The sequence below is a fragment of the Alosa sapidissima genome, chromosome 2 (genome assembly GCF_018492685.1).
Source record: "Alosa sapidissima isolate fAloSap1 chromosome 2, fAloSap1.pri, whole genome shotgun sequence".
NCBI lineage: Eukaryota > Metazoa > Chordata > Actinopteri > Clupeiformes > Clupeidae > Alosa > Alosa sapidissima.
This window is the reverse complement of record NC_055958.1, coordinates 35924354-35982264: the sequence shown is the minus strand read 5'-3', so window position 1 is coordinate 35982264 and position 57911 is coordinate 35924354. Positions and strand designations below refer to the sequence as shown.

General features: G+C 40.7%; 1 protein-coding gene and 1 long non-coding RNA gene across 7 annotated transcripts; one reads left to right on the top strand and one right to left on the bottom strand.

The window, feature by feature from the left end:
* Nucleotides 1-12451: 12451 nt before the first annotated feature.
* Nucleotides 12452-37604, top strand: LOC121693264. 6 transcript variants are annotated; one of them, XR_006025446.1, is made up of 5 exons: nt 31313-32252; nt 32370-32452; nt 34864-35172; nt 35262-35355; nt 37441-37604. XR_006025446.1 is itself a non-coding variant. In XM_042072592.1 (5 exons), exons 1-5 carry the CDS (start codon nt 32168-32170, stop codon nt 37559-37561), a joined length of 687 nt encoding a protein of 228 aa, XP_041928526.1. In that variant the 5' UTR covers nt 31313-32167; the 3' UTR covers nt 37562-37604. The 6 variants fall into 6 exon arrangements, 1 of the variants encoding a protein (XP_041928526.1); XM_042072592.1 differs by having other exon boundaries at nt 32375-32452; XR_006025445.1 differs by lacking the exons at nt 31313-32252; nt 32370-32452; nt 34864-35172; nt 35262-35355 and adding exons at nt 12452-12666; nt 13009-13096; nt 13191-13295.
* Nucleotides 33761-49220, bottom strand: LOC121693406. The gene is made up of 4 exons (XR_006025493.1): nt 49063-49220; nt 48198-48202; nt 36008-36011; nt 33761-33780 (listed from the first exon to the last, which is right to left on the bottom strand). It is a non-coding gene; the product is annotated as an uncharacterized LOC121693406 (long non-coding RNA).
* Nucleotides 49221-57911: the final 8691 nt, after the last annotated feature.

The window sequence follows — 57911 nt, the reverse complement described above, 5'->3', positions numbered from 1 at the left end:
ACACACACATCTACACACACATGCACACACACATCTACACACACATCTACACACACATGCACACACACACATCTACACACACATCTACACACACATGCGCACACACATCTACACACACATCTACACACACATCTACACACACATCTACACACACATGCGCACACACACATCTACACACACATGCACACACACATCTACACACACATGCACACACACATCTACACACACATCTACACACACATGCACACACACATCTACACACACATGCACACACACATCTACACACACATGCGCACACACATCTACACACACATGCGCACACACATCTACACACACATGCGCACACACATCTACACACCCATGCACACACACATCTACACACACATCTACACACACATGCACACACACATCTACACACACATGCACACACACATCTACACACACATCTACACACACATGCACACACACATCTACACACACATGCACACACACATCTACACACACATGCACACACACATCTACACACACATGCGCACACACATCTACACACACATGCGCACACACATCTACACACACATGCACACACACATCTACACGCACATCTACACACACATCTACACACACACATCTACACACACATCTACACACACATGCACACACACATCTACACACACATGCGCACACACACACATACTGTACACACACATGCGCACACACACATCTACACACACATGCACACACACATCTACACACACATGCGCACACACACACATACTGTACACACACATGCGCACACACACATCTACACACACATGCACACACACATATACACACACATGCGCACACACACATCTACACACACATGCACACACACATCTACACACACATCTACACACACACACACATACTGTACACACACATCTACACACACATCTACACACACACATCTACACACACATCTACACACACATGCACACACACATCTACACACACATGCACACACACATCTACACACACATGCGCACACACACATCTACACACACATGCACACACACATCTACACACACATCTACACACACACACACATACTGTACACACACATCTACACACACATACTGTACACACACATCTACACACACATGCGCACGCACACACACATATGCACACACACATCTACACACACATGCGCACACACATCTACACACACATGCGCACACACACATCTACACACACATGCGCACGCACACACACATACTGTACACACACATCTACACACACATGCGCACACACACATCTACACACACATGCACACACACATCTACACACACATGCGCACACACACATCTACACACACATGCGCACACACACATCTACACACACATGCGCACACACATCTACACACACATGCGCACGCACACACATCTACACACACATTTGCACACACACATCTACACACACATATGCACACACACATCTACACACACATATGCACACACACATCTACACACACATGCGCACGCACACATCTACACACACATGCGCACGCACACACACATACTGTACACACACATACGCACACACACACACATACTGTACACACACATATGCACGCACACACACATACTGTACACACACATGCGCACGCACACACACATACTGTACACACACATGCGCACGCACACACACATACTGTACACACACAAACACCGATTGTACATCTATGGGATTACTAAGTAGGCCTACTACTACTACTGCTGCTACTACTACTACTGCTACTACTACTACTACTACTACTACTAATACAGTACAAGGACAGTAGTAGTGGTAGTAGTAGTTGATTTATGTTGATTTATGAGTTGGGTTATGTTTTGTGATAGTTGTTATCAGTAGCAAAGTGTGAATAGCTCTCCACGGCTTCACTGAATGTACAAAATGTTTCCTCTCTGTGTTTCACTGGAACTTTAGGTATGAGGTAGAGAAGGAGGGAGGGGCTGCTGGTGGCTTTGCTCTGCTCTTGTGGTTCAGTGACACAGATACGGTGCTGATTTTCATAAGTAGAAATAAATAGGCCCCTATATGCCTTATCAAGCCAGTGGGTTATAGCGAAGTAAATTTACTTTTTGTCTAGATATTTTGCTCTAATCTATGTGAATTACAAAGGTAAAATGCATTACTCCTGATACTTAACGGTACAATTTGCTTGATACATGCTGATATGCAATCACAATCGCAGAGCAAAGGTGTCCAAACCATGTCTTATGCTGCTGTGGTGTAAAAGTAAGTCTGTGTGTGAGGTTTCTGTTATACTGTACTAACACTTTCTCACTCTCAGGCTCCATCTAATCTGACTACAGTACTTTATTCAACTGCTTGATGGGTTATCAACTCTCATTGGTATCTTTGGGCTACCAGTAGTTAGAGTTCACATCGACCTATAAGTTCTTTGGGGCCAAGCCAAAGCCCCCTTTTTCCATGTTACCTCAGTCCATTTTAATCAAGCTCAGCCCTAGATAAGTTGGTGGTATTTCCTGTATCATGTCTCAATACAATTTTGGCTATTACAATTGTGGCTGCAGTTTTTGAATTGAGAATCACGATTTCACGATTTCCCCACACGATTTATGAAGATTTCTCTGGATTCTCAGAATGTTTTAATAATATTATGTCCTGTAGATGATGAACTTCTCAAATTCCATGTTAAGAAGCATTAAAACATTGTTTCATCATGTGTGCACACAGGTTTACACAGAGTGATGAATATCCCTACATCTTTACTTCTTAGAGACCCTGCCTCTCTGGGATGCTCTTTTTCATACCCAATCGTATTGCCAAAACCCTAGTTTTTTTTTTAAACATGTCTGCACTTTTTGCAAACTAAATATGAGTTTAAGAGATTTGCAGATTATTACATTCTGTTTTTCTTCACATTTTACATAATGTCACAACTTTTTCTGTTTTGCGGTTGTACAATAAATGTGGACATACTGTACATGCATCTCTATCTCTCTCTCTCTGTGTGTGTGTGTCTCTCTCTGTCTCTCTCTGTATCTATCTGTGAGTTGCTACAGTACATTGCTGTAGAGTGTTTACTGTAAGATCTGTGAGTTGCTACAGTACATTGCTGTAGAGTGTTTACTGTAAGATCTGTGAGTTGCTACAGTACATTGCTGTAGAGTGTTTACTGTAAGATCTGTGAGTTGCTACAGTACATTGCTGTAGAGTGTTTACTGTAAGATCTGTGAGTTGCTACAGTACATTGCTGTAGAGTGTTTACTGTAAGATCTGTGGAAGTGCAGGTCTCTGGATCTAAAATGCACACTTCTCCCGAGAGATCTCCTACAGATAAAAGCTACTACCTACTACAAGAGAACAAGAATTACTCTGCTAGTCCAGTCACACTACTGATAGTAAATATGTAGAGGAACCGATGAGGGAATACACTGTAAGAACACATGTAAGACAGCTAAGATAAGCTATATAACCAGAGCAACACAAACACGAAACCTGACCACTTGTGAATGTTCCTCCTTGGTCTCTTCCTCAAAGGATGTGAGAGCTACTACTGCTACTACTGCTACTACTACTACTACTACTACTATAGCTACTACTACTACTGCTACTACTACTACTGCTACTACTACTACTACTAATACAGTACAAGTACAGTAGTAGTGGTAGTAGTAGTTGATTTATGTTGATTTATGAGTTGGGTTATGTTTTGTGATAGTTGTTATCAGTGGCAGAGTGTGAATAGCTCTCCACGGCTTCACTGAATGCACAAAATGTTTCCTCTCTGTGTTTCACTGGAACTTTAGGTATGAGGTAGAGAAGGAGGGAGGGGCTGCTGGTGGCTTTGCTCTGCTCTTGTGGTTCAGTGACACAGATACGGTGCTGATTTTCACAAGTAGAAATAAAAAGGCCCCTATATGCCTTATCAAGCCAGTGGGTTATAGCGAAGTAAATTGACTTTTTGTTTAGATATTTTACTCTAATCTATGTGAATTACAAAGGTAAAACGCATTACTCCTGATACTTAACGGTACAATTTGCTTGATACATGCTGATATGCAATCACAATCGCAGAGCAAAGGTGTCCAAACCATGTCTTATGCTGCTGTGGTGTAAAAGTAAGTCTGTGTGTGAGGTTTCTGTTATACTGTACTAACACTTTCTCACTCTCAGGCTCCATCTAATCTGACTACAGTACTTTATTCAACTGCTTGATGGGTTATCAACTCTCATTGGTATCTCTGGGCTACCAGTAGTTAGAGTTCACATCGACCTATAAGTTCTTTGGGGCCAAGCCAAAGCCCCCTTTTTCCATGTTACCTCAGTCCATTTTAATCAAGCTCAGCCCTAGATAAGTTGGTGGTATTTCCTGTATCATGTCTCAATACAATTTTGGCTATTACAATTGTGGCTGCAGTTTTTGAATTGAGAATCACGATTTCACGATTTCCCCACACGATTTATCAAGATTTCTCTGGATTCTCAGAATGTTTTAATAATATTATGTCCTGTAGATGATGAACTTCTCAAATTCCATGTTAAGAAGCATTAAAATGACATTGTTTCATCATGTGTGCACACAGGTTTACACAGAGTGATGAATATCCCTACATCTTTACTTCTTAGAGACCCTGCCTCTCTGGGATGCTCTTTTTCATACCCAATCGTATTGCCAAAACCCTAGTTTTTTTTTAAACATGTCTGCACTTTTTGCAAACTAAATATGAGTTTAAGAGATTTGCAGATTATTACATTCTGTTTTTCTTCACATTTTACATAATGTCACAACTTTTTCTGCTTTGCGGTTGTACAATAAATGTGGACATACTGTACATGCATCTCAATCTCTCTCTCTCTGTGTGTGTGTCTGACAACCTGACAATATAAGAACCATGATAGTGGGATAATCTATGGCTGAGCAATTTACAAAAATGTATGTAGGCCTACTGACAAATAGTTTACATTAGAATACATTATAATTTCGCCCCAATGAGGCTATGTAGAAATGTGTTGCAATTTTAAAACCGGATTACTCAGGAACCACTTATTGCACAGAGGCATGCTTTATATCCTCGTATTCGGTACGGTTTGCTGTTTATTGTGATATTGGGTTTGCCACGTGTTGTGTGAGTAATGGGTGTGCACTGTGTGCAAAATGCAAATATGATTAGCCTAAATTGCACGTCGGTTCAATGTTAATTTTCTCGCGAACCATATAAAACATATGTATAGGTTTAGTTTAGTTGAACCTCATCTGTCAGGTATTTGACCTACCAGGTTGACACTTCAGCGTGAAAAATACTCAATAACACTGAAAGCATACCTGAAGCCGGGGAAATGCTGGGGAATGAATGCGACTGGGACGGCTTCTGAAGTAGCATCGCAAATGAGAGAAAATTTAGAAAATTCCACAGACGGGGTGCTCTTGAACCCTCTCACCGTCTCTGAAAGCATAACCGTGGCTCAACAGGTAGATCTATAGATAGGCTAAACTCATTTTTCAGGCATCTGACCGACCGGGTTGACACTTCAGCGTGAGAAATCGGGGGTGTGGCGTGTGAGTGTGTGAAACTAATCAAATGCGTGTGTCTCACGGCCAATGCGTGAGAGTTGGCACCTATGCAATCCGTAACCGCAACAATAATAAAATTATAGTATGTGCCTTACATGACAACTACCCTTCTTACAGCACTTGTACATAGGCCAATTAATACCTGTAGGCACAGAGAAATGCTTTGATCCGGGTGATATTACTGTTACTGTGGGAGAGAGACAACCTATGTAACATCAGATCCCATCTTCATGGTTATCCATTTTGCTATTAATTGCATACAGTCTATGTATGAACTTATCTATGTGTGTAGCTGATTTTCAACCATTCAGGCTTATGTCCTCCAACAAGATACACAATGGAATTGTCAGCTGGACTTTTATACTGGGTTAGAACTAGTAGTTTCACATCCACGGTTTCTTTTTAAAAAAAACTCCACCACTGGCCTACTGGTCAGGACTTGAAACCGAAGGGTTGCTGGTTCGATCTCCAACCAATAGGTAAAATGCTGACCTGATCACGATGTTGTGGCACCATTCTTCATGGTAGCAAATGGCAACATCATCAGCTAACCAGTTCACAATGTTGTGGCTACATCACTCACAATACTACATGGCAACGTCATCGGCTGACGTCGCAGGGACGGTTCCCATGACACCAAATGGTAACGTCATCAGCTGACCAGTTCACAACGTTGGGTCAACATCACTCACAGTGGCAACGTCATCGGCTGATGTCGTGGTGACGTTTCCCACGGCATCAAATGGCAACGTCATCAGCAGACCCGTTTACAACGTTGTGGCAACATCACTCCAAATACTACATGGCAACGTAATCGGCTGACATCGCCGGTACATTTCCCACAGCACCAAATGGCAACGTCATTGGCTGACCTAATCACGATGTTGTGGCAACATCACTCCAAATACTACATGGCAACATCATCGGCTGACGTCGTCGGTACATTTCCCACAGCACCAAATGGCAACGTCATTGGCTGACCTAATCACGATGTTGTGGCAACATCACTCCTAATACTACATGGCAACATCATCGGCTGACGTTGCGGGGACATTTCCCACGGAACCAAATGGCAACGTCATCAGCTGACCCGATTACAACGTTGTGGCAACATCACTCCAAATACTACTGTACATGTAATTTCCCCTAATCTCGTATTTGTTGCCTTCATGATTTCCTTTTATACGTTTCTTATATTTAAAAGAAAATATCAATCATCATCAACAATGACAAGCCAGCTGGAACCTGCCACTCGTTTTCTCTCCGTATTTGTTGCCTTCATGATTTCCTTTTATACGTTTCTTATATTTAAAAGAAAATATCAATCATCATCAACAATGACAAGCCAGCTGGAACCTGCCACTCGTTTTCTCTCCCTCTCGTGCGTGCTTAGATGGGGTTCTCAATTAAATGGAGTAGGCTAGCATAAGTTCAAGTTGGATCTTAATGGAGAGGACTCGAAAAGTATCATCTTCAAGTATGTAACTTGAAGTATGTAACTTGTAGTGCATCATGTAACATGCTGTTGGTGCATTTTGACATTGTAAACGTTCTCTAACAAGAGTGCAAATCAGTTTGCAGTAAAGCTACTAGTTATTAGCTAAATGTTGGTCGTTTCTCTGTCTCTTGGTGCCCTACACACAGTGCGTAACGCATGTGGGGGTAGCAGCAAGCACTGAACTGTGCTCTGGACTGGCCGCTTGTCTCCGCTATTTTTTTATTTTTTTTAAGTCGCGGAGGGAAAGCATCTCTGGGGTGACTGGTCCACGATCAGGAAATTTAGTTTTTGACTCGAGACATGTCAAGTCGTCACAAGTCAAAGAGGCAAAGTCCGAGTCAAGTCTCGAGTGAATAGTATTCAAGTCCAAGTCGAGTCGCAAGTCATGCCGAATTTTATCAAGTCAAGTCTGAAGTCATTAAAATCATGACTCGAGTCTGACTCGAGTCCAAGTCATGTGACTCGAGTCCACATGTCTGCTTGTTTACATGGAAAGCAAAACAAGCTACCATCACTAGGCACGTGTAGGAATAACAGGCCAACTAGGTAGAGGGGAAGTGATTGGCAACTAATCACCAGACACTGATGAATTAGGTAATTGATAGATTAGTAAATTGGCATGTCTATTTATACATCAGGGCCTTTACGTGCGGACTGTTTGCTTCCGGTAGTAAGGAGCAGAGAATCAGAACGCTGGTGCTGCAGTGAAGTGTCGGGTCCTAGGTTTGCGAGGCGACATTATAAATCAAGAGGTAACGTAAGACGTAATGTCTCACTGATCTCTCATATTGGGCCGCATCGCTTCTAAAAGGGGCTGGCTGCATGTACAAGTTACTTACGTGCAAATAAATCTCCCACAGCCTGAACCGAGTCAGCATTCCGTCTGGGAACGAGGTGTAGGTGGCGATCACGGCGGGGACATTTGAGGTGGATTGTGGACACTGATACAGACCCCTGGGTTGCAGCTCCAGCGTGTAGCCACTGTTTTTCTCCATTTGAATTCATGAGGGATTCTTGTATACTGTTTAGCGACGGTGCGTGTGTGCGTATTTATATGGGATTGTGAGGGGGGATGTGGGTAATTTATTGGGCAAATTGCAATTGGTCAGTTACCAGCTATTGACTGGGGTTTCTTTGTGTTGGCATATAACATTCCATGCTCTATTCATATCATCGCTAGTTTCCTATTTAGGCTATATCTATTTATACCAACTTTTCTCCAGGTTCGTGGTTGGAGTAGGTCAGATAGGCTACTGGTATTCTGTTGCTGATAGGCTTTAGTAACTTGGTCCATTGTTGATTTGCAGTGTAAATTGCCTCTGGTGTGATATTGGTGTGGTTTAACCTATTTGATTAATTATTTTTATTTCTTTAATTTCTTTCTGGTTTGGTTTGATTTGATACCGGTGTGCTGTGCATGACCAATGTTATTTCACCTGTTAGTATTGATTACTATTTGGCCTGTATTCCTCTCCTCCCATTCGCTGTGGAGTGTGGGCGGTATTTAGGATTGCCTTTGCCTGTTTTGTCTGACAATTGCCCATTCGCTACCACACGCCTGTATGGGCGCAAATTATGTTTTAAGCTTTTTGTCTAAGAATATAATAAATGAAATTTTGTATTATCACCTGTGCCTCCTGATACCCTGATACCCTTGAACATTAGCCTACAGCTGGGGGGCTGAGTGGGTAGCTCCAGGGGTTCCTCTCTAGATATAGGGGGGTGGCGTAGTCACTCTCATAGTCAGTAAGGCCACACTATGGAGACTGACGGCCGGTGGGTCGTTAAGCCTACTTATTTGGATGTGCCGTGGCCTAACCCACGTAAAAACCTAGTGAAACAACATTTTCAACAATATAGCCTAAACATGATATAAATAGGAAAGCTTATCGTTCTAGCTATAAACATGGCAGAATCATACACAGGGCATGATATTTCAAAAACCGCTTCATACATGATGATGGCAATGAGTTGTTATCAGACATGCACGAAGACGTATAGCCCTGCAACAATCTATCTAAAACTAGATGTACCGCAGAGTGGTACAAAATATGACCGCCGCCCAGTCCAGCACATTTTTTCCACAAAAATAAATCACCCTGAAAGGCCTATATGATTCTAACTGTCTCGAATTGCATTATGTACACGCAATTCTCACTGGTATCTGCTAGACAACAAGTACCAAAACATGATTAGTTCATAGATTTCACATGTAAAATTCATTTTACACAAGCCCAACCCCATCTTGCCTGTTCATAATTCTGAGAAATTCTTGAAATGTGTGCATGTACATGTTTATGTTATGTGTGTGTGTGTGTGTGTGTGCGTGCTTGTGTCTGTGCCTGGGTATGTGCCTGTGCATGCATGCGTACATATGTCTACTGTGTGAGTATGTGTCATACGTATGATTACTGTGAATGTGTGTGCGTGTGTGCGTGTGTATCTGTTTGTGCACATGTGTGCACGTGAAATGGGTTAACATGACCCCTGGAGGCAAAGATACGGAAAAAATTGGTCATCCTAGGCCCTACAGTTCTCAAGATATTCACAGAAAACTGTGTCTGCCCTATCCTCCTTTCGGGGGGGGTCCAGTCCAGCGGGGGGGGCTACAGATAAAAAAAAAAAAAAAAAAAAACGGCAGTTCCATGCTATCCATGTGGGGTTACATGGCCACCAAGTTTTGTGTACCCTGGTCTTTCAGTGTCCCGGGAATCCTTGTTGGTGTACGTTACTAAATGTACACAAATTATTTTATTGTAAGGCCCCCCATGAACGAAAGTACACAAAACTTCGCATGCATTCGGAGGGTGTCATAATGATCCTACACTTTTAATTTCGTGCAGTTTTGACCATGTCAGCCAGAGATATTGTGATGAAAACACAATACATGAAATAAGTGGTAATGGGATGGGTTGACATGCCCCCTTAAGACCAACATACATGAAAAAGGTGGACCTCCTAGGCCCTATGGTTCTCGAGATATTCACAGAAAACTGTCTCCGGCCACCTACAGGCCAGTTGGTGTATAGTAACATAAATTAATTTATTGTGTGGCCACCCATGAACGGAATTCCACGAAACTTGGCGTGCATACAGAGGGTGTCATAATGATCCTACACTTTTAATTTCGTGCAGTTTTGACCATGTCAGCCAGAGATATTGTGATGAAAACACCTAATTTTTTGCTTTTTAATTTTTAACTAGGTGGCGCTATACATGAAATAAGTGGTAATGGGATGGGTTGACATGCCCACTTAAGACCAACATACATGAAAAAGGTGGACCTCCTAGGCCCTACGGTTCTCGAGATATTCACAGAAAACTGTCTCCGGCCACCTACAGGCCAGTTGGTGTATAGTAACATAAATTAATTTATTGTGTGGCCACCCATGAACGGAATTCCACGAAACTTGGCGTGCATACAGAGGGTGTCATAATGATCCTACACTTTTAATTTCGTGCAGTTTTGACCATGTCAGCCAGAGATATTGTGATGAAAACACCTAATTTTTTGCTTTTTAATTTTTAACTAGGTGGCGCTATACATGAAATAAGTGGTAATGGGATGGGTTGACATGCCCCCTTAAGACCAACATACATGAAAAAGGTGGACCTCCTAGGCCCTACGGTTCTCGAGATATTCACAGAAAACTGTCTCCGGCCACCTACAGGCCAGTTGGTGTATAGTAACATAAATTAATTTATTGTGTGGCCACCCATGAACGGAATTCCACGAAACTTGGCGTGCATACAGAGGGTGTCATAATGATCCTACACTTCCAATTTCGTGCAGTTTTGACTATGTTAGGTCACAGATACCTGCGATTACAACACCTCATTTTTACTTTTTTTGTGTTTAACTAGGTGGCGCTATACATGAAATGAGTGGTTATGGAATGGGTTGACATAGCCCCTTGAGATCAACATACAAAAAAAAACGGTCCTCCTAAACCCTACGGTTCTCAAGATATTCACAGAAAACTGTGTCTGCCCTACCCTCCTTTCGGGGGGGGCTACAGATCAAAAAGAAAAACGATGGTTCCATGCTATCCATGTGGAGGTACATGCCCACCAAGTTTCGTGTACCCCGGTCTTTCAGTGTTCCGGGAATCCTTGACGGAAATTTGGGCATGCTTCGCTGCCCGGCGGTCATAATTATGGACTCTGCATCCTCCTGGCTAATTAGTGCACAGTTCAAAAGTCAGCATCTATGATGATAAGGGGATGCGGCATAGGCTTCTGGCACATCTGGCAAGGCACAATTAATGCTCAATGACATTAAACAAAATATACTGCCATCCAGAAAACTGAATCTTTCAGGAAAATAATGTCAAAGTCCATCCTACACAAACAATGGCAACATGAATTCTGCACATAATCAAACAGTATGGCTCCATAGTGGAAGAGTCCAGAAAATGGCCTGTCTGCAGTCCAGACCTGTCACATTAGGTGCATAATGGGATGAGAAACATGATTCAGAAGACCCCAGACTGTTGAGTAGCTAAAATCCTATATCAGGCAGGAATGAGAATTTCATTCTCAAAATTCTAACAACAGGTCTCCTCAGTTCCCAAGCATTTACAGAATACTGTTAAATTAAGAGGTGAAACAACACAGTAGCAAACATGCCCCTGTCACAAATGTTTTGAAATGGGTTTCCGGCATCAAATAAAACATTTTCAAAACAAAAAAACAATACAATTTCTGGGTTTGAACTATTTTCAATTAAATATAGGATTAACAGAATTTGTAAATCATAGCATTCTGTAGCCCTAGTCAAAGATACTTTCAAAGTTTACAATTCGGTTTGTCTGTAGTGACCCTGTCCATGCTACCACTGAAGTATGACGCCATTTTGAGCCTTGTCAGTGGTATGAAAATAGCTATTTATTTTGGTTCTAGCTTATCCATGTTCTATGCATATCCATAGCCACACATTATAAACCATTTCATTGCTGAGGCAAACAACGGTCAAAACTCATCCGATTAATATAATTTTGCTCCTAATCTGACTGTTCTGAACGATGAAATGGTTTTTTTGTTTTACTGTAAAGTAAATGTAAAAATCTACATGTGTTTAAAGGATTTCTGTGGTTGTACATTGCAGCAAATGATTTGTGAAGGACATACTTTCAAAGGTCTTTGCATGTAAAAATGTCTTTGCAAATGTATTTTAACACAATGTCTTTGCAAATGTATTTTAACACATTAACTATAAATGATGTGTTTTATGCATTTTATACTGAATTGTAAAAATAAAGTATAGTGAATCTCATCCATGACACATCAAAGAAGTATTTTCATTATAAATCATGATAAACAATTTGTGGTATGATTTTCTTATCATGCAATCTTCTCCCACCCCGAAGACTTAAAAAGCAGACTTCTGACTATAGTCTCTCATGTTCAGACAACCACCACTTCCTCTCACTCTCACTGAGTGCAGTTCCTCAGAGACCTGTGTAGTTGGACTGGTTGACTTCACAGGCGGCCACTCTCACTCACAGCGCTGGACGTATCGGTATGGCAAGGGTATCTACTGGGCTTCTTGGTGTGGGATTCTGCTTAGCTTTGCTCAGCTGCAGAGGTAAAACCATCATGCTTTAATGACAATACTTTAGTCTGGTCACTTAGCATCGTACTGACACAATTTAACACACAATTAAAAAGTTAAACGTCATGAACTTTTCTGTCTTCTGTTTTAGGTACAGGTAGAAGTATGGCAATACACCTCATAGAACCTCAAGGAAAAAATATTTCCCTTCTCTGTAATACATCTGGTAACCTAAGTATTATCAGATGGAAAAAGGAGGAAACCCTGATTTTTGCATATAGTCCACAAATACCAGAAACAAAAACAAACTTCACCTCAGACAGGATGAGCATTGATCCTGCCACTCCAACAATGCTACTTATATCAAATGTGCAGGAGTCTGATGAGGGAATATACACATGTCGTATAATAACTGTGGAAGAACCATTTAAAACACAAACATGGAACCTGACCGTTTATCCAGGTATTTTCTTTCATATTATATATATTGTGCTTTCAACACTTTGTTAAACTGTAACACATGACCACAACATTCAATACTTCTTTTTACCTAACAGATGACAACCTCCCACCACAGCAACACATCTACTGTACATAATAATTGTTACCTCAGTAGGAATATTCATCATTCTCATCAGCTGTGGAATATTATGTATTTATCGGTGAGTATAGATATTTTTTCTCAGCATAGTTTTGAGGAAGATGTTGCTCTACATTGCTGCAGTCTTTGTTGGAACAATAATATTTGGTTTTGACAGTATGTGAACTACACAATGGTTGCTGCCTCTTCACTGGGATTAAAGTTGCAGTCATCAATTGCGCAGGAATGAATGAATGAATGAATGAATGAATTAAGCTTTATTTAGCAGATTCAAGCCATTGAGCCAGTGAGCCAGTGCACCCTCAGACCGGATGAGTAACGGGAACAGGCAGTAGAATGGGCAGGTAGCAGGTTGTGAGGAGATGATTGTAAAATCTGACAAAAAATGTTAAGGGCTTGAAATCGTGTACGATTGCTGACAGCATCTTTAATGATATCTTGCCTTTACTGTCACCTTATGGTTGCAAATGGTATCACTCAAGTATGGACAATAAAGTACACTATGCCAGTTTACTACAGTTTTTTCTGATTGCTTAAGCACATTTTTTGTAACTATGGCTTTTTTTGCAAAACTCTACACACAAATGGCAAAACCTCTCACCCAATCAGCAAAACATTGTAGTTCTCTTGCAAAAGCTAACACACCTTGCTTAACTCTTCACACCTTTGTAAAAATGCTGTTTTCGTATCAAACAGTAAACACAAGCCATCACGATAATAAGCACACAATGTGCCAACTACACACTGATGGTATGAATAAAAAACACATCTGGCTTTTGCTTTCTCTGTGCACAAGGTAGACTATGTCAGTTTGAGGTCATATTGTCATAGTTCTGTAAACATATAGGGATCCAAACTTCAAGTATTGGTATTTATTTACACACATCAAAACAAACACAAGTGTGTTTTTCCAAGTCAAAACACAAAATAGCAATTTCACTGAGACAAAACAAATCAGTCTACATCGTCTACATCACATGCAATGTCCTAGTCCAAGGCACCAGGGAAAATATATTCTGGAATGACGTATCCAGGCCTGACATGACAATATCCCCACATGTAGACTGTTTTTTTGTCTGTAAAAGGGTTATTTCTTTCTCTTCTCACTCTTCCTGCTCACTCCATTGTACCCATTGTACATTACCTGTGGCTTATTTATAGTGCTTAGGCTGATTGCAAAGTGAACTAATTATCTAAAACAGTTTTCACATGAGAAAGTGTGCCAGAGAGTTGGCAAAATAGTGTAAATAATAGCCATTGTGCCTACAGTTGTGCAAAGTGTGTGTTACAAAATTGCAAACTGAGTGCAAAGCAGGGTTTGTGCTTTTAGTTTTGCCAACCACTCAGTGAGTGGTTTTGCTATAAGTATTAATAGTTTTAGAAATTGTGCTATAAGAATCACAGTTGTGTTTACAGTTTTTTCTGATTGCTTAAGCACATTTTTTGTAACTATGGCTTTTTTTGCAAAACTCTACACACAAATGGCAAAACCTCTCACCCAATCAGCAAAACATTGTAGTTCTCTTGCAAGAGCTAACACACCTTGCTTAACTCTTCACACCTTCGTAAAAATTGTGTTTTCGTATCTAACAGTAAACACAAGCCATCACAATAGTAAGCACACAATGTGCCAACAACACACTGATGGTATGAATAAAAAACACATCTGGCTTTTGCTTTCTCTGTGCACAAGGTAGACTATGTCAGTTTGAGGTCATACTTTTGTCATAGTTCTGTAAACATACAGGGATCCCAACTTCAAGTATTAGTGTTTATTTACACACATCAAAACAAACACAAGTGTGTTTTTCCAAGTCAAAACACAAAATAGCATTTCACTGAGACAAAACAAATCAGTCTACATCGGGTTGTCTCTCTCAAAATTCTGTCTACATCACATGCAATGTCTTAGTCCAAGGCACCGGGAAAAATATATTCTGGAATGCCGTATCCAGGCCTGACATGACAATATCCCCACATGTAGACTGTTTTTTTGTCTGTTTTTTTCTCTTCTCACTCTTCCTGCTCACTCCATTGTACCCATTGTACATTACCTGTGGCTTATTTATAGTGCTTAGGCTGATTGCAAAGTGAACTAATTATCTAAAAAAGTTTTCACATGAGAAAGTGTGCCAGAGAGTTGGCAAAATAGTGTAAATAATAGCCATTGTGCCTACAGTTGTGCAAAGTGTGTGTTACAAAATTGCAAACTGAGTGCAAAGCAGTGTTTGTGCTTTTAGTTTTGCGAACTCAGTGAGTGGTTTTGCCATTTGTGTGTAGAGTTTTGCAAAAAAAGCCATAGTTACAAAAAATGTGTTTAAGCATTCAGAAAAAACTGTAAGCATTCAGAAAAAACTGTAAACTTCATGCAGATGGAGATATATTCCCACTTGCCATCCAGGGCATGTAGCCTACAGTGCAGTATTAAAGTATTCAGTCCCTTGGTATTTTTCCCTTTTATTGCCTTAATAAATTGAATCATGATCAATATAATTAGGCTTTTTGGACAAGAATTTACAAGAATTTTATTAATGTCAAAGTGAAAGCAGACTTCTACAAAGTAATGTTAATTTCAAATGTAGAAAAAGTGGTTGCATAAATATTCATAAACACTATATGCATAAACACTCTAAGGTGTAACGGCCATTCCGGTACACATCGTGGCCGCATTACCAACTGAAAAATAATTTTTCTGATACCCAAACACCACGTTGTCCTTTCGCTCTTACTTATACCACTGCTTAGTGGAATGTCCTGTTGTGATGCGCTCTTAAGAATATCTATTATTTTTTGTAGCTGAACCAATTATAGCTCCAAACAAAGTTTAACAGACATGAAACATGATATCCCAATGTTAGCGTGTTCCTTTAACCATTCTTCGGTGCTTTTAGCTTTTGGTCATTATTCTGCCAAGACTTAGCTTTCTGACACTGGGCTGTATGTTTCGCTCCAGGATACTCTCTAGTCTTGAGAATTCCCTTTGTGCTACACAGATAGGCCAGATGCAGCAAAGCAGTACTAAAACATATCCTCCATTTTTCCAAATAGGCATGATGTTCTTTTTTGCTAAGACTGTGACTTAACAATATGCATTAAGTCAATTCTAGTTCTAATTCTTATTTAATGTTTCTCACTGAACAATGGAATCCTCCAAGGTGTGCACTGTTCTCTGAAAAGTTAAACATTTTTTTTGGCTCTTTATCTGCCAGTTTGCACTATCCTTCTATTCAGTCAATATCCGTCTTGCAGCCACAACCTGCAAAGTTGGCTACAGTTCTGCACCTTAAACTTGTTAATCATATGTGCAACTGTATGCACTAGAACACCAATGGCCCATTTCCACTATGGGGTAAAGTATGGAAACAGAACACCAAGGCTATACATCGGTGTTTAAGCCTGGGGATAAGCCTTGGGCCAGCCCCAGTCCTTAATGGAAATTAGCCACGAGATATTTGGAGATGATCTGATAGCTTTTACCTTTAACATGCTTGTCTACAATTTCCTTTCTGATCACTTCAGGTAACTCTTTCTAAGTTCACACAGTGATACCAAACTGTAGAGTGACTACTTTTCTCCATAGGCTGGATGACTGAATAAAAGATCAAATACATCTGTATTACTAATTAAGGTGAAACAATTAGTCCAACAATCCTGGCCATTTTAAAATATCTACATAAAATAAACTACAAATGATCTCTTTTCAAACTTTCTTTGCTTTACTCTAGTACAGGGGTGTCAAACTCACATTAGGCAGTGGGTCGGATTTGTTGGAAACACCTTGAAGACAAGTCATCCTATGCCCGATTACTTTTTATTGATTTCAGTTCTGCTTTCAATACTCTCCAGCCCTACCTATTAATTCAGAAACTGAAAGTGTTGGACGTTAATCCATCACTTATACTGTGGTTTCATTCTTTCCTGACTAGCAGGACACAGCAGGTCAGGGTAAACTCCACTCTATCCCAAATTAAAGTTATTAGTACTGGGGCACCACAAGGATGTGTGAGTTCACCAGTCCTTTTTACTCTGTACACTTCATCTAAGCTCCCTGGGAACTATATCTTTAAATACTCAGACGACTCAACAATTCTGTGCTTACTTCAACAGAATGATGACCTGGACATCTATCATTCATCTATCATTCAGAAGTAAGGCAGTTTGTTGATTGGTGTGATTCCAACCACCTTATTCTAAATGTTAAAAAGACTGAGGAAATCATTTTTGACCCAAAGTCAGTCGGCAATCACAACCCAGTAACTATACACCAGCAACCAATCAAACAGGTACAATCATACAAATATCTTGGTGTTTATATAGATAGCTCCCTAACATGGAACACTCACGTTGACTTGTTATGTTCCCGCCTGCATCAAAGACTCCACTTCCTGCGGCGGTTGCGTTTGTATGGAGTTGACCAAAAAATTATGATATTGTTCTATCAGGCAGTTTTGGAAAGTATTATTAGATATGGCATAACCACTTGGTTTGGGAACCTTTCTGTTGCAATAAAATCAAAGCTAAACTATCTAGTCCACACAGCCATGAAAGTCATTGGTCTGAAACAGTATAACAACCCTCAGTTTATTTTCGATCAATGTGTGTTAAAGCAAGCAGACATAATTCTTTCTGATCCCACTCATGTCCTGCATGCACAATATGAGTTGCTGCCATCAGGCAGGCGTTTCAGAGTCCCCCACTGTAGACTGAATAGATTTAGAAACTCCTTTATCCCCATATCAATAACACTCCTTAACAAACAACGCAAATAAGCGCCTTCAGCCATCAGGTTCAGCAAGAGTTTTTTTTTTTTTTTAATCTATTTATTCATTCACTTATTTATTTACACTGTCTGTTATTAGCCTTTTATGTCTATGTCTGTGTGTCTGTATTGGGTCAGAATTTCTGAGAAGTCCAAGACAAATTTCCCCAAGGAGATAATAAAGTATCTATCTATCTATCTATCTATCTATCTTTTTCACCAGCATAGAGAGTATATGATTACACAAACATAATGAGTCTGTCTCAATTGCTGTACTTTCGTGTAGCACCCTATGTGCACTGTGTGCTTACTGGCGGAGTGCGCAGATTTTAACAGAACAGTATTGTCTCATATCAAACACTAACTCCATGCACTTTGCGGAAATGACGATCGCAACATATAAATATAACTTTATTGGTGTCCTCAATTCGACAGTGACATGGTCATACTGTGTCAAAACATGAACCGTTTATGTTATAAGTTGCTTGTACCTCTGTAAAGTCTGTTTTTCACTGCTGCTGCTTCAGCTTTCTCAACCACGATTACCACGTGTTTGAAAACGCTCCCTCCCCTTTGGCCAAGATGGCATCCGTTGAGGGCGAAAAGTGTCCAGTGTTGCACACTCAGCTTTTTGACCGTTATGAGTGCACCATCAGGGGACTTGCAGCGTCCTTCGTGTCGTTGGAATTTTCAGTGTGAACACCCTCATGCACTCAAATTAGGTATTGTAAGTGCAGAAGTACGCAATTTGAGACACAGTCAATTGTCGGTGCAGAAAACCACATTTTTCCTTTTCTGCACCTTCCTTCCTGATGATGGTATGTAGTGCTAAGTTGCATCTATATATGAGGTTTTTTTTTTCCGCCCACACAAATAAAAATTATGTTTATTTTCCATTTTTTGGATTAAGTCATTTTGTAAAGAACTGCAGAAGTATAATCACCCAGAAGTAATTTATCATAATTCTAGAAAGTAAATTTTAGTCTACATAAAGGAGAATCTGTAGCATTTTGAAATAGATTTCAGAGCCAATTTTGACATTGTACTCGTTAAGAAATCCTGCTGCCCTAGTGAATTACACTCATCATCAGTCATTTTAATGGTCTGTGAACATTTAGGGCCCTATCTTGACAATCTGAATGGTTTAAGCACATTTAGGGCGTGTCCAGGACAAAATTGCTATCTTGGTGGCATGATTGGTTCGCCAGATGCCTGACACCTGTCATTCCCTTTAAGAGCAATGAGCGCAACATCAAACAGTGTGTCAGTATTTTGACGAGTGATGATTCCACTAAACTTTGCTTTACTAAAATGTGTGTTTGACTATAGTAGACTATAGCCTACATGCTTCACCGCGTTCTCATAGGCAACGACAAAACGTTATCTACTTTCACTATCAGCCTGAACACTTATCCCAATAATATTTAATGATATTCATCCAAGCAGACAAGTCATTACCTTGGACTCATTGGGGCTGCTTACATTTCAAGACAGTGCAGCTTCAAATAGCTGTGCCTTACATGTGCCTTTGACTTTAGACTAGGCTTTTCTTGATCAGTGGCATTATCATTTTTAGTGCCATTAAAATAGCGATCAGTTGTCAAGTGACAACTGGTAAACTCCAGCGCGAAAATGCCTTGGGTGTAAGATAGGAACAAGATTTGCGTTGCGCTTTGTGCCATGATGCACCGGGAATAAGATAGGTCCCTTAGGCTAACAAGTTACTCTAAGATTGTATTAATTTGTAGGTCAATCATGTTGAATAAAAAATAGCCTACAGTGGGCATCGCTTTCAAATGACCACTTAATTCGCGCATTACGCGGCGTGAAGCTGCGTGAAGCTTTAGTACCACTTTCAGCCACTTTGCGTGCTCTGCCACTGTACATCGCTCTGCCTGCCGTCCCTTAGGCTACATAATTGTTGCCGAGAGTAATCCCAGCCTACGAATTCAATAACAAAATAAATCATGCATAATTAAACATTACCTCGATTTAGGCTACTTGAGTATGGCTTAAGGCTTGACTACACGAAAATCGAAATCGAAATTTGCTGTCTACATTATTGTCAGTGTTGGGGTTAACGCAACTACGCAAATCAAAACAGTGGTGTGATAATTGAGCCAGTAGAGAAATAACTGTTCAGAATTAATCTGTAGCCTTGGGTAGGCTTCTGCAGAAAACAATGTTGTTGCCGATTTAATACTATCTGGCGACGTTTTTAACAGGCTACGCAATAGAGGCTTAGACATCTATGACCCACGTTTTGGTTTCGTAAATTAATTTGCCCTACTTCTTGACTGCAATGTAGTCAATTGACTGCTTGACATGTCATTTTTATTTTTCTGTACAATAAACAATTACATCTGCTTTATGCCGCAGAATTACATTCATATTTGGCTGACTGCAGACGCGCCATTTCCCTCCCCATATTCCAAGATTAAGATAGTATGAAGTGCTTTTTGTATAGGCTACTATCATAAAAAAAATAGTTAAAACGAATAGCTATTTGCAATTTGACAAAACACTGGTCCTCATTTTGCGAATGCGAGGACGATATGAGCTTGTTGCATTTAGTTAGATGTCCGAGTCACGCATAATGTTTGAAAACCACTGGCTCGTAATCACAATAATTTAACACACGACAGTTGGATAACCTACTTCATCATGTCCCCATGCCTACATTTTTGTGAGTAGCATAGAGATCGTTAAAAACAATAAAGTATGGCTCTCCGTTTGGGACATCGAAAACTTATATTTTTAATAGACTACCGTCGAAGATGCTGACTTGCAAAAGCCTCGGGATAACACGTTATCTCCACTATCATCAGTCATGCCCCTTGATCAAAGTGGGGAATGAAATAAAAGTTTGAGAACCACTGGCTTAACAAGTTAGGCTACCTACAGTCCAGAACACATAATCTGTTGCAATATTCTGATGATCGGCGATGATATCGGCAAATGTTTGTTTTCCAAAGTAAGAATTTCACTTCACCATGCACCTTCGACAATACCTGGCCTACCTGGTATCATTTACAAACATTATTCTGTGTCCTAAAACTGGCATATTTTATGGCATTGTGTCATGTAAGTTCGTTGCAAAATCTAGAGAAATGTGTGAGGTGGTCAACGGGGGACAATTGAGACACACATTGGATTGTGTTATTACTTGAACATTCCACACTATCCACAGCTGTGGTAGGCCTATCAGGGGCAGGAGGATTACGGTCAGCGCAGGCTTTATATAAAATTCTTCAACAGAAGGCCTCGAATGTTGTCTTGTTTGTGGAGCGCTTTGCTTCGCTTCTGTAATTTCGGCTTCATTGAAAATGAGGGCTTCCCTCAATGACCCTCCGAGAATAAATAAAGGTTGAATGAATGAATGAGTGCGTTATGATGCTTTTTTACGAGCAAGATGTTTTTGGTACCCTACGCACACTGCATGTTCTTAAATAACAATGATCATCAGTAATATTCGACCATTAATTTGGGTAAATGGGCAAGCGTGACCACCTTGATTGGCTGATTGGCTGATGATTGTAACGCGGGCATGATTCCAAACACCTCCCTTACGATGATGAGTGACAGGTCTCAGAATGCGTGCGCTACACAAGGACGGAAGATGATGAATAACTGGGGTCGTAGGCTATTCACAAAGGCTTTTATCTTACTACTAGGAGTAGGCTACTCCTAAATCGCACTTAAAGATTTTAGATTGGAGTTTTCTCTGTACCTGTAGTCCTTAAGACAGACCCCCAAATTTTGGTCTATCAAGTCTCATATACTGTTAGTCATGTTTGTCAAGGTATACCACCCCAGAATTGGAAAATGTGTAATAGCATTGCATTTGGGGTAGCTTTTTGTGTTTTATCACACTGTTTTTGTCTATGATAGCTATGATGATACAAATTATATGTCTATATGAATATATTAGAGGTGAAAAGGGTATCTTAACCAGTAGATATCCCAACAAAGCTTCCCCAGCTGATTATTTACATTAAGTCAGTGTTATTTGTATTGCAAGTTTCCTGAAAAGTTGTGTATAAATATGGAAATGAACCATGATCTACTGAAATATGCAATATATTTTTTTTGTCTTTTCCAGGCAATCGGTTTCCAATTTATTTATTTTTTATTAAGTTTTTCCAAAGGTGTTATACAAATATTAACAAATTAACAAGACCCCACAAACCTTACGAAACCCAACTAAGTGTAACAGACATGAAATGTACAGTAGTATATAAATGTAACCCTGTTGAAAATGTATACATTAATATAAGATTTAAATACATAATTTCATAGTTAATAAATAGTATGTAAGGTTAAAAAGTTAAGATTCATTGACCAGCAATGATGTTATGAGTTTGCTCATTAAGAGAAATGCATATTGGGTAATGTTCATGTTTACTGAAAATAGCATGTAAAATGTTAAATATTTGTTGTTTAATAATATGTTAAAATGCTTTAAAAATGCCTGTAAGAATAGAAAGAGAGTTACACAAATGTTTTGTGAATTTATTTTATTTCTGAAAGTTTTGTGAATGAGCCAATCACATTCAAGTTCAAAGGACAAGGAAGTGAGTGGTGCGGGAGAGAAACGTGAAGACAACGTGAAATGGAGTTGGGAGAAAGCGCGAGAGAGTACGAGTCGAGAAGCATGTTTGTGGATAGAGAACTGTTTATGTAATGCACCAATTTAGTAAGTGTTCAACCAGAACTCTTATACAAAGCGTAAATGGTGATAGTTTATGTCAGGTTGAGTGGACGACTCAGCACACACAGACAGAAAGAAGTTTAAGCTAGCTGCTGACTTAGTGGCTAGTGCTTTGCATGGACTTTGCTAACAAGCTAGCAACCAGTGACCTTGACTAGTAAAGCCTGTGTGAAACTGCAAGAAAGAAGAACGTCAAAGACCCGACGGAGCCGGATAGCGTTGCCGAGTGGTGGACTTTGCGAGGTCGTCAGCTGCATGAATCTTCTCTTCAACTGTCTCATCTCAGCTATAGTTTTACTCAGTCATTTTCTGACATTGTTTAATGCTTAGTAGATTAAAATACAGTCTAGTGGTGGTTCAATGTCATCCTATATATGCCATTTTGCCAATATTTGACTAGTTCCACATAGGTTGCTATATCATAGTGCATCACCAAGACGCATGCTGTTGTTGTTATTGTTGTCGTTGCTTTCACCTGATGGTGTTAAAACTGAGAGGTCAACACATTTGAGTTGTACATGGACTCCCGTCCCAGACCAACTCTCTCCACCACTGGTCTTACAGTGCTGGCCAAAAGTATTGGCACCCATGCTAAAGTTGGCTGAAAAGAGGAATATAAAATCATCTTTTGGAAATTGATCTTAATGCCTTAAGTGAAAAATGAGGAAATATCTAACCTTTAAGGACACCAATTTTCTTAGTGAATGAATAATGTATCATAAATAAATAAATGTTCTTCCTTAAAATACAGGGGTCATAAGTATTGGCACCCCTATGTTAAATTCCCTGTTAGCTGGTTTGATGTTCATTGAGCTCAATGCAAATCAAACCAGCTAATAGGCTAACTGAAATAACACCCATGCCAATCTCTAGGTATGGTGAAGGGTATGTGATGATGTGGGGCTATTTTAATTCCAAAGGCCAAGGTAACTTTATCAGGATGCACAGTATTCTGGATCCATGAAATAACTGGCCTTTAAAAATAAAAATCTGCCTGTCTCTATGGGAATTTAACATAGGGGTGCCAATACTACATGACCCCTGTATTTTAAGGAAGAACATTTATTTATTTATGATACATTATTCATTCACTAAGAAAATTGGTGTCCTTAAAGGTTAGATATTTCCTCATTTTTCACTTAAGGCATTAAGATCAATTTCCAAAAGATGATTTTATATTCCTCTTTTCAGTCAACTTTAGCATGGGTGCCAATACTTTTGGCCAGCACTGTATATGTTACAGTAGCAAGACCAGCAGCTGAGGGACACAAAACCGAAGATCCAGACAGGACATCAGGGTTTTCTACAACCATTACTTATAATGGGCCTTATAGTCTGAGGAGTTTTTTTTTTTCATTTGCAAACCAATCTCATTTCATTAAAATTACTTCTAATTGCTTTGGCTGTTGTTATTGTTTCCGTGATTCACCTAGTTTGATTAGAATGTAAGTTTCATGCAGTGCTGTCAGTTAGTTTAGTGAAGTGAAATATCCACTGATTCCATATCCTGTAGTTTTAGCTTAGTGGCATAAAACATAACATTTATCACACAATATCAGTTAGGGGAATACAGGTACATTTCTTGTATTTTATTAAAAAAAAAACATAAAACAGTCAACACTGAATACAGTAGGTCACTCCTCATGGATCATGGATTTTCTTTCAAATGCAAACACAATGTTTTTCCATTATCAGTGCTGGTGTGGAAGTTTTGACTGTTTGTTGAATGTTTTCAGAAAAGCAATAATGGATTAAAGCTATATAAAAGTCATTCTGAATACCTGCTTAAGCCTGTTTAAACCTGTTTGACTCCATTATAAGCATTATGGAAATTCCATACATTGAAATGGCCAAAAACATTCAACAACCTACTGTAAGAAGATCTTTGTGCTATCAGTGTCTATAACCCACTGCATAGAGTACATTAAATGTCTCAGCTGTCGCTCTCACTTCTGACCTCCTCTGGGACATACTGTAGGCCTCCTGTTCATTCGGTGGCAGAAAGGGGCCCTAACAGTGCAACACAACACATGATACTGATTCACTACATCTTTTACCCTTTGCTTGAATAACATGGTGTGTTCTTATGTGTAAATAACCCCTCGATTCATCAGAAATCTTTATCTGGACGTCTCTAGGCCTATATTAATAGTGGTCTAGGAAGGGTCTGCCATATTGAGAGCCATCCAAAACCAATTACTGTTAAGTGGTAGTGAGTTATAAACCCTTCAATGCTGAGTGAACACCGATGCCCCCTTGCATGTCGAGTTCTGTGTGAGTTGGCTACAACAAATCCATGCATAGGCTGCGTCAGAACCAGTTTCCGCTCAGCACAGTGAAGTTTGTTCCAAAGCTGAATGCGGTATTATACCTTACGCGCTAATGAAGGGAACTTCATTTAGCTGTGAGAGTGCTTCCCACCCGAGTTAACCCCATAACCAAGGGGGAGTAGGTAGGGATTAGTTTTGGAGAGGCCCTGTGTTTCTACAAGTTATTTTGTGACTCACAGTCACCATCTAGTGGTGCTGAAAAGATGCAGTTCGTGCCAGCTTGCATGAACTCTTTCAGAATTCTGCAGCTAGGATTATAATAGGCTCCAAATCCACTAGCCATGTAACACCATTGCTTATGCAACTGCACTGGCTTCCAGTTGCCTACAGAATACGTTTTAAAATCCAGCTCCTGGCATACAAGGCTCTACACAATTATACCCCCACTTACCTCACTGACCTCCTGGAAGTTTACACCCCTGCCCGCTCACTTAGATTCTCCTCAGCAGGTCTACTGCAAGTCCCCAGTGTGAACCTCAGCACCCTGGGAGAGAGGGCGCAATATTACAGTAAGGGCCATCTGAAACCAAGATGGCTTATGGACTGACTGACTGACTGACTTTTATTTTCATATTATGAGATGAATATAATTTTAACAACTTTTTTGTTTGTGAAGTGACCTTGGGTGTCATGAAAGGCGCTTTAAATAAAATGTGTTACTATTATTATTATTATTATTATTATTATTATTATTATTGGGTAACTGTTAACAGTATATGAGTATTTCCCCATGTTCTTGAGCTTTCTGCGCACATTAGGTTTTGAAAATTGGCCAGTGGGCTGCACAGGAGATAACTAATAGTAGGCCTATCATGTCTATTTAACATGATGTTTTGACATTGACATTGTAAATGTTCTCTAAGGAGAGTGAAAAGCAGTTTGCAGTAAAACTAATCCGGATCCGGCCTGCAGGCTGTAGTTTGCCCACCCCTGGTTTAAAGGATATCCTTAGGATTTTTAATCAGTCATTCAAACATTAATGGGGTATGTGTAGATTTCAGGCTATGTGGGAAAAGTGTCACTTTCAGGATATGTTTTTGATGGTAATCCCTCATCATTCAATGGCAAAAGTAATTCACTGTGTGGAACTGTCGTGTCATTGACTATGAGACCACAGTGAAGTTAGTTTCACTTTGCCTATGAGTTAGAATATTAGACGAGTCCAGATGCATGTAGGCTATACTCTGCAAGTCACAAACAGGTTTTAGTAAAGCAAGGTTTAGTGGAATCCCTGTTCCATACGGTCTCGCGTGCAAGCAGATTCCTTCAAATGCGCCGTTGACTATTAAAATACCGATGCGCTGTTTGAAGTTGCGCTGCTTGCTCTTTAAGGGAATGACAGATGTCATTCTCATTGGTTTATAGCAGGGGTGGGCAAACTGTGGCCCGCCAAGCACTTTCATCTGGCTCGCTGAGCATTTCATTTGGTTATCAGGCTGCTCGCTATTTTTTTCCTGCAATAGAGACGACGTTGGTTAGCTTTACTGCAAACTGCTTTTCACTCTCCTTTTTGTTGTATGGTTGTTGTGCAGCCTGCCAATTTTCAAAACCCAATGTGGCCCTTGAGCCAAAAAGTTTGCCCACCCCTGGTTTAAAGTATGTCACGCCCAACAAAACACCCATGTCTGATTAACATAAAAATCACAAAATCATGCCATTAAATTATTGAATATGGACTGGCAACACCTTTAATGTTTATAAACTTTGCGCTTCTGACCATCCAGTCATGGCTTACACAGTACTTGTACTTATTTGACTTTTGGGGGACAATGGGTCCACCTACGGGTTCTAATGCAGGAGTCTAGTGATGTGAATGTTGGCTGATAACAATAAGTCTTGTTATTCTTCAGAACTCTCACCTACATTGGACTGATGAGAGAAAAAAAAAACAGAGAGAGAGAGAGAGAGAGGAAAGTCCCACACTGAAAAGTCATACGTTATACCACCCCCCACTCGTTTCTATCTGTGGCAAGTCAGAGAGAGAGAGGGAGTGAGAATGTTCCACTGACATCTTAGCTTGAGGAGGAGAGGGGATAAAGGTTGGAAAGAGGCTTGTAGGTAGGTATGATGATGAGCACCTGTAGGTGGCTAAATTGACGAGTCTGTTGTGCCCGTCAAACATGGTGAGACTGAGTGACAGTTGAGAATGCTTCTTTTCAGAAGTGTTGTATGTACAGTATGTGTCAGGATCCTGCCTGGATGGAGTGACTTTGTGCCACCCTGGTGGCCACTTTGTGTAGTGTCCTGTGTGTGCTGTGTTTGCCTGGTTCCCCATGTGCTTTGTGTTACCTGCCTGTCACCTGTCTTTGTCTCCGCCCCATCTCCTTATTTGGTCTGTGCTTCCTGTCTTGTTAGTTTTCCCTCCGTTTCTGCTTCCACACCTGTTCGGGGATCGAACCACATTTGAGCAGCCTGGGCTAGGCCTAACGTGCAAAAAACGCCCTCACTAACCACTACACCATCATGGTTATTGCTTAAGAATAGTCTACGCTGTTAATTGAATGCGCGGGCACGCCTGCCGACACCGGTGAAATGCACCGAAGGTTCACTTAACTTTGGTCACATGACATGGGGATTTTGAACAATGTTTCGAAGTAGTGGTCACATGACATGGCTGTTTTGAACACTTCTGCTTCGAAGCCTCGACACTGATTCGAGACATCGGTTTCGAAAGTCACACCCCTAGGAAAAGGAAAAATTGTCATCGTTCTCTGTAGGAACACCAATGTTGGTACCTTTATTGTCCAAAATTATACTTTTGATTGTTACTATAACTATTGTGTTACCGATCATTCAAATCTACACACACAAATGTGTAACCAACAGGATGAAAGGACAGCATTCCATTAATTAACACAAGTGTTAACATGGTTACACTTTGACAGTATCGATATAAGAGTGAAATGACACTGTCATGAACGTGCCATAAACAAGTCATAAACGTTCATGACATTATGCTTCTGTTATTAAGTGACATTCGGTTTTTGTCATAAATTAGAGTTAGGATTAGGGTTAGGTTTAGGGTTCGGGTTCAAGTGTCATGACAGGGTCATGTCACTCTTATGTCGATACTGTCAAGTAAAGTGTCACACACCCTACTGTCACTGAGCATTTGGAGAGTACAGGAGAACGAAGAGTCTGCAGTGCCATTTGCTGACAGAAAAGGAGGACTTGACGGACAGTTGATGTAGCTTACTGTTGTTGTAGTTAACCCTCATGTTGTGTTCCCAGTCAAACGTGACCGATTTAGTCCAATAATTATTTTTCTCTCAAAGATATTGTTAAAGGGGAATTCCGGTGTGATATTGACCTAAAGTGTATAGAAACATGATACCGAGTGTGAACGTATGTCTCATAGCCCATCTCGGCTTGTCCCCTGCACTCCAAAATCTGGTGCTAGTTAGCCGATGCTACCAACAGCTTTTTCAATAGTGGTGCTTCGGCATCGGGCTAGCCATGCAAATAAATCACTGTTTTACACCATTTACGAGGCTCAATGTATCTCCACACTTCATTGGTAGACTTCCGAGGGCCCTGACATTTAAAACGAGACATTGAGAACTTTGAAAAAGCAATTGGTAGTTTACTTACAAGACGATTTATATAGACAGTATCTTCACGAAGTTTAGCGTTTGCAGCCATCTTGAATTTAGTCACGATAAGTCGAGCAACGAGTAAGGGATCAGATTCCAAAAATAATTCAGTGGAAATGCATGGATTCCAGTTTCTTCCAGTAGCAGCAACTGGAATCCATGCATTTCCACTGAATTATTTTTGGAATTCTCTCTCTTCTCTCTCTCTTCTCTCCCAACACACACCTACAAGACCTTTAGCACTTTTACATCCCTCTCCCTATGCTACAGACCTTTTATTTATTTTCTTATTTCATCACACGTCAAAACACACACACACACACACACACACACACACACACACACACACACACACACACACACACACATATCTGACTTTCTCCAACTTTTGCACATCTCCATAGAACTTTTTATTTATTATTTTTGATTTCTCCTCCATCTACCCATGTCCTTGATTGCCTAGCCTCCCACCCCCACCCCCAACACACACACTTACATCATCACTGTCATCACTTCACATACAGTACATACAGCACACTGCTTGCTACATTAAGCCTCCTCTACATACTTGCTGCACACTGCCCCCCCCCCCCCTACATACACAGCACATTATTTCATCAGGAAGCTTCTCCAACACACATCCCCAACATACTTACAGCACACTGCCCACACACACACAGTCACTGCTCCACTCCCCTCCCGCCCACACACACATCTTCACTGTCATCACTCACATACATCATACATACAGTACTCTGCTTGCTATAGTAAGTCCCTGCCCCCCCCCCCCCCCCCCCCCACATACACAGCACATTATTTCATCAGGAAGCTTCTCCAACACACATCCCCAACATACTTACAGCACACTGCCCCCCCCCCCCCCCATTACACAGCACATTGTCTCATGAGGAAGCTTCCCCAACACACATATTGCACACTGCCCTCTCCCCACATACACAGCACACTATCCCATCTCCCCTGTCACCCCCCCAACACACACACCAAGACCCCTGACAGTTGGGTTAGCCCCTTGAGCCGTGGATCTGCCCAAGGTTTCTTCCTTGGTAAGGTAGTTTTTCCTTGCCCCTGTTGCTCTTGGGTGCTCCTTGTTGGTGCCCCCCCCAATCCCAATCCTCCCCCACCTTTTTTATGCAGCCCTTGCCACTTAATCTACTAAACCCCTCTTCTACTGCACTCTTTACCCCCCCCCCCCCCCCCCCCCCCCCCCCCATTAATGCACAAATAGGCTGACACCAGACATAATTTCACTGCATTTCTTACTTCCAGTAACTATATGCATGTGACAATAAACTTCCTTGTATCCTTGTATTCCCCCCCCCCCCCCTTTTCCTCCTCACTAATGTGGAGACTTGGACTGAGTGGCCACTGTCTGCTCCAGATTTTAAAACCACACACACACATGTGACTGCAGCTGCTGCTTTCTGGTCACCACTTGGCTTTAGATTTCCGCACATTTCATGGGAATTTGACATGAAGTCAAGCAACACTGAACAAGTCGCTGGAGAGTACAGTACTTACAGTACATGTATGTTGATGAACAATTGTATCAAATAAACACCGAATTCACACACATAATTAACATGCATAACATAATAACTGGAATGGTTCATTTTCATCCTTTAAAGAGAGACGTGTGGTCATGGTCAAGTTTCTGGTGGATTCCTGACAATAATCTTTATGGAGAGCAGGCATGCACACACACACACACTCACACATGCATGCACACACACACACACACACACACACACACACACAGACAAAGTAGTCATGCAGAGTACTGTTACTGCATGGTGTATGATTATGCTTAAGATTATTGCTAAGCATTAGGCATATTTGTATTTAAGTGAGTAAGTAAAATGACACTACATTTCAGAGTGGACCTTTATGTTTTCTGTATGTTGCAGCACTGGAACTTGAGGTTTGAGGTAAGTATAAGTAAGTATAAGTAAGTATGTATATATACTCTTTTGATACCGTGAGGGAAATTTGGTCTCTGCATTTATCCCAATCCGTGAATTAGTGAAACACACTCAGCACACAGTGAACACACAGTGAGGTGATGCACACACTAATCGCAGTGAGCTACCTGCAATAACAGCAGCACTCGGGGAGCAGTGAGGGGTTAGGTGTCTTCCTCAAGGACACTTCAGCCGTGCCTACTGGTCGGTATTCGAACCGGCAACCTTACAAGTCCAAAGCGCTAACTAATAGGCCACGGCTGCCCCTCATTATCATTTTGCCATCAAGAGCTTATCATTTTGAAATCCTTTACAAATGTGGATTTACTATGCATTGCCATGTATATACTGTACCATTCATTCATTCATTTACGAGGGGAGTTGTCGCATTGACTGCTTCGCAAAAAGGAAATCGGTAGAGTTTTGTGATGTCCCGTCATGGGCGGATTATGAACTTTCAGGGCCCCTGGCCCCAGATGTATTAAGGGCCCCCCACTTATTGTTGTATATGTGGGAGGGGGGGTTTGGGGGTCCTCCCCCAGAATTTTTTAAATTTGTTTGATGTGATTTCCTGTATTCTGGTGCATTTTGGGGATGGCCAATACTAAATTCAATCAGATTCATAGCCTACATCCTGATTTGTTGATATTGAGGCAATGATTCCTGGGCCTGGGCCCGGTAGGCCCGTGCAGTAATCCATCCCTGTGTCCCATGCTACGGTGGTGGTGGAGGGCCAGAAATGATGACACGTAACAGAAATGGGTACAGAGGACTTGAAATGAGGCGTAGCCTAAGTATGTGCTCATGAAATGTGGACAGATGGCCACTCATGCCAAAATCTGGACAAATGTCCAAAAAGGAGGACACACTCTCTATCCAGACAGAGGGCTCAAAAACTGGACTGTCCGGACGAAATCCGAACGGATGGCCACCCTAGTTGTTTTGTGGGGTCAGATGAGAGTTTGGGACTGTTTCAGTTCAGTGTTGTTGTTGTCCTCATGTCTTTTTGCTTTCCAGTTTGTAAAATACCTCAAATTAAAACTTAAAATGTAAAGGTTTGTGTAAAAACACATACAGAACCACAATCATTCAATGTCCTGTCTAATTGCTGCTCCCAGGCCTCTTGAGTGCAGCTCCATAGAAAACCGCACGGTGAGACACACAGACACAGCTTTCATTGTGGTGCTGCCCACAGGTTTACACGTGTTATCATCTATAGTCAAAGAGAATGCCATTATAGGAACTATTCATTTATTATTATTTGAATAGATTGGCATTAAGACATTGCTTTTACACAGACCATGTCAGTGCTGGGTCCTTAGAATCATCCTACCCCCCCCCCCCCCCCCCCCCCATGGCGGCCCTGCCCTTAGGTATCAGAGTAAGATATGGATAGTAGGGGGTTAATAAGGGAAGTGAAGGGTGCTATTGGGTTTGTTGTTTATGTAACTGGGTAGGTAGATTGATTCAAAATGCTATGTTTGTGTTTATCATCTTTTTCAGATTGTATTATGTTATATTTGGTTTCTTCATCATGTCCTTTTAAGAAAGAATTTGGACAATGCGGAAATCTCCAGCCAAAGTGAGCACTTCTAGCATCATCCTCCTGCACTCTCAGAAAAGAAAACAAAGAATTACCTTAAGAGGTACAGTACAAAGACTCACTGATGGGGCAGGGCTGCCAACCACTTCCTCCTATGTATGGTTTTCTTTTGGACTACAGTTGTTCACAAGCTGATGATTACCATTATTGCCTTCTTCAGTGTAGGACTTTCTTCTATGGCGAAAAAGGTTCAGCTACAGTATCTGGGTTTGTGCGGAATTCTGCTGCATCTTACATGTAGAGGTAACATCCTTATAAGCATTGTGATTTTGCACTGCTTTTTTGATGCTTGGTCAGCAATATTGTCATTGCCAACATTGACAGTACATTCGGTGATTTACTGAAAAGGGACAGTATCACTGTCACATGTTATTATTAATGCTATTATATTGGTCATTACAGTTTAAGTGGAATCCATCAGCAAACATCTGAGGGAGAATGTTACGCTGCACTGTAACACATTTGGCAGGAATGTAGCAAAAACCAGATGGCTAAAGGGGCATCCAGGGGTTTACATATGGGCAGTTCCAGCGTTATGGATGTGACAACTGGACTCATATTGGTAAACAAAATGCCTTAGAGTGGGGACAACATTAGTATCATTGAATTAATTTGCATAACTTTTAATGCAACCTCTGTCCTCTGAATACTGAGAAATCCTCACATTTCATATAATCAATTTCATCCTAAGAATACAAGGCATTTTATCAGCGTTATGGATGTGACATGAAATGGACACACTTTTGTGAGAGATTATAGGTTTTCTACAAACTCTGTGAATTTTGAAGGAAACTGCCGAAACTATGATATATGTACCATGAAGGAGACTTGAATGAACACAAAAAGTGTGTTTTTGAAACTATGCGTCATTTTCGTAATGCATTATGTAGAAAAAAACTGGCGTTATGGATGTGACGGTTTCACGTTATGGATGTGACATGTCTGAACCAGTCCTCGACAAACTACATAAAACACATAATTAAGTAGTGAATTTTGATATGAAACAATTGAAATAGTAATCATGAAAAACTAGCGATGAAATTATTGCTTCCTCAGTGCCCAATAAGATCCACAGGAAGAATCAGGACAACAAGTCATTTAAAATATAAAAAAATATATATATTTTTTTTTTACCATCATCAATTTTGGTAAGTGATTCCCGGGTTACTGAAACACCAGGGAACATGAAACTTGGTGGCCACTTCCCTAAATAACTAGCCCTACCTGAACCGTTGCACCCAAGATGACAAAATATTTATGGTATGTGCACACACACACACGCACATCCACACACACGCACACACACGCACACACGCACAGTCGCACACATACAGACAGGCAAGCACACACACACACATAAACACATACAGACAGGCAAGCACACACACACACATGCACAAACACCCACCCACAAGAATGCAGACACATAAACACACACACACAGGCACGCATACGCATGTGCGCATGGAAACACACACACGCACACACACACACACACATAAACACACAAACACAGGCACGCATACGCACATGCACAGACACACACACACACACACACACACACACACACTCTTATAAACAAAAGCAAACTGTCATATGCACACACTCATTTACATGCACATGAGTTGCAAGAGTAGGAGATGGAGACAAATTGACAAGTGTGATTTATTTTTGCGAAGAGAATATGCAGGACTGAGAGGCGGTCATATTTTGTACCGCTGTGCGGTACATTTAGTTTATTGCTGCCGTTACTAATGTTACTTTGTGGGTATTAGCTACAGAGGACCTGACACTTCCAATGCTGGCATATCGCGTCACATTTAAAATTAAACTGTGTTAAGCAGACGTGAGCGGCAGGCTGAACAGATCTGCAACAGAAGGAGGTTGCTATGTTAACTCCAGCTGCAAAGTCAGCCATCTTCACCAGCTAACACGATAATCCAGTTACTGTACAACAACAGTATGACAGTTACAGGAAGATAATCGCTCAGATTTTCGTTATTAGGCCACTTGAAAATAGGCTATGGCTTGGCTAATCACTGGAGGTATTTTTTAATATTATGTTTGTTTTGCTAATAGTTAGGCAAGGCCTCCTTGTGGTTTTGATCAACCTAATAATCTTTGAAATGTCAATTGTAGGCCTAAACACTAAGGTGAAATGCGTTGAAACTGACATGCCACTAGAACAGACGTTTTATCGGCTTTGAGGTATAACAAAGTCTCCAGTCTTGTAAATTCACATTATGTAACATCCATAAAGTCACATTCATAACGCACCATTAAAGGTTTTAAAAGTAAGAAAGGGGCACAATTTGGTCATCACACTTTACATTGATATAAATCAGCTTTGCACAGACACTATGGACATTGTCGCATCAACACTGTATGTGTAGCATAAACTTTTCCTATAAAATGTTATGGATGTGACATGGCCATGGAACTTGCTGACTTAAAAACAAAAGCCTTACAAATGTAAGGAGTTGTGCTCTTAAAGTCAAGCTGAGCATAGACATTACTCTACCATTCCCTTGTCAATCTGGAATTTGTCAAATGACACAATTTGTTTGAACCTTGAACCTCTGCTTCATCTTTCAAGTGGAGGTAAGAGTCATTATTAACACTGCTATTTTACACTGCTCTCTTTGATGTTACAGATAAAGTGGTTTCCATCAACACACCTCTGGGGGAGAATGTCACGCTGCACTGTAACACATCTGGAATGGATATAACAAAAATCAAATGGGCAAAGGATGGGATCCAGGTGTTTGTATATAGCCCAGTATTGGAAGACAAAAAAGACAAAATCAAAACAAGCTTCACTTCAGAAAGGATGGGTGTTGATCCTTCTACTACGGTGCTGCATATATCCGACGTACTGGTCTCTGATGAGGGAATATACACATGTGAAGTATTAGGTTCTCAAGCCCAAAAGACAGAAACATGGAACTTGACTGTTACTTCAGGTAACTGCTCTTAGTCATTCCATATGCATTCCTGTACATTGAGCACATTGATGTAACATCAGTAATGATCCCTGCCTTATCACTCATAGACTCACCAGATCCATCCCAATTGATCTACATCAGCACTGCTGCCATATCAGGGACAATCCTCATCATCATCTGTAGCATATTATGTATTTACAGGTAGGTGCTCTTTAATTCATTAGTATTTTATTTACTGGGAAATGTGTCAGGTCTATACAGTATAGGCCTTGTACCACAGCTTAATTGCTTTAATATCTACACCAGGGGTCTCAAACACCCGGCCCGCGGGCCAAATCCGGCCCGCGTCCTGCCCAATTCCGGCCCGCGACGTATGACAAAATAATAATGTAATCCGGCCCTTGAGGCTATTAATTGCGACAAACAACGATACTGATTAAAATAGACGATAGATCCAGGTACGGTGACAAATCTCATTTGTAGGCCTACTCTGCTCCACTATGTGCAAGACATTCAGAGCTTGATTCAAACCCAAAATCGCTGCGCAAAGTTTTCAGGAAATACTTGTATTACACGCGAGAAACACAAAGACGTGCATTTGTAATGACGCGGAAGCGATGCAGGCCATAGTGTTGCAGAAATTGAAGCAGAAATTAAGCAGAAATAGGCCTACACCAAATGTTGAAAAACGTTCACGTGTGATGAAGTCTTCAGGTAAGCTATGTTATTCACCTATTCTAATTCTGAAGGAGAATATCCTTTTGGAGATTATGATCGATCGTCTATGACAGTGATGGTCAAGGTGCGTCTGTGAATGGAGGTGCGTGTATACAACGGTGTCCACTAAGCATACCATGCTTGTTTCGACCCTCTGCCCAACATAGCTTGGAGGTTGCAGTGGTAATCGTGATGATAGTGTCCGTAATGGATGTGGTACAGACAGCAGGGCTAGTAGAAATAGGGCTCTAAAGAACTACAAAGTCACCCGCAATATGATGCGAACTTCTGGGTACTGCAGATCGATAGGAACTGTTTGACCAGAATACTTTATTGTAGGCCTATATTGTAGTAATCTATTACCAAACCACAACATCTTAGGTGTTGGTATACATCTTAGGTGTTTTCCTGTTAATTTGTTATGTGGGTAATATGAAAAAAGGAAAGTAAACCTGCTTAAATATGTTCATCCAGTATTTACTAAAAGGTGCATAATTTGAGGTGCTTGCCATCCAGTGACAAATTAGATGGGTAAATTTACCCCCTTCATAAACTTTTGTTTTACTCAAAGATTTTTACATTTACAGTAGGACTTTATCTCTGACCACTTTCAAGCCATGGCCTTTTGAAATTTTGATATAAAAATCCAATGGTGTTGCTTTCTTAACCCTGATGCCTAGTTTGCCAGGTAGAGGAAATATTTTTATTTGGTGTGAAACACACACACATACCTGTTTTTATGTTTTTCATTTATTTTATAATTTGTATTAATATTTATTTTATCATTATTTTATTTATAAGCTAAGGTTGCTAGCACAGGTGTCTAAAACTAGATAAAAACACTTGCACTTTCTGTTTGCAGTTTTGTGTGGTATTTGAAAAAAAGAACATTGCATTTTCAGAAATAGCCGGCCCTCCAATCAGATAACGTTGGCAGAATTGGCCCCCAGCTCATTTGAGTTTGAGACCCCTGATCTACACTTTAAATGTACTATTGAAAGAGAAGCTGGAAGTAGAGGTGCTGAGGGGGCTACAGCACCCCCTCCAGGTGAGGGGCTGTAACTGTCAAACTGCTACCATTATCATCATCCTCCATGATGCATTAATCACTGATAACAAATTGAACCACTGTGCAATACGCAAAAATCATTAGTCTCAAACACTTATCATATATATGTATGTAGACATTAAAGTAACACTTTGCAGTGATGTACTAATAAGCTTGATGCCTGCTTTTATAGTTATGTTAATATCTCCATGTTCATTTTGATGGTACTGTACATGGTCACGTGAAGGACAGCTTAGTACCTTAAATCAAAGACAACAAGAAATACCTTTAAGTATAGTTAAACAATCAGTGCATTTCAATTGATTAGTGCATTTAAACTTGGCAACATATTGTTACAACTATGTACACACTAATTAACCAAAACATTTCAAACAAATATTTAGTATTGGCATCTTTTAAACGGATTCAGTATTATAATTTTAAATGGAAAGGATATTTTGTTGAGTTTGTGACAATATCATCTTCTAACAGCTTTTCACCCCCTGACAACTTTGTTACAGCTCTAAATTTTCTAACCTGTACAAGCCTGCCATACGTGAAGCTGAAGATGTCTTGACGGAAGTGTTTTTCTCAGCTACGCAACAAGGCACCATTAGAAGTGAAGCTCCCCTGGATGTATGATGAATGAATTATTCGATTTCAAATAAAAATATGTCTTGTTACAGTTACATGTAATTACCATTCTATTCATTAGATTACTTGTTATGTAGAACCTGCTCTCAGTTACCACTAGATGGAGGCATTTCTCAAGAATGGCTCCTCCACATTATGTAAATGTGGCCGTATAAAGGTGGCCATACATTACTACACACAGACAATACAAAGTGGAAAGACAGCCAGACATCCCAGGGCCCATCCCTTGTAAACAATAAAGTTGTTTTAGCAGGACAAAAAAAAATCAACATTGCAACTGCAGGGTTGTCAACGGTGCACTGCTGATATAGACTATGTGCTTGTAAGGGCTGTCACTTAAAAACAGAACATCAATATTGAAATCGATCTGACCAACCAGTTTCAAAAATAAATGGAGGAAATTGATTTTAACATAATATGTTCAATATTAAGGCTAATTTCTATTTGATCATTTTAAAATAAAACTAAAATAAACTAATCATCAGTGTACTGCTAATGTTGACTTGGCCTATGTGCATATAAACGCTTATCATTGCAGAAATATTTTATTCTAATACCTTATTTTTTTCTATGCCTGTTGTGCATTGTGACCTTCCACTCAAACTCTTATTTTTTTCAAATAAACTAACTATGATATGACCACCAGTTCAATCATTATTCATTCATTATTCACGGTCATATAGGTTTAGTCAGATTTTTTTTTTTTTTTTTTTTTTCTTTTTTCTTTTTCTTTTTCGCATGCCCAAATTTCCGTCAATGATTCCCGGGACACTGAAAGACCGGGGTACACGAAACTTGGTGGGCATGTAACCCCACATGGATAGCATGGAACCATCGTTTTTCGTTTTGATCTGTAGCCCCCCGCTGGACTGGGTTTGATCCAGCAAGACCACTATTGTTCTTCTTAAGTTTACTTTATTTATTAGTGGGTTTGATCCAGCAAGACCACAGCATGGCAAAGCAAGCCCACTATTGTTCTTCTTAAGTTTTCTTATTAGTGGGTTTGCCTACTATTGTTCTTCTTAAGTTTTCTTATTAGTGGGTTTGATCCAGCAAGACCGCTGTGGGCTCTATTGTTCTTCTTAAGTTTACTGTATTTATTATGACCGCCGCGCAACGAAGTGGCGGTCATATAGGTTTAGTCAGATTTTTTTTTTTTTTTTTTTTTCTTTTTCGCATGCCCAAATTTCCGTCAATGATTCCCGGGACACTGAAAGACCGGGGTACACAAAACTTGGTGGGCATGTAACCCCACATGGATAGTATGGAACCGTGGTTTTTCATTTTGATCTGTAGCCCCCCCGCTGGACTGGACCCCCCGAAAGGAGGGTAGGGCAGACACAGTTCTTTTCCGTATGTTTGCCTCCAGGGGTCATGTTAACCCATTTCATGTGCACACATGTGCACAAACAGATACACACACACATACATTCACAGTAATCATACGTATGACACATACTCACACAGTAGACATATGTATGCTTGCATGCACAGGCACATACGCAGGCACACACACAAGCACGCACACACACACACACACACACACACACACACACACACACTCACACACACACACACCCACACACATAACATAACACAAACAATCAAGAATTTCTCAGAATTATGAACAGGCAAGATGGAGGTGGGGTTGTATAAAATGAATTTTACATGTGAAATATGATATACATATGAACTAATCATGTTTTGGTACTTGTTGTCTAGCAGATACCAGTGAGAATTGAGTGTGGATAATGCAATTTAGTGAGACAGTGTGTGTGTGTGTGTGTGTGTGTGTGTGTGTGTGTTTGTGCTCTCATATCCACTGGCCTTTGAGACCACAACTACTCAGATCCTCAAAGTGAATGGACGTACTAGAAGTAACAAAAGACCCTGAGCATCAGTTTTCACCACCAGACGAAGACCAGGGGAAAAGAAACCTGAAGCATGTGTTCATGAGCAAAGGGAGAATGATTTTGAAAATGCTCGCAGAGTGTAGCACACTTTTTATTTTCCGTAGCCAGAGTAGAAGATCAATACTTATGGAAAGCACCTTGTGTAAAAAAGGTGGGACACAAATAAAACAGACTGCTCGTTTCTGTGTTACATCCGCTTGTGGTTTGATCATGGTGTGTGAAACACAGACACACAAACTCTATCTCTACACACGGCGAGACAGCACAAACAGTATACTGTCTGTTCTGACCAGTTCAGTGCCAAAGGGAAAAGAAAAATGGGTGGTTTATCATTCTAATTATACCCAGGGTTAGGTGGCTGGTCTTGTCTTTGTCTCTCTCTCTCTCTCTCTTTCTCTCTCTATCCCTCTCTCTCTCATACACACACACAGACAAAGAGTACTGTTACTAAATGATGTATTATAATTATAATTATTAGCATTATTATTAGTATTATTGGTGGACTCTATGATGTCATTACTTTTTTTTTTTAACAAACCGAGGCCAGTTTCAAAACCCATCTCTACCTAGTGTGACCTAAAAGTAGGCGAGTCTGAGGTTGCTATCATGCAGCACTAACCATTTTCTCACAGATGCAGAGATCAACTTCTCAACATGTCTAAACTTGTCTAAACACACATAAAGACACACGCATACAGGCACATGCACACACACAGGTATGCATGCACAGACTCACACTCATAAACACACACAGGCACGCACACAAGCACATGCACGTACACACACACATAAACACAAGCACATACACACACACATGCACAAACACACATAAACACAAGCACGTACATGCACACATGCACAAACACACATAAACACAAGCACGTACACACACACATGCACAAACACACATAAACACAAGCACGTACATGCACACATGCACAAACACACATAAACACAAGCACGTACATGCACACATGCACAAACACACATAAACACAAGCACGTACACGCACACATGCACAAACACACATAAACACAAGCACGTACACGCACACATGCACAAACACACATAAACACAAGCACGTACATGCACAAACTCTCTCTCTCTCCATCTCTCTCTCTGTCTCTCTCTCTCGATGTATTATTATCATCATTATTATTATTATTATTACTACTACTACTACTAAGCATTAGTCATATTTGTTATAACATGGATTTTTAATAAGAACAATAACAATAGTTGATAAGTGAGTTGTAATTTAAACTGCTTCTGAATGCATCTTTATAGTGTTTCCTGTCTGTTACAGCACTGGCGCTTGAGGTTTGAGGTAGAGCAGAGGGGGAGGGCATGAGGGTTCCTGCTGGTAAGTGCTCTAGTGGTCCAGTGGCTCAGATGCAATGCTGATTGTCACTTATAGAGAAACACAAGTGTGCCCTATCAAGCCTGTGGGTTGGACCATAGTAGTATGTCACTTATAGATCATGTCTAAACTTCAGCCAACTTTCCTTTTCTTTCTCTCTCAGTCTCCAGTCCCAGTCAGTGCCCACACCAGGCCACTGTGCCTGAGCGTTATAATGTGGGGTCAGATGTGAGGACTGTTATAATGTGGGGTCAGATGTGAGTTTGGGGCTGTTATAATGTGGGGTCAGATGTGAGGACTGTTATAATGTGGGGTCAGATGTGAGGACTGTTATAATGTGGGGTCAGATGTGAGTTTGGGGCTGTTATAATGTGGGGTCAGATGTGAGGACTGTTATAATGTGGGGTCAGATGTGAGGACTGTTATAATGTGGGGTCAGATGTGAGGACTGTTATAATGTGGGGTCAGATGTGAGTTTGGGGCTGTTATAATGTGGGGTCAGATGTGAGGGCTGTTATAATGTGGGGTCAGATGTAAGGACTGTTATAATGTGGGGTCAGATGTGAGGACTGTTATAATGTGGGGTCAGATGTGAGTTTGGGGCTGTTATAATGTGGGGTCAGATGTGAGGACTGTTATAATGTGGGGTCAGATGTGAGGACTGTTATAATGTGGGGTCAGATGTGAGTTTGGGGCTGTTATAATGTGGGGTCAGATGTGAGTTTGGGGCTGTTATAATGTGGGGTCAGATGTGAGGACTGTTATAATGTGGGGTCAGATGTGAGTTTGGGGCTGTTATAATGTGGGGTCAGATGTGAGGACTGTTATAATGTGGGGTCAGATGTGAGGACTGTTATAATGTGGGGTCAGATGTGAGTTTGGGGCTGTTATAATGTGGGGTCAGATGTGAGGGCTGTTATAATGTGGGGTCAGATGTGAGGACTGTTATAATGTAGGGTCAGATGTGAGTTTGGGGCTGTTATAATGTGGGGTCAGATGTGAGGACTGTTATAATGTGGGGTCAGATGTGAGGACTGTTATAATGTGGGGTCAGATGTGAGGACTGTTATAATGTGGGGTCAGATGTGAGTTTGGGGCTGTTATAATGTGGGGTCAGATGTGAGGACTGTTATAATGTGGGGTCAGATGTGAGTTTGGGGCTGTTATAATGTGGGGTCAGATGTGAGGACTGTTATAATGTGGGGTCAGATGTGAGGACTGTTATAATGTGGGGTCAGATGTGAGTTTGGGGCTGTTATAATGTGGGGTCAGATGTGAGGACTGTTATAATGTGGGGTCAGATGTGAGGGCTGTTATAATGGGGGGTCAGATGTGAGGACTGTTATAATGTGGGGTCAGATGTGAGGACTGTTATAATGTAGGGTCAGATGTGAGTTTGGGGCTGTTATAATGTGGGGTCAGATGTGAGGACTGTTATAATGTGGGGTCAGATGTGAGAACTGTTATAATGTGGGGTCAGATGTGAGGACTGTTATAATGTGGGGTCAGATGTGAGGACTGTTATAATGTGGGGTCAGATGTGAGGACTGTTATAATGTGGGGTCAGATGTGAGTTTGGGGCTGTTATAATGTGGGGTCAGATATGAGTTTGGGGCTGTTATAATGTGGGGTCAGATGTGAGGACTGTTATAATGTGGGGTCAGATGGGAGGACTGTTATAATGTGAGGTCAGATGTGAGGGCTGTTATAATGTGGGGTCAGATGTGAGTTTGGGGCTGTTATAATGTGGGGTCAGATGTGAGGACTGTTATAATGTGGGGTCAGATGTGAGGGCTGTTATAATGTGGGGTCAGATGTGAGGACTGTTATAATGTGGGGTCAGATGTGAGTTTGGGGCTGTTATAATGTGGGGTCAGATGTGAGGACTGTTATAATGTGGGGTCAGATGTGAGGACTGTTATAATGTGGGGTCAGATGTGAGGGCTGTTATAATGTGGGGTCAGATGTGAGGACTGTTATAATGTGGGGTCAGATGTGAGTTTGGGTCTGTTATAATGTGGGGTCAGATGTGAGGACTGTTATAATGTGGGGTCAGATGTGAGTTTGGGGCTGTTATAATGTGGGGTCAGATGTGAGGACTGTTATAATGTGGGGTCAGATGTGAGGACTGTTATAATGTGGGGTCAGATGTTTTTTTTTTCGTTTTCGTTTTTTTTCTTCAGTGATTTCGTATCAATGATTCCCGGGACACTGAAAGACCGGGGTGCACGGAACTTGGTGGGCATGTAGCCCCAGAAGGAGGACACGGAATCATTGTTTTTTGTTTTGATCCGTCCCCCCCCACACACACCTGCCCGACTGGATCCCCTAAAGGAGGGTAGGGTGGACACAGTTTTCTGTGAATATCTCGAGAATCGTAGGGCCTAGGAGTCCCATTTTTGGTATGTTGCTCTGAAGGAGCCATGTCAAGCCATCCCATAACCACTCTATAGTGCCACCAAGTTAAAAATAAAAAAGCAAAAATGAGGTGTTGTAATCGCAGATATCTCTGGCTGACATCGTCAAAACTGCACGAAATTGGAGGTATAGGATCATTACGATACCCTCTAAATGCAAGCCAAGTTTCATGGAATTTTGTAAATTAATTTATGTGTATACTGACTGTACACCAACTGGCCTGTAGATGGCCGAACACAGTTTTCTGAGAATATGTCAAGAAACGTATGGCCTAGGATGACCATTTTTTTGTATGTTGGCCTCCGGAGCCATGTCAATCCATCCCATATCCACTCATTTGATGTATAGCGTCACATAGTTAAAAATGAAAAAGCAAAAACAATGCATTGTAATCACAGGTATCTTTGGCTGACGGAACTGCACAGGATTTGAAGTGTAGGATCATTATGACACCCCCTAAATGCATGCCAAGTTTCATGGAATTCCATTCATGGGGGACCATACAATAAATGAATATATGTGTACATTTAGTGACTGTACACTACACACACATTCATGAACACATGCAAACACACGCACATGATACACACATATACACTGTACATACACACACACACACCTTTAATGTAATTGTTTGTAGATCTTAGCGCTAATATTTCCAGCTTACTCTTTTAGCTCCAAAAAAGTGCCTGATGTCTGCGTGCCCTTTCCTTTTCCTCATAGTGTCTCTGTGAATAAAATCAAATCCTAGTTTCATTAACATACGTAGTATCAGGGTTCTCAGATGAAACTACATTTATCAAACCAAAAATATGAAATAACAGAATGTAAAAAAATTACAAATTCAAATACTATGTACTATTTAGCCTAGGCTACTTGGCTCTTTTTATGTTTCCATCCACAGGTTTCACTGATGTTCAGTGGTGGAATGTAACGAAGTACAAATACTTCGTTACTGTACTTAAGTACATTTTTGTACTTTACGTATTTGTACTTTACTTAAGTAGAATTTATAGTGCATACTTTTGATTTTTACTTCGTTACATTTTACAGCAATTATCTGTACTTTTATTCCGCTACATTTCTATAACACCATCGTTCCTTTTGTGATACATTTTATGATCAGTTTTTTTTTTCTCTCTGACAAACACGTTTGTTTTACCAGTGGGCGGGGTTGCTACCAAAGATTCTGGAGCGCTACGTGCCCAGCTTCTAAATCTTTAAAACATAAGCTTCTAGTCTTGACCAGGCAAAGCGTGAGCTTGTAGCCATCTGCATTCGGTAGGCTATATTCACCAGACCCATGGCTACACTGAACATGCAACTGTGTTCTGTGCCTTTCTCTGTCTGTTATATCTGCAGCGTTAGGGCCTCCTCTCCGATGAGATTGCTATCCGCGGATCAGCTAAGTGACAGGTTATGCCCATGCTTCTGTCACACGTCTGATCATTTGCGGCACAAATGAATGATAGACTATTAATGGACCACTGGCCGAAAAAAACGTAACATTTTCCAGATTAGGCAATATTTCTTAATTGTGTGTGATCAAATAAAGATGCATAGCCTGCAATTGGGGGGTAATGTGAGCGCTTATTCAATATGTGCGTCTGCGCAAGTGAAACTGAACCTAATCATAAAGACACTTTTCTCATCAACTTTTCTGTTCAATCAGCAGAATTGGCATTACGATCCACCCGACGTTTCCCTTGTCTACCCCGTTAAACTTCAGGCTCTCGTGTTTTGCTGAATGATATTTTACTTAGCAGATCACCCTAGATATCCAGAATTACAGTCTCTAGAATTGTAGTTCAGAATGTAAACTAGGCCACAGATGGTAAGCACAATTGCATTAGCTTAAAACTATCTAGTCGAGTAGGCCTATAACCTAAAACTATAAAATGCCACAGCCCATACTGATTTTTCCTTTTAGAATATAGATATTAAGATAATAAATCATTATGCAAATACTTTTACTTTTAATACTTAAAGTACATTTAAAAGCAGGTACTTTTTACTTTTACTTAAGTAGGGTTGTCATTGTGGTACTTTTACTTTTACTAAAGTAAATATTTCTCTGTGTATTTGTACTTTTACTTAAGTACTGAGTTTCAGTACTTCCTCCATCACTGCTGATGTTATGTAGGCTTAGCTACATCAGACCCTCTTGTGCATAATATAAAAACAACACAGGATCTATGCCAAACAAATTTCAAAAGGGCACAATAATTTATTCAAGATAAAATGAGAATGGACACCTAGGCTATGGAGTTCAGGGCTGCCAACTTTTCAAAAAACCTTGGAGTGAGATTTGGTGGGGCCAACCAAAATTTTGATGCGGAAATTTTTGTTTGGCTCATTCAGCATTATACCGTACAGTAAAAAAAACATACATCAGTGGTTCTCAGGTGTAGGGACCAGGCATGGACGGATTATGAACTTTTGGGCCCCTGGGCCTACATGTATTAAGGGCTCCCTACTAATTGTCGCATATGTGGAAGGGGGGTTTGGGGGTCTTCCCCCAGAATTTGTTTCATTTGTTTGATGTGATTTCCTGTATTCTGGTGCATTTTGGTAGCTTAGAAATCTAGACACACCCTAGTGGCAGCAAATTACATATGCTTCCAGGGCTAGTCTAGCAACTCTCCGTTGGCTTGTGAGCTCGATAGAGTCTATAGAGTCGTTAGGGGGGCATAACATAATGATTAATGGCACAGTTGCAACAGTTTGGCTTGAATTCCCTGCTACTTGAAAACAAAGAAGATGGATATTGCTGTTGGCCAACAGTGTGACACGAGTTAAGCTTGTTTTGAGATGGCAAAAGTTTAAACTAGCCAACTAGCTCCGCTGGTGGGAAAACGCATGGGACTCAGTGCTGTCCTATTGCGTGCAGAGGGAATTTGAAAGACAACCGATTATCCCGCCCCTCGGACTGAGCACTGCGAACGGTGAGTGCCCAGACCCTACATTTTAATGTGGGTCTGGCTCGTCAGGCTAGCATTTTGGGGATGGCCAATACTAAATTCAATCAGATTCATAGCCTACATCCTGATGTGTTGATATTGAGGCAATGATTCCATGCAAAGGCTTGGGTTTTAGGGCCCCCTGACACCTTGGGCCCCTGGGTCTGGGCCTGGAAGGCCCGTGCAGTAATCCATCCCTGGGACCAGGGTCCCAGAGTTAAATGAACATTGGTATCAAAGGGATCTAGCCTACTACTAGGAGCATGGGTGTCGGAAGCATTGTGAAAGTGGGTGGGACATTTCAGAGGGGGGGGTATGGGGGTTTTCCCCCAGAATTTTTTTTTTTGACTAGATGCAATTTCCTGAATTCTGGTACATTTTAACAGGTTATTTAGATACTTCTATATAAGAAAATAAAGCCAGCCTATGAAATTAATAACAAGTAAATCATGCATAATTTAAAAATAACTTGGCTACGCAATAAGGTTTCCATTACAGCATGTTCAATGAACGCATGAAAGCAGATGGTTTGTTTGAAATCCCGACACTCTTTCAACTACATGGAACGTAATAGTGATCATCAAATACCTCCCCAGATTTCAGTGCCCATCAGTCCCAACATTTAACAATATAATCAAACGGTCCAAAAGTAAATTAAATATCAAACTAAACCGAAAATGTCATGCTTTTGAAGGCCTACCAGTATGCCGCTCCAAGAAACGCATGTCTCAAAATAAAACTCGCATAAGAAATAAAGGGCTGCCTCAAATACAATCCTGCCCCTAAAGGCCTATGCTTTGTCTTAAGACCCCGGCCATAATTTGAGGATTTACAGTATCTAAGTAGACAAACTGGCTTCAGATATCCAACAGAGTGAATAGAGATTGTGCAGTCTTGATTAGTGACGTGATGCTGGTAATGGGGAGTTTTACATAGCCTAGCGTAAACCTATAGGTTATTATTTATTTGGTGTACCTATAAGGCTTTTTACCTTATCAAAAGTGAGGGGGATGACTGATCTCTTCAACACTGCAGAGGATTTGGCACTTTGGTGTGTGTTTTGTAAGAATTTAAGAAATGTTTGTATATTTTAACTTTTAAATGCATCAATCAGGTGCACTTTCAAAATAAATTCAGAGGTCAGACTTGCTTATTTTTATGGAAATATTTGTGCTGTAGCCTAAGATATTTTGCACTTCAGAATTATAACCATGCACACACAGGTGGAATAGTTATAGTGATATTGCAATAAGTTCACAACCACAAAAACATATGCTACATTTCACAGTTCAGAAATGTTCAGAAATGTGTGTCCATGAAATTATGCAGAAGTGGTCACCTGTGTTATTCAGCTAGTTTATTTAAGATAATATATTGGTCATGGTAATGGCCATAGCCTATAGCCTACAGTACATGCTATTCCTTTTTCAGGATGTACCCATATCTGCATGATGTGAATGTTTGCATATGGCTTATGTCAGGCTTTATATCAATATTTGTATCTCGTTATTTGATTTTCTTCATATTTTTGCATTAATGTCACTAGGAAGCATGCCAATATAAATATATTCATGTATCTGTAATATGATTGGCTGGAACCTGACAATATATGAACCATGATAGTGGGATAATCTATGGCTGAGCAATTTACAAAAATGTATGTAGGCCTACTGACAAATAGTTTACATTAGAATACATTATAATTTCGCCCCAATGAGGCTATGTAGAAATGTGTTGCAATTTTAAAACCGGATTACTCAGGAACCACTTATTGCACAGAGGCATGCTTTATATCCTCGTATTCGGTACGGTTTGCTGTTTATTGTGATATTGGGTTTGCCACGTGTTGTGTGAGTAATGGGTGTGCACTGTGTGCAAAATGCAAATATGATTAGCCTAAATTGCACGTCGGTTCAATGTTAATTTTCTCGCGAACCATATAAAACATATGTATAGGTTTAGTTTAGTTGAACCTCATCTGTCAGGTATTTGACCTACCAGGTTGACACTTCAGCGTGAAAAATACTCAATAACACTGAAAGCATACCTGAAGCCGGGGAAATGCTGGGGAATGAATGCGACTGGGACGGCTTCTGAAGTAGCATCGCAAATGAGAGAAAATTTAGAAAATTCCACAGACGGGGTGCTCTTGAACCCTCTCACCGTCTCTGAAAGCATAACCGTGGCTCAACAGGTAGATCTATAGATAGGCTAAACTCATTTTTCAGGCATCTGACCGACCGGGTTGACACTTCAGCGTGAGAAATCGGGGGTGTGGCGTGTGAGTGTGTGAAACTAATCAAATGCGTGTGTCTCACGGCCAATGCGTGAGAGTTGGCACCTATGAGAGTTCATCTCCTTGGAAATTACAATTGATTTTACCTCAATGTAAAGCTTGATTTAAATAGAGAATTATCTTACGCAACTAACCAAGGTCCACTTTACTAGCCTCAGTGGGTAAGTAGTAGGCAAGTAACCGGTAATTCAAGGTATGAAGACATCATATGAGCTATGAAAGAACAAAACACGTTAATAAATGAAGGTAAAATAACACATTTTCAACAAGCTAGACGTCTGCTAGCAACTTACATTTACCCATGCACGTCAGCATTAAACCGAATTTAGCGTAGAGGAATTTACCTACTGTTTTGTCATTCAATGTTGACACTTGCTTAAGAAGTTGAAGTCGTTCTCTATCTCTGTTGCTTCTAGCACAACTCACACACACACACACATAAACACAAGCACGTACATGCACACATGCACAAACACGCACACACACATACATAACCACACACACACACATAAAAACACACAAATACAGGCAAGCAGGCACACACAGACACATTTAAATTCTTTATTTGGATTAGAAGATAAGCATATATCATGGCATAATCCAAATTTGATAGAAAGGTGTACAACAGCAGCCAATATCCAGTCCATTATGCACATTAGGGGTAAAGGTGGCACCTACGCCTCCATATGTACACACAAATGCAGGCAAGCAGACACGCGCACAGACACACACACGCGCGCACACACCATTTCCCCACACACACACTCAAAAGTGAAAACTCACACACAGAGAAACACATATATACACAAAAGCAAACACACACATGCAGAGTAGGGGATCGAGTAGTAGATGGAGACAAATTGACAAGCGTGATTTATTTTTGCGGAGAGAATGTACAGGACTTAGTCAGTCATATTTTCATCTAGTTATTATTATTTTAATAGGTTGGCATTGAGAAACTGCAATAGGCCTTTATCATGGCAGCCGAAGTAGGAAGTGAACAGCCCTGTTTCTGTGTGAGCAAAGTTGTTTCTAATTAAGTGTCAGATTCGGCCACAGTTACTTCAACCAGAGGCCTCGTTAATGTTTTTAGGAACACCTGTGGTTTGCCTGCCAACAGGAAGTGAACAGCCCTGCTTCAGCTGCCTGTGGGCTGCTGTGATAAAGGCCTATGTCAGTAGGCTATGTCATTTAATTGATCTAACAGTCGGATTTGTGTGTTTCAGCAAAGGCTACCATGTTCTGACAAAACTTCTCTAAATGAACTACAATCATCTATATATGATGATTTATCTATAATCAGTCTGAACTGAGTGACCAGAGTGACCACTGACTGCTCTAGATTTTACACCCACCCACACGACATCTGACTGTAGCTGCCGCTCTCTGATCACTGCTAGGCCTTTTCCCTGAAGGGCTATCTTTTGGGTTCTGCAAGCTACATGTAATGTTTACATAAAGTCAAGCTAGACTGTACTGTACAAGACTTTACAAGACTGTGAGTCAATGGGAAGTACATACATGTATGTTGATGAACAATTATATCAACAAAACACCACATCCTCACATAATTAGCATAAACTAACTGTAATGGTTCCTTTTCATCCCTTGAGGAGAGATGAGTGATATGATACAATACTGCAATGGCTACTTGTATTAACTAAGGGACCGTTCGTTATTTATAAACGGGGTCACCGGAGGAAAATAGGGGAGGGTCATGTATTTTTATTCTTTGTTAAGGGGAGGGTCACCTAACTTTTTTTTGTCTAGGAGGGAGGATCACCCATCTTTTGTATTAATGAAAACAGCAAAAAATTGTGGTGGCTTGTTTGATTGTTGATTTCTGTCGCCATATAACGTTCTCTTTCGTTCCATAGCTCTGTCAACATTGAACAATGAAAATAAGGGAGATTTCCCGGGTTTTTCACGCAAAATACGGAAAATGTCAACATTCGTCCCCATTAACGTTGGAAGGGTTGGAGCCACAAAGTAGCCTACTTTATTCACGCCTAACAGCCTATATCCATTTGGTCAACTTTATCCAGCCCTAAAAGGCTAAATTTAACTTTGGTTTACTTGTAGTTTACCGTGTAGCCTAACTTTAAACAGTGTGCATGCTTAACATACTTGTGCTTCATTCATCCACACATCCAGCTCCTAACGTTTTGACAAGCATTTCTAATACCAATTGACCTCGTTCCTGCCCATCTCTAGCTTTGCTGTCTCCATCCTTTCTGTTTTTGTTGTTTGCAAAAAAATATATAGTAGGCCTATTTATTGGTAACCAGCAACAAGTGCAATTTGTTAATCGCTGTCATTCTCTCTCCTGCCAACACAAATGTGTTACGTTCCAAGTAGCAGTACGTAATTCTGCTTCATAAAGTTGAACAAATACATTTGGTCATATAAATAGCCAGTTTATGGTCTACAGTGTAGTTGGTAAGTTATGGTAGGCCAACTTGGAGTGAATATACGATTCTTTGTCTAGCTGAGTAGCCTGGCAGGTGCGCACGTAGGCATAGCCTACGGCCGAACACTGCAAGCGCTAATGAATCGTGCTCTCACGACAACCACGTCGTTAACTTAAATAGGCCTAGGTTAACATCACTCTGAGTTCGCATTCAAGCAAGCAAAACGATGATTTGAATACATCTGTTTCACTGGAAGGGCAAGGTGTAACAACAGGACAAAACAGAGACAGGCCAGAATGCAGGACTAATGTTATGAGAGTAGGCCTATTACAGTAATATGGGATATTCTACGGGAAAATATTAAAACGGCAAGACAGCGGGGAAACGTTAAAATGATAAACCCGGAAAAAGTTGGCATGTTAGGTATTTTTCGGTCCCTGTGATTATTTGTGAAATTGTGCAAACGGCCTTTTCAAGTCATTTGAGAAGGAAGGAGTGTAAGCTCCCAAATTGACGCTCGTCTGAGAAATTGAGTTTTGGATAATGTTCAGCTTCGGCAGCTTTACAATGACTGAGGAAGCCTAGAGACGAGTCCATAGCAACAAGTTCATGTGTTGAATTTGTTATTACCCAGTGTGCTTTGTTGAATGGTCTCAATGCTTTATTGTTTTATTTCATGTGAATACTTACTAGAGGAGTAACTTTTCTCGTTAGGCTAATGCAGTTGCAGGAAGTGTGCATTTAGTTTCCATGCTTATTGTGTTTCCACAACAATGTTAGTGAGTAAATCTACTGAAATGGCCACCATCTTGGTGAAGTGTGATGTGTAAGATCAGAAAGTGAGGTTGGTTTAAGGGCGGTAGCATAAGTTGATGTGCTTTCATAGCACGTAAGAGCGTGGGCGGAAGACATCGACAATTAGCCAGGGAGGGTCATGTCATTTTTGAAAATGCTGCTGGAGGGTCGTTGGAAATTAAATAGCAGACAGGGGAGGGTCATGCTACTTTTGATGGAAGCACTCAAAATCCCTCCGGTGATCCTGTTTATAAATAACGAACGGTCCCTAACTCTCAGTTGGTCAAGTTTCTGGTGGGTGCCAGACAATAATCTTAATAGAGAGCAGGACCAGTCACTTATTTTAGGTTTAGTCTGAATTTCCTAGCTTGACATTTAACTTCTGTAAATGTGGTTCCATGTCACCATTTCTACCCAAAAAGGTTAACTGTGCAATGCCCACTTAGTTGTCTCACACTTAGTGTCACAAGCAGAGAAACAAGTGTGATGCTTCAGAGTGTGACACTTCAGATTCCTCTCTGCACAAGTTTAACACTCAGCAAGTGGGCCAGATGATGAAGTCTAAATGTCAGACAGAGACACAAACACAGACACAAACTCTCTCTATCGATGTATTATATTATTATTATTATTATTATTATTATTATTAAGCATTAATCATTTAATCATTAAGCATTAATCATTTGTAATTATATGGATTTTTAATAAGAACAATAACAGTAGTTGATAAGTGAGTTGTAATTTAAACTGCTTCTTAGAATGCATCTTTATAGTGTTTCCTGTCTGATGCAGTTGAGGTTTGAGGTAGAGCAGGGGGGAGGGCATGAGGGTTCCTGCTGGTAAGTGCTCTAGTGGTCCGGTGGCTCAGATGCTATGCTGATTGTCACTTATAGAGAAACACTAGTGTGCCCTATCAAGCCTGTGGGTTGGACCATAGATGTTTGACTCCAATGCTTGATTTGACATGTCATTTAATACTTAAAACTTGCAATTCACTTAGTGGACACTATGATGTCATGAAAAATACATTTAACAACATGAGGCCAGTTTCAAAACTCATCTCTGCTGTGACCTAACAGCACTGATTCTATAATTAGTGAACAATGTAGTGGCCGTTTACTGAAGAGCTCTCATAAAACTCAAAATAGCAGACCGAGTACTGTCAATATGAAAAGAAACTAAAAAACAAACAGTTCTACCTAGCTGGAGTTGCTGCAGCCAACAGTAGTAGCTACAGTGCTACACATTTTAGGAGCATGTTCATGACACCCATGTTCATGGCCCCAGAGTGTAAACTTGTAGCTGCCTGGCTTGCTTTTGCTGTTAGCTGCAGCAACTCAAACTAGATAGCACCATTTGTGTTTGTTTCCATATTAACAGTAATGGCTGACCTCAAGAAACAGAAATATATGTGAAAAATCGCTGGAATTCTCCTTTAACCTCTCAACTTTAGACAACTTCTGTGTTTATCCTCCCTCAGTGCCCTGTGCTAGTCGTATTCAGTCTAGTCTATTGATCAATGAATTTGAGACTGTTGACTCATGGGAACAGTGAGTGTGGCACAACAAGATCAACGCATTGAATGCTACCAGAGATATGTGTATCAACATGTCTGTCAATATAGACAGCTGGTCTGTCCCTGACATGGTTGCCAATTACAAACTCAGCACAAAAAAAAAAAAAAAAAAAAAACATGCTTGTACAGCCAGTGTTGTCTTCATATCTTTTGCATTCCAGTTTGTAAGATACCTGAAACTAGATGTACCGCAGAGCGGTACAAAATACGACCGCCGCCCAGTCCAGCACATTTTTTCCACATATACACAAAAACAACCACACGCTCTGCACACACTCAATTACAAACACAAAAAAAGGAACACATTTTGACAAATGTGACTTATTTTTGTGGAAAAAAATATGCTGGACTGGGCGGCGGTCATATTTTGTACCGCTCTGCGGTACATGTAGTTATTTTAACGGTTGCCACTGCACTCAATTGGATAGACCTAAATAGAAATACCCTACTGTGAATCCTGTAGGAAAAACATCCAAACCATCCTTCTCCACAAATGGTAAAATGTGAGGGTCTAACTCTGTAAAGTTGACGAAGAATATAAAAGTATTTGTATAAAAAAGTATTTATTCTCAATCAACGTGATCTGATTTCCAAATGCCCTGATATCACTGGCAAAGGGGGTTTAGTTTTGTAGAGTTGTCCAGTAACCAATCATGGCAAGAAATCAAAATCGGTTAATACTTCTGGAAATACTGACCAACTAGCTGGTTATTACTGCATTTGGTGTGTTGTATCAGATAGAACAGACTGCTCATCTTTCTCTCTGTGTTGCATCCGCTTGTGCTCTGTGGTGTGATCTGAGGAGCTTCCCCCACACACGCACACTGCACAAACACACCACAAACACACACACACACACACACACACACACACACTTATCTCTCTCTTTTCACTCTGTCTCTCCCTCCTTCTTCCTTTGCAATGTGGAGGCCTGAACTGAGTGACCACTGACTGCTCTAAATTTTAGAACCACACGCATGACACCTATATATATAATATAATAATATATAATACTGTTATATATATAAAACAGTAGTAGTAAGTGAGTTGAATTTACCTTTCTTCTTAGAATGCATCTTTACAGTGTTTCCTGTCCTTTGCAGCACTGGCGTTTGAGGTAGAGCGGGGGGGGGGCGGGGGCATGAGGGGCCTGCTGGTGGGTTTGAAGTACCTGAAGCGTTCGGGTTACGTTGCATCTGCAGCAAGAATTAGCAACACTATAATCAATGGAAGTAGCTACACCAGACGTGATAGCGGCGCGTATGTTAAAAAAAAAAAATAGACCAGTCTTCTATAATGTTTTTTTACGCGTTGCAAACAGAATGCTTCAGTTACGCTCTTGATGTAGCTTCCCTGTCCCTGCTTTCTGTGACCTAAAAGTAGGTCTGTCTTTGAGGTTGCGGTTATGCAGTACTAACCACTTTCTCACAGATGCGATCAACTTCTCAACATGTCTACTCTTCAGAGAAATTCCCCCTTCATTCTTTCTCAGGCCCAGTCAATGCTCACATCATGCCAGACCAGGCCGCTGAGACAGAGCCTGAGTGTTATAATGTGGGGTCAGATGTGAGGGCTGTTATAATGTGGGGTCAGATGCAGGGCTCCGAACCGGTTCAAGGAACGAAAACGAAAACCGAAAACGAACGGAATTTTACGAGGAGCCGAAACGGAAACGAAAACAAAATGATCTTCAACTGTTCCGGAAAAGAAACGTTATTCTGAAATCCACAAAACCGGTTAATAACGTTTTTTTTTCGTTCTCTATATAACAGCCTAATAATTTGATTTCTGCAGTTTGAAAAAAAAAAAACGAATAAATGTACCTTTGGTCCAAATGTGTATATTTTGTCTTGCTGTTGTAATGTAACCTATCCGTCTGCCACTTCGGATCTTAGGCCAGCTCGTAGCGTAGGCTACTGAAACTGATTTGGAAATTGTTTGTGGTCTATGCGTAATAGCCTATTTTGCCTGTCTACGCCTTGTCGTTTTAAAGTCGGGATTTGAAATGTTTGCGCAATTATAGCCTATTCTATGTAGAAGAGTTAAACGGGAAATTTGAGATAGGCCTTGTCAGCAACAGACAGGTTTGTTTATAGCGCAAGCCTTTGAAGATCTCCATATGGATAAAACTTAGGCTACAACCAGGTAAGGAGTTTAGCACGTATCCAGAAATATTTTTGATAATAAATGATTTATAGGCATAGGTTAGGCCTACAGTAAATCTGTAGGCTATGGGATGGATAGCCCATCTGAATGTGTTTGGATGCCGCCTGTGATTTATTATTTTTGGGCATAGCTACGGTATAGGCTAAATCAAGGGGAAATAATGAGTACGTCTATTCTAAGGTAAAGTCCACAAAAATAGACTTGATAGGCCCGCCAAACACTGCCGGAACTTTAAGAACGAACGATATTTTGCGTTCCGAACCGGTTCAGGACCGATATGTTGGTGGCGGAACGCATGCAAGAACGAAAACGTTAAACATATGCCTACCTGAACCGTTCGGAACGGAACTTTTGAAAAATTATTTCGTTTTCAAGCCCTGGTCAGATGTGAGGACTGTTATAATGTGGGGTCAGATGTGAGTTTGGGGCTGTTATAATGTGGGGTCAGATGTGAGGACTGTTATAATGTGGGGTCAGATGTGAGTTTGGGACTGTTATAATGTGGGGTCAGATGTGAGTTTGGGGCTGTTATAATGTGGGGTCATATGTGAGTTTGGGGCTGTTATAATGTGGGGTCAGATGTGAGGGCTGTTATAATGTGGGGTCAGATGTGAGGACTGTTATAATGTTGGGTCAGATGTGAGGGCTGTTATAATGTGGGGTCAGATGTGAGTTTGGGGTTGTTATAATGTGGGGTCAGATGTGAGGGCTGTTATAATGTGGGGTCAGATGTGAGGACTGTTATAGTGTGGGGTCAGATGTGAGGGCTGTTATAATGTGGGGTCAGATGTGAGGGCTGTTATAATGTGGGGTCAGATGTGAGTTTGGGGCTGTTATAATGTGGGGTCAGATGTGAGGACTGTTATAATGTGGGGTCAGATGTGAGGACTGTTATAATGTGGGGTCAGATGTGAGTTTGGGACTGTTATAATGTGGGGTCAGATGTGAGTTTGGGGCTGTTATAATGTGGGGTCATATGTGAGTTTGGGGCTGTTATAATGTGGGGTCAGATGTGAGGGCTGTTATAATGTGGGGTCAGATGTGAGGACTGTTATAATGTTGGGTCAGATGTGAGGGCTGTTATAATGTGGGGTCAGATGTGAGTTTGGGGTTGTTATAATGTGGGGTCAGATGTGAGGGCTGTTATAATGTGGGGTCAGATGTGAGGACTGTTATAGTGTGGGGTCAGATGTGAGGGCTGTTATAATGTGGGGTCAGATGTGAGGGCTGTTATAATGTGGGGTCAGATGTGAGTTTGGGGCTGTTATAATGTGGGGTCAGATGTGAGGACTGTTATAGTGTGGGGTCAGATGTGAGGGCTGTTATAATGTGGGGTCAATTTTTTTTTTCTTCTACTTCCTGAATTTTTGGTCAACGATTCCCGGGACACCGAAACACCAGGGCTCATGAAACTTGGTGGGCATGTAGCCCCACTAGGTCCCCGGGGTTAAGCTAGATAGGCAGAAAACTGAAAAAGATAAATTTTGATCGATGTGGCGAGAGATAAGGCATGGATAATTACTGGCATCAATGTGCTGAATGTACAGCTTTGCATATGGAATAACTAAAAGTACTTACCTGAAGTAATGGAAAGAAAATGAAAAAAAAGTTCCACGTTTCTGCCTTTTGGGTTTGATGAAAGCTTGTTACGTCACATGTGTACAGTATATTCCCTCATCGAACACCTTTTTCAATTGGGAGCATGCCTATGTTCCCACAGCCCTATGTTACCAAACCCTACCCCAACCCTACCCCAACCCCAACCCTAACCTCAACCCTCACCCTAGGCCTAACCTTAGAAATGTGGAACATAGGGCTGTGGGAACCGAAGCGTTCCTGTGTTCCCTGGGTCCTATGTTCCACGCTTTGTATGGGACCGGGGAACATAGGACCCTAACCCTAACTGTCACACTCACACTTCCACATACATTGGTGCGTAAGGCCAAGGCCAAATTGTTACCAGCTTTCGTGAACATGAAACCGAAAAATAAAAAAACAATTAAATGACATGGATTAGCTTCAAAATGTAGCCTAATGTCTTCACCCAAACTACACTTTTCCACTCAAGTCTATGAATATGGTCTGTAGCTTTTCATTTTGTTGTATCATACAATAAACAGACAAATCATAATGTAGTAGCTTATGTAATCTAGCGTAGTCTAATCTCCTTGACGCATAACATGCCGCGGCATGGCTTCATTCTTTACCACACGTAAACGATGGCAATAACAACAATAGCACAAGCAGGATTTACATGCATATTCAATACGCTGTGTGGGCACTGGAACTCAGTTTGAGGGGGCGTCATATGAATTGCAAATGATAAAATGCAGAGGTGCACATAAAACAAAACAAAAAAATAACAGAAAGAACACTGGGCAGGCAAGCAGTCATTTGAAAAGTTTTTGTTTGGATGAAAGTAGCTGCACCAATCGTAAGTTTT

Excerpts from the sequence above, each read along its gene's own strand:
- LOC121693264 (XM_042072592.1), top strand. The coding sequence starts at position 32,168 with ATGCGGAAATCTCCAGCCAAAGTGAGCACTTCTAGCATCATCCTCCTG. Across the intron at positions 32,253-32,374 it reads ACAAAGAATTACCTTAAGAG|GACTTTCTTCTATGGCGAAA; the intron begins GTACAGTACAAA and ends TCTTCAGTGTAG. Across the intron at positions 32,453-34,863 it reads GCTGCATCTTACATGTAGAG|ATAAAGTGGTTTCCATCAAC; the intron begins GTAACATCCTTA and ends TTGATGTTACAG.